This window comes from Suricata suricatta, chromosome X (assembly GCF_006229205.1).
Source record: "Suricata suricatta isolate VVHF042 chromosome X, meerkat_22Aug2017_6uvM2_HiC, whole genome shotgun sequence".
Lineage (NCBI taxonomy): Eukaryota > Metazoa > Chordata > Mammalia > Carnivora > Herpestidae > Suricata > Suricata suricatta.
The window spans coordinates 34,973,265-35,045,353 of NC_043717.1; positions in this window are offsets into that span (position 1 = coordinate 34,973,265).

Consider the following 72,089-nt stretch of genomic DNA (forward strand, 5'->3'; position numbering starts at 1 on the left):
TTGCTTTCCAATGCACACAAATTTTACCTCTACGAAGAACTGTATATAAATGATCATTGAGTGCAGAATAGAAAGACGTATATGACGAAACAAGAATGGCTACATGAGATTTATTATATTAGTCTGTTTACTGGACTTTTTCCATAATAAAAAATTAAAAAAAAAACAGCCTAGAGGTCTTGGAATCTGATCCGATTTCTTTTGCCTGTGTGATTTTTTTTTGTTGGTTTACTTAAAATTTTGATTTTTTTCAATATGAATTAAAGAAAAAAAAAGAATGTCATTAATTCATAAATCCTGAAGTCATTAGTGCTCTCCAGGATATAAGCCCCATTGCTAGGTTTGTAGATGCCCTAACCTTCAGTTTTTATTAGTTACTTGCTTTTATAAAATTGATTTTAAAAGCCAAATAAGTGAGCACTTGGAAGACTCAGAAGACGTTGTCAAATGTTAGGACTTGGAGGAACAATTCACACTTTTTTTTTTAAGTAGGCTCCACACCCAGCATGGAGCCCAACATGGGGCTTGAACTCATGACCCCGAGATCAAGACCTGAGCTGAGATCAAGAGTCTGATGCTTCACCGACTGAACCACCCAGGCACCCCCAGTTCTTGCTCCTAATATTAGCCAGACTCTTTAATAGCTATGCTTTGCAACCAGTCATGACTGTTATGGCGATCACTCAGAGAGTTAGACAGTTAGGGTCATTAGCTTGTATCAGGGGACAGTGTCTTAAGGTGCACTTCATGGTGTCTGCCTGTAGTAGACAACTGAATACTTGTTGACTGACTAGCTACTTGATAAGAGGAAGCCTCATACATTGTGGCTGAATTTCATATAGTCAGTAAACTCAATTTTCCTTTTATGGGGTGCTGGGGTGGCTCAGTTGGTTAAGCGTCTGACTCTTGATTTCAGCTCAGGTCATGAACTTGCAGTTCATGGGATCAAGACCCCGCATCTGGTTTCACTGGCAGTGCTTGGGATTGTCTCTCCCTTTCTCTATGTGCCTCCCCTGCGTGCCTGCACTTGCTCTTTCTGTCTCTGTCTCTGTCTCTCAAAATAAATAAACTTTTTAAATAAAAGGCTTTTTTGGTCTAATATGGTGATCTAGGTAGTGCATGTAATGTTATTTGTCAATAAATGCACTAAGGTTCAGATAATTGGCTTATGTGTAACACATAGATACATAATGCATTCATTTCCTGAGGCTGCTGTAACAAATGACCACAAACTTGGTGGTTTAAAGCAACAGCAGTGTACTCGGACACATTTCTGGAGGCCAGAGTTCAAAATCAGCTTTCCTGGTCTGAAATCAAGGTGCTGGCGGGGCCGTGGTTTCTGGAGGCTTCAGAGAAACATTCATTCCTTGCCTCTTCCAGCTTCGGCTGGCTGCCAGCCTTCTTTGCTTGTGACCTCCTCACTCCATTCCTGCCTTTGCAGTTACATTGTTTCTCCTTTTCCATGTGTGTTAAATTTCCCTCCAGCTCCCTTTCATAAGGATGCTTGAGGATAACCAGAATAATCACCCCATCTCAAGGTCTGTAACTTAATCACTGCAAAATATTTGCCATATAGAGTAACATTCACAGGTTCCAAGGATTTAGATGTGAACCTATCTTTGGGACCATTACTTAGCTTACCACACAGAGCTAATTTAAATTGAAGATTGACTGTAATATATACATCCCACCAGCTTTTTCCTCATTCATAGAAACTCATGACCCTAAGGATATTTACCATGTAAATATCAACGGACTGGACATTGCCAGTGAAGAATGAAATGTCATTCTTCAATAAACCGTTAATTCCACAATATCCTTCTGAAACAGATAAACTCGATCAGTTATAACCGTTTGTAAACATCGAAAAGAGTTGCATGAGCATCTGGGTACCTCTGGGAATAATTTGGCCGTTAAAAAAAGACAGCAACACAATAAACCAATAGAAAAACTTACAAAGTGTGTAGAAAAAGAAACACTGTTTATACCGGCTACCCACTTTCTCTCCGGTTTAAATTGAAGCACTGCAAAAATATGTTAAAGAAGCACATTTAGCATCCTCGGTTTATAAAAATGTCTTTTGTCAGTTTGATGCAAACTTCATTGGGAGAAATAAACAATAAAGTCCAGAATTAATGTTTCAAATTGCGATTGCTGGAAGAAGGGAAGGGCAGTGAAAAACCTCAAACAGAAATGACACGAGAAAATAAATCCTTGAGTGACTTCTAGGCTGTCGAATATCTCTTTCCCAAAGCACAGAGCATTCGTTGTCTCTCATCTGAAATGGATGGCTTTGTCTTGCTGGAGCTTACACATATGTACATTTGTTTATTCTCTGAAGGTGATTCTTCATCATAAGGTATTGGAAACAGACTCTCTAGGGAAAACATCTGTTCGGCTATAATGCTAGCATCTGCCAAGTTAGGTGTGCTAAGAAAAAAGAACTTTATCTTGGTGGTTCAGGGACCTCAAATCCACAAGCTAACACAATATCAGAAATCCACAAGCTAACACAATATCAGAAATCCACAAGCTAACACAATATCAGAAATCCACAAGCTAACACAATATCAGAAATCCACAAGCTAACACAATATCAGAAATCCACAAGCTAACATAATATCAGAAATCCACAAGCGAACACAATATCAGACAGACAAGCTGCATTTCTCCTCCGTTGCTCCTGCGCATAGTCTGGCTGTGGCCGCACCAGGCACAGAACACATCATCAGACGGCATTCATTGGTCCCGGCGTCAATTCTGGAGGCAGAGGCCATTTGGTACACTTAGCAAAAGGGCCTCAGACCAAACTAGACACCGGCTCTGTTTTAACATATCCTTAGAACTTTTCCCTGTTGCTTCAGGTGGGCGTGGTATTTATGGATCCAAGGTCTTGGGCTTGGCACAACGTGAGAGATACGGTGTAGTGAATAGGAACGTGAGCCCTGGAGCCCGACTGCCATGGTTCCGGTGCTCAGCTCAGCCACTAATTGTGTTACCTAGGCAAGTTACATAACCTCTCTGAGCCTCTATTTCCTCATTTGTGAAATAGAGCTAATTATTTCAGATCTGGATGTAAATAGACTAGAGGTATAAGAGCACCGTATGCAATCTGGAAATATGAGTTCTTAGAACTGTTTAGAATGAATAGCAAAATCATTGCTGCTGACCTAGTTAAACCTAGGTAATAACTAACCCTTTGATAAAAGCCCCCTGGGGAGCAGCTCTGAGCCTACAAAAGATTTTAATCTACATATATCCCTACTTGACTTCAACTCTCTTAGTCCAATAGAATCTATGGGCTTCCCTCACCTTTCTTTCTCCTGTGCTCCCTGCCATGGGGATGGTGAGCAACGTGAGAACTTTCTGGAATTCACAGAAGATTTGTAACTCCTGAGCTGATGAATCTTTAGCTCCCACTCCATTACCATGCCACAAATGTTTTCCGAGTGTTTCTGGAAGGCAAGGCATTTTGGTGCCAAGGAGGATTTTGGTGCTGGTACAAACAACTTTTGGTTCTCTCTTAGGTCTACTGCCCCCATATCTCTTGATCAGCTCTTATCTGATTCTGCGATCTGCATTTAACTCTGTGCTAACAGCTTCTTCTTCTGCATTGTTCCTTTATCCACGATAATGCAGACCCACAGTGCTGTCATTCCCGGACGTCATAATGAGGTGCCAATGAGACACTTAGAAACCTGAATGAGATTTCTTCTTTTTTTTTTTTAATTTTTTTAATGTTTTATTTATTTTTGATACAGAGAGAGACAGAGCATGAGAGGGGGAGGGGCAGAGAGAGAAGGAGACACAGAACCAGAAGTAGGCTCCAGGCTCTGAGCTAGCGGTCAGCACAGAGCCTGACGTGGGGCTCGAACCCACGAACGTGAGATCTGACCTGAGCCGACGTCGGAGGCTTAACCGACTGAGCCACCCAGGCGCCCCTGAGATTTCTTCTTAAGAGTTAAAGTTGAAAGGCCATATGCAATCGATCAGAAGAGAGAATTCGTTGGTTTAAGAGGCAGCATGGCTCTTGGACCAGCAAGGCTAGACAGCATGCAGAAGAAAACAGTCTTGATAGTGGGGAAAAGGCAGTGCCACACCATCAGGCAAGACTCTCCCTGTGCTGGGTGAGAGGGCCCAGGCTGCTTCAGCTGAAGCCTATTTCTCAGCCTCACCTAAATTCTCTTGCTCTGAATCCATAATCATCAAGACCTCTGGCCTCTCATACAAAGACGGAATGTGCTGATCTGCCACTGGGGGTCTTCCGTTACTCTTGACATTTGTATTTCCCACAGGACATGGATGAACCGCCATTTTGTTGGGTCTATCATTTTGGTTCCATGCGCTTGCTGAGTGTAAGGATGCGTCTCAGACAGGGGGCCACGAGCAATGTCCAGACCAATCAGGTTCTTGGGTCTGCCACCTGAGGCCTAGGCTTTGTTCAATGCTAGTGTTGCCCAGTGCTTATTACTTTTGACAAACAGCTTCTTGGGGCACATGAGTGGCTCAGTCTGTTAAACGTCTGACTCTTGGTTTTGGCTCAGGTCATGATCTCACGGTTTATGAGGTTCATGAGGTCAAGCCCTGCGTCCGGCTCTGCACTGGCACCATAGAGCCTGCTTGGGATTCTCCCCCTTTCTCTCTGCCCCTACCCTGCTTGTGCACTCTCTCTCTCTCACACACACAAAAATAAATAAATAACATTAAAATAACTTCTGGCCTGGATCGACACATCATTTTCCTAACTAATTTCTCATTTTTCTGCCTCTTGATTCTTTCTCTTCTAGTCCTAACTGCAAAGGCTTCTCCCCACCAGTTTGCATTTTATCACATCACCTACTCAGGACACTACAATATCTACCTACTGCTTTCCAAAAGGATTAAGAGTCATGAGTCACCTAACAGATTCCTACCAAAGAGTGTTATGTCCCGTCCCAACTGCCAGGCTATGAGAAATGTGACCATCAGAGCTCCATTCTGTTGAGTTCAAGGCCCGGTATTTTGGAGCATTCCATTTCCATTGTTTTTTCAATTCCATTATTTTTGTTCATTTTGTTTCTTTTTTTTTTTTTTAATGAGACGACACACATCGTTCTTATTTTTGGTTCTTTGTATATAAATGTGTTTTTCTCTTCTGGCTCTTTAAAAATTTTTCTCTTTATTTTTGTTTTTCAGCATTCAGACTATGATATGCCTATAGTCTTGCTTCTTTTATATTTACACCACATAGGAGGTTGGGGGTATCACAGCTTCCTGAGTATGCGGGCTGTTGATTTTTAGTAAGTGTGGAGAAATTTGGCCAATGTTTCTTCAGATACTTTTTAGATACCATTTGTTTCTCATTCCTCCATCTGAGAATTCAATCTCACTAATGTTAGATCGCTTGATCCCATCCCACAGGTCACTGTGATTCATTTCACTCTTTTTTTCAAATTTGGTTCAGTCCATGCTTTAATTTGGGTAATTTTTTCTGCCTTGTTCTCAGTTTTTGGATTCTTTCTTCTGTCAGAGCCAATCTAGTATCAAAGCCATTATGTATAATTTTTATTTTTGACATCATATTTTTTTTAGTTCTAGAATTGTTATTTGGATTCTTTTTACAGTTTCTGAATCTCTCCTGAAATCTCCTATTCCTCTACGATTTACCCATTTTTTCCTATAAATTATTTACCAAATCTATCATAGTAATTTAAAAATCCTTGTCTGCTATATACGACATCTGAATAATCTATGTGTCTGTTTATATAGACTGATTATTTCCACATATTCCTGTTTCATTTTTAATTTTTTTAAGTTTATTTATTTATTTTGAGAGAGCGAGAGAGAGAGAGAGAGAAAGAACATGCAGAAGATGGGCAGAGAGACAGAGAGGGAAAGAGAATCCCAAGCAGGCTCTGCACTGTCAGCTTAACACTCGGGGCTTGATCTCACAAACCAGGAGATCATGACCTGAGCTGAAATCAAGAGTCAGATGCTTAACCTCTAAAGGGTATTGAGTTATGTTTTGGTAAGCCATGAAATTACTTGACTTTTTGGAGACTTGGTTGGATGCTTCTGTAAGCAACTCTATCTTAGTTTTGTCTTTTGTTTTTAGATAAATCCTTTAGTCTTGCCACGTGGTATATATTACAAAGATGCGACATGGATGGAATTACAGTGGAAAGCCTGACGTGCTTGCCAAGGCCCTCTAACCCGAAAATACCCCCACTCCAAACTCTTTCTCCGCTTCAGTGGGCAGTTGTTAAAACTTCTATTCAGTTTTCAACTTTCCAGCTACTGCTTCTCTCCTAGGGTCCTTGGAGTCTTATCCCATGTGTTATAGTTTAGACATCAGTCACAGATTTGGGGAAGGTTTGCACATACACTTTGTGATTTCCCTCTCTGCGCTCCCTCTTTTTTTTTTAAATTTTATTTATTTTTTTAAATTATTTTTTTAAGTGTTTTCTTTATTTTTGATACAGAGAGAGACAGAGCATGAGGGGGGGCCGAGAGAGAAGGAGACACAGAATCCGAAGCAGGCACCAGACTCTGAGCTAGCTGTCAGCACAAGCCCGACATGGGGCTCGAACCCACGAATGTGAGATCTGACCTGAGCCGAAGTCGGAGGCTTAACCGACTGAGCCACCCAGGCGCCCCTCTGCGCTCTCTCTTCTCTGGGATTCCCCCCTCCTCAATTCCCAGTTGCTCTGTCAGGTCTAAAATCTGTCTTCCAAATCTTCAGGCCGATAAAACTCAAGATTTCTGCTTTGGCCACAGCCAGCAGATTGGAGGACTGAGGGATACCCTTTAAAAAGATGGCTAGAACGACATATATAAATGTGAATCTCAGCCAGTGTGATTCTGGTTTCATAGGTCAAATTTCTTCCCATTTCTTCCTGCTTTGGGTTACGGTGCAGTGCCTCCAAACGGCCATTTTATATGTTGTTTAGAGTTTAGAGTTGTTATCAGCAGAAGGGTTAGTCTAATATCAGCTCCTCCACCATGATTAGAAGTCCTAGCTTCCTCCTCTGACATTGTAAACTCTCCCTACAGTGGGTAGTGCATGAAACTCTTATTGCCTATGAGTACATTTTCTAGGACAGCAGCTGGGGGTTCTCTTTGATTCCTTGACCATGGCCACGGGTCCCCAGTGACCGGCTATCCCCTGCCCGTCTCATCCGCCCACCTATGGCAGCTGTTTCACACAACAGGAGTTTGTGGGAGTGATGTTTTTAAAGTGATGTGAATTGTTATCGTAACTGACCAACCACTATGAGGTTAACTGGGTGAGTATCAAAAATACACAATACACTCATGGAACTCTTTGGGAAGCCAGTGTAACAATTCGGAACAAATACTTTGGTGTCAGGGAGCCTGTGGTTGATTTTGAGTGATTCACTTAACTTTGGTGAGTGTCCATTTTCTCATGGCAAAAGAGGAATATTATCTCACAGGGTCATTGTGAGAATTAGATAAATATAGGTGTAGACCGAAATATAGATGTAGATATAGATACAAACTTATATATATATATATGTATATATATATACACACACACACACACGCATACACACAGCCCCTGGCATAAAGTCAGTGTTCATGAAAGCATTGCTAAAAATTTGACAAGTCAAGAAATCATCGGGAGGCCAGGGTGGCTCAGTTGGCTGAGTGTCCGGCTTTGGCTCAGGTCATGATGTCACGGTTCATGAGTTCGAGCCCCGCGTCGGGCTCTGTGCTGACAGCTAGCTCAGAGCCTGGAACCTGTCTTTGGCTTCTGTGTCTCCCCCTCTCTCTAACCCTCCCCTGCTCATGCTGTCTCTCTCTCTCTCTCTCAAAAGTAAATAAAACATTGGGAAAAAAAAAAAAAGAAATCCTCTTCGCCATGACCACACTGCTAAAGAGGTAAGAGTAACAAATTCAGGATGAATTTTCCCTGGATCACCCTTTCTCAGAATGTGATTGGCAGACTCCCTGCAAGGGAATTATCTGAGATCGGTTGTTAATAAATAGGTTTCCTGGCTTCCTTCTTAAAACTACTAAAACCAAACTGGCAGGTGTGGGCCTCAGAGTACAAATTTCTAATCAACTCCCCAAGTAATTTCTATTCTCACTAAGTTATAACAGCTACTGGATAATTCAGAGACCAAGAGATGTTTCTTGCGTGGGAATGGAGAGTCTGGAAGATGTTGAACTCCTGCCTCACCTTCCAGAAGTCTAGATTTTATTGCTCTTTGGCATTGAGGTCTATAAGCTTATTATTTTAGATGGAGATGGAAAAGTTTTAGTCATCCTTAAGTGTCTGGCTGGAGGGTGACTTCAGAATGATTAAGCCAAAAGAGGTTATAATTCATCCTTCAAATTCATGGTTAAAGGCATTCTGCTATAGGGCTCCTCACCTGTAAAGTATTCCAGAGCTCCTAAATCATCTTTTACTAAGTGGAAATCCCAGCTTCTTAAAAGAATAGATATTGATTTGTCTTTCATTTCTCTTGCTTTCAACAAACATGCTAAAAACAATTAAATTTTGAATTCTAGTTTCCATTTCCTTTTTTAATGTTTATCTATTTTTGAGAGAGAGAGAGACAGAGTGTGAGTGGAGGAGAAACAGAGAGAGAAGGAGACACAGAATCTGAAGCAGGCTTCAGGCTCTGAGCTGTCAGCACAGAGCCCAACCCGATGCGGGGGCTCGAACTCAGGAACCGCGAGATCATGACCTGAGCTGAAGTCAGACGCTTAACTGACTGAACCCCCCAGGAGCCCTGACATTTCCTTTTGTAGTGTGAAATCGTGGCAGGGTTTTGTGACCTACCTCATATTGCGTCTGGGCTTTACACAGCGTAGGGTAATTATAAGGATCTTGGACACAGTGCAATCATGGTTTTTAAAATCTGAGGGCCTGGCAGGGAAGTAGACTGAAGTTCCTATTTTCAGTGAACAAATAAGACTGAGTGTTACCAAAGTCCGAGGGAATACAGGCAAGGATAAGGGCTCACAAGGATGAGTCATAGGTATGTAGTATGATACTACACAGGGATTTAGAGTAGAGTACATAGAGAGTACAATAGGCACTCCCTAGAGATTTATTGCATGGGCAAATGAATGAATACACATTAAGTGCTTGTATTTGGAATTGATATTATCCCAGTAGTGAGTGAGTAAATGGCTACATCCTGTCTTCGGAACCTCCTCCTAAGAGAAGCCTCACATTTTCTCCACTTTTAACCAAAGGTGCTGGAATAGAAAGATTTTAGAAAGTGTCAATTGCTGGGGGCTTCTGGGTGGCTAAGTTGGTTAAGTGCCCAACTTCAGCTCAGGTCACGATCTCACGGTTCGTGGGTTCAAGCCCCCTGTTGGGCTCTGTGCTGATGGGTGAGAGACTGGAGCCAGCTTCACATTTTCTGCTTCAGATTCTGTGTCTCCCTCTCTCTGCCCTACCCTTGCCCCACCTTTGCTTGTGCTCTCTGTCTCTCTGTCTCTCTCCAAATTAAATAAATAAACATTAACAAAAGTGTCAATTGCTCAAGCTTCTGAATGGGACAAAGCTGGGGATGATCTATCAATGGCCCCCTGCCGTGGCTTCCTCTATGGGCACACTTCTCCCTTACCCTGCAACCCACTTCTCAGAATTTTCCACTATTTTTTCCAGCTCACTCATCTATATTGCCTCCCAGAGCACAACTCGACTCGGGGGTCCTTCCCTCACTGCCCTCCTAAGGAACCTTCCTGAAAATCTAACCAGACAAGTGATGAGCCGAATCTATAACCATGAAACAAACCCCTTTGATCTGGAAAAAATAAATCCAACACCGGGCGAAAACTGACAGACACCTGCTCACGATCAGCGGTGGTGGTGCTATTGATTTGCTTACTAGCTGCTTCACTTGCTGAGGGAATTGTTTTAATTTTGCAGGCTGTGGCGGACCTCGAGAAACACACTCTAATATGCAAGGCACAGGCCCCAATTAATGTTTCACCCATTGCATGCAGCTTGACAGTTCTCCTGACTCATTGCAATCCTAAGTGTGAAACTCTGGGGGTTTCCGTTAGATTATTTTGTGACACGCAGCCTAATTTTTTTTCATTCCCAAATCTTACGTTCTCTTGCAAGAATTTTAGGGCACTGCCTTGACGCAGTGACTGTCTAGCTAGACATACATAAGTAGTAAGCCGTGTTGTTCACAAAAAGATTTGTTGGACGTGTAAGGCACGTCCCATCCCTGTATATTGTGGTTATTGTTTGTAAAGATCAATTTATGTCTGAGAAATAACCAATAAATGGTAGTAGTCAAGTATTTCACACTATGCAAAGGTACCCAACAGGTTGAAGGCAATTGTTAAACATTCCGAGGTTATAGCAGATGCTGTCGAGGTCCTGCTCATATCCCCTCATTTGCAGCACCTGTCGTGGGTGGAATCGCAGCCTCCCAAAAGATATGTCTGTGTCCTAACCTCCAGAATGTGCAAACCGTGACCTTGTGTGGAAAAAAGAGTCTCTGCAGATGTAAGGAAGTTAAGGATCTTAAAATGAGATCATCTTAGATGTAGGGTGGGCCCGAAAGCCAAGGACAAGTATCCTTAGAAGAGAAGAGGAAAACACACAGAGACATGAAGGAAATGGTGATGTGAGGACAGAAGAAGAAACTGAGGTGATGTAGCCACAAGCCAAGGAAAGCCCAGAGCCACCAGCAGCTGGAAGAGGCGAGGAAGGATCCTCCCCGAGGCCTTCAGCAGGAGTGTGGCCCCATTGACACCTTGATTTCAGACTTCTGGGCTCTGGAACTGTTACTGTGAAAGAATCCATTTCTGTTGTGTTCAGGCCCTTGGTTTGTGGTCGTTTGTTACGGCGGCTCCAGGAGACCCATAACACCGCCTTAGTGTGTACTGTGCTGTAGGACTTCAATGCCAGCATTTGCATTTTGTTACCCAAACCCGAGACCTTCTCCGCCCACTCATTGAGCAAGGGGGGGGGGGGAAACGAATGTCCCTGATTCAACAGCTCTCATGTAAGGATGGATGGGAGTCGGCGCATGAAGTCACCTCGGCGAGGGTGACTCTGAGGCACATGACCTCTCCTGACTCCTAGAACTCAGCTTCAGCTCTGAACAGTGGTTTCTAATGTGATGAACTCTGTACTGACTTCCCTCCCTTCCCCAGATTCAATTGTCCACTCCCATACCAGTTTTTGCTAGTATCATCTCCCACATAATCTACTCCTACGTAAAGGCTTGTCTCAACTCAAGATCTGCTTCATTGTGGGGGGGGGGGAAGCTGAGACCCAAAATAAAACATGTATAGAAAAGAAATAATACATTGTCCTGGTAGCTTAGAGAAGGTTCAATCTTAGTGATGTGGTGTCTTGGACAGTCTCCTGGACTGTTCTATGAAAGTTGTCTGATTGTAACCTTATTTGTACCAATGAAAACCTGTTGTCATTAAAAATGATCTCTCAAGATATATATCTATCCACAACCTCCTTTTGAGAAGGATTTTAGGTAGCATTGTGATAGTTAGGGGCCCTTGGGAGGCTCAGTCCGTTAAGCGGCTGACTCTTGATTTCGGCTCAGGTCATGTTCCCAGGGTTGTGAGACAGAGTCCCGCACTGGGCTCCCCGCTGAGCATGCAGCCTGCTTAAGATTCTCTCTCTCCCTCTCTCCCTGCCCCTCCCCCACTTGCACTCACTCTTTCTCAAAATAAAATCTTTGAATTGTGATATTTAACATATCATGTTGAATTCTTTTATCCCCTCCACTACAAAAAAATAGTATGGCTCCCTGGCACATAATTAGTGCTCAATAAATATTTGTTAAATAAATGATTTCCGTAAGATGTACATATTTGGGTATAGTATCTCAGAAAGCCTACCATATGTATTATCAAAAATATTTTAGAGAATATTATGGAAATGAGTAAAACATTTGTCTTTCCTTTTAAGTGAAAATGTCTGATTGACACTGTTTTCTAGACCACTGTTCAATGTAAAATTCACCTTAATCTAGTTAATAGCCATAAGTAGTTTATCATATTTCAACTTTCAACTGTTCATCATTCTCTGTTTTATGTGGATAAAGGATTAACAAACCCCTGCCCTCAAGGTGATATTATTAGTGAATTCCAAGTTGCCATTTTTACTTTACACCACATGCTCTGTTAACCATCAGCTGCTCTTTTTCAGAGTTTCAAAATTCCTTAGCTTCAATTATTCAAGTCTAAATTAGTTACGCCTTCCATACACTGAAAATTGAAAAAAGTTATGATTTAATAGTAAGTAAAATACATAATTAATTTTCTAGACATCATATTGCAGCTTTCACATTATTTGTTTTTATTCAGTATGTTCTCACCTTTTCAGTTCTGAAAACCTCTTCCGGTGCTTCCATTTATGCATTTACATAGTTATATTTATTTCTTCAAAGTTTATTTATTTATTTTGAGAGAAAGAGAGCATGGGACAGAGGCAGAGAGAGAGAGAGGGAGAGAGACAATCTGCTTGGGATTCTTATGAACCATGAGAACCTTAGTCGAAGTCGGACACTTAACCGACTGAACTACCCAGGGGCCCCTTTCTTTGCTTTCATTTATTTTATTTTATTAAAAAATTTTTTTGAATGTTTACTTATTTTTGAGAGAGAGAGAGAGAGAGAGAGAGAGAGAGAGAGAGACAGAGCAGGAGAGGGGCAGAGAGAGAGGGAGACACAGAATCCCAAGCGGGCTCCAGGCACAGAGCCCGATGAGGGGTTTGAACCCACAAACTGTGAGATCATGACCTGAGCTGAAGTTAAAGGTTTAACCGACTGAGCCACCTAGGTGCCCCTCTTTGCTTCCGTTTAAACAAGTGAATCGGGGCACCTGGGTGTCACAGTCAGTTGAGCGACCCACTCTTGATTTCAGCCTCTGAGTTGATCTTGCGGGTTCGTGGGTTGGAGCCTCACATAGGGCTCCGCTCTGACAGTGTGGAGCCTGCTTGGGATTCTCTCTCTTTCTCTCTCTCTCTCTCTCTCTCTCTCTGCCCCTTCCCTGCCCCCCCAAAATAAATAAGTAAACTTTAAAACCTTTTTCTAAATAAAAAATAAGTAAACAAGAGAACCAAAAATTCCCAAGTGAAGGAAAAGGTGATTATTTTCTCATAAAACTTTTCACTGAATGCAACGTCTGTCTCCATACTTAAAAATGCTTGCTTGTTTAATGTTTGTCTAAAATGGTTAAGTGAATCTTCCCCAAATATTGGTAAAATGTTTGTGAAACCACTGGCTTCATTGCTCTTTTTTCTCTTCTCAAAATACTGAGTAGACAGACTGAAGTTCAAGAAAACAAGTATATAAACAAAAGGTCATAAGCTCTACAGGATTTTAAAAATAGAACCTTCTTAGGGTAGTTAGATGCTGCTGTAGCCAAAGTGTTTTAATTTCAAAATGATCTGGAAATAACTGTACATTCTCAGTTTAAAAAATTATTATATTTAACCTTTTAAAAAGGTACTGCCCACACCAGTGGCATTTTTTATTCCCTAAGAAAATACAATGATGAGGTTCAAGTTTGTTGAAAAAAAAAAAGGACATACAACACTGAAATGACTATTTCCCTCATTCAGAAAGCAGAGGCCTCTCTGGAAATTCTTATTATTCATTTCTTAACAAAACACTTTTTGGCTTCATGCATTCAATCAAGAAATCTTTATTGGAGGTTTTTGTAGATCTTTAGAATGAAGTAGATAATCTTTCCTGCTTCTATTTATTAATTTATTATCAAAATGCCATTTGCTGGAAAAATATGAGCACATTTTATACTAATATAAGCAGACAGCGTATTAACTTTAATCTTTAATAAAAATGTACAGAGTGGGACAGAAATGTGATAATGTTTCAATAACCCATTCTTATTGTCTGCGTTCATAGTGAACCAAATGCTTATCCCCATTTTCCCAAAGCAGGAAACAAAAGTAGTTTTTATCAAAAGAGGCCATTTGCTGACATGTGGATTTGCATGAGATTTTAAACATGGTTTTGGAAAGTGCAAAGTCTGGGGACAAATATATAAGAAAGAAATTAAGCTGAGCTATTTGTATCTAAGTACAAAAATCCAGGCATTAAGAAATTGATTGATCCGAGGATGAAACCAAAGAGGAGGAATAAAAAAGTCTCATCATCTAGATTTTATCATAAATGCTGGTGCAAATAAGTTTTCAGTTGGGTGTTATGAATTGAATTCAAAGCAGCACAAAATATTTTATTAACAACATTTAAGTATCTTATTACCGTACACAGCATTCTGTCCAGACATCACACAAATGAAAAGGGAAGCCTCAGAGTTTCTGCAGAAGCAAGAATTTCACATGATTTCCGTTGTTTATTTCTGAGCTAATGTGCTATCAGTGCACTTCTCCCAATGACTAGGCTGTGATTTTTACTGGGTTTTGGATGGCTTTTTTTTTTTTTTTACAATTATGATGCCATTTCAGGTGTAGGGATAGACCATTTCTTCCCAATTATCCTTTGTGAAGGTGAGGACTTACTGTCAGTGATAATCTAATAACTATCTAATCTGATAATGGAGGCCTAATTACCTGGCCATCTAACGTGGCAGTCGAGATATCAGGAATATTTCCTATTCTTCGTCCTGGGTCAACTCACCACGAACTGTGTGCTAATGTGGCCTTTCCCCTGGCCAAAATGTAAAGTCAGGGCTTCTGGGCACCGTTCCATGGTCACCCAGCACAAGAGGGATCTGAGACAAATGTCTGCTGACAGTGTATCCTTTCACGTGGTAGTTTGGTTTCAAAGATTTTGCAAAGAAATTTACAAGAGAGAGAAACCCCAAGCTTCTGGTGCACAAGGAGACTGGACCACCATCCTGTGTGAGGTGGATGCACAGGGGACCCAGCTGACAGGTCAAGTTTTCCCCAGGACTGGGTGGTCGCTGAGGGACTGTGTGAACCAAGCTTCCTATCAGCACTCAACACAAAATACTGCGATTTGCATTAAGTAGGATATCAAGAGCCTCTGAGCTGGGGTTCACTGTCACCCAGGTCTGAATGGGATGCTTTCAGGGATTCTGTCACTGTTTGTCACTCCTCAGGATATTCGTGAAGAAGGGATACACTGAACAGGAGAGTTAGACACTCTTGTGCACAGAGTAGGCTTCAGCAGATTACAGCAAAAGCCATCTGTCCTTGTCAACAGCCTGTAGAAAGAACAGCAAAATGGAGACTGCGCCGTCCGATTGTCACCATTGCATCGCAGCGGTCTGCCATTTCTGAGTCTCACAAACATTACAGGACAGCTACAGACACAGTCCATCTACTTAGCACGGCTGCCTGCTCGGCAAGTGTTGGTTAAAATAGAAAAAAAAAAGCACAATAAAGGTGTTCTCAGGGCCTGTGCAGTCAAGCAAATCCATTTATAAAGAGTGACTGGTTTTAGAAGTTAGGGGAGACACTGCCATTCAAGATATTTCCAGACAAGAAGTAAATGATGGCTTAACAATTCAAATATACATGACTCTTTTCCCGCCCCCCTCCAGATTTCAACTTTGGTGAGAGATACCCTGTCTACAGCACTAATGATTTATGGCAACTCTATAATCCCACCAAGCCTGGCCACCGTCTTATGTATTCCTTGGGGAGTTGTGCCCCCAAAGTAGGGTTATAAAGAGCAGAAATTGTTTCAATTTGCCAGACTATGCCATTGCAGCTCGCCATGACAAGGCTCCAAATTACACTTATCCCTCGGATCAACTGAGATGAACTCCTTTTACCTTATTGAAGCCTACTTATGGTCTCCAAGTATAATTTTCAAAAAGTTAAAACCACAACTCGTACATGTAAAGTATGAACACATGTCGAAGATTTATTAACCTATTAATGAGAGAATTGGTAATGATAAAAACTGGTCAAATGCATTTTTTGAGCATTTATAGGCACTTAAAAAGGATATTAAAATAAATTGCTGTCAGATGCAGAACTGATTTCTATCTTCCAGGACAATGAAAAGCCATAACCTTTGGGATCTGCTTTTCAGCCAGATAGAAATTATTTGCATTGCTACTGGAAAAGAGCAATAAGTTAGCATGTAACTTCATAGGATGCAAGTTAGCAATTAATAGTAAATAATGAAATCCCACAAAGGTTCATTCCTATAGATAGAAAAGTTTGCTCCCATATAACATTGAAAGAACGTTATGAGCAAGCTTCAGATATTTTTTTCCTTAATGCCTCGTGTTCCTTTGATAGGATGAATCTAGATTTCATTTTCTTTTGCTCCCCTTCCCGCCCCTGCCCCAGTTTGATTTAAGGCCTTCTGGTCCTGCAAAAATATCCACGTCCCTCTGCCAATAGGAATCTCCGAGAATAATGAGGAGGAGAAGAGATCATCTTTTTGACCAACTATGGCTCTACTCTGCTGAGTGCTTTGGCTGCTACCTTGGCCTCTCTGGCCATCAGAGTATCGTTTGGTGCTGCTCAGCTGTTGGTGGGGCACCGGAAGCCTCTACAGGCACACTAGAATCTTCTGCCCTGTTGTTGAGTGCATAGGGGTCTCTTCTCGGGAGAATCTGCACTGTGCTGATACATGTTTAACAACTGGCTCTCAGATAAATGAACAAACAAACTGGAAGCCCTGAGTTGTCATGTTGGGCAATTTGTATGTTATAAACACTTCTGCCATGGCTGGTTTCAAGCTGACAATATGATGTCAACCAGCACAGCCTGTGGATACCAGCTCTCTAGGCAGGAGAGATACCACTCACCATGGAGATAAACACTGCTCAAGAATCCCACAGCAGGGTCCCTGTGGCCGTTCCCAGGGCTTTAGTAGAGCAACTTTCATCATTCTTTCATATTCCTTCCATATTCCTCTTGATGACCCAGCAGCAAAGCCTCAGTCATTGTGGGGAAGAGGCAGTTCCAGTGAGGCCCAGAGCGATCTGATGGCTGGCTTTGCTAAGCCTGGCTAGCACTGGGTTCATCTTGAGAATGGAAAGCTACAAGGAAAAAAAAATGCTTAGAGCTGTTTTACTAAAATCCTGGGAAGCATTCAGCCTCAGGAGCACCACCGTGAGATCCCTCACTAGTCGGAACTTGTTTGAAACTGCTATCAACTGTAGGTGTTTAAACGTGTACAAGCCAAATAAATATAAATGTACTCAATGTTCTGTCTTAAATCTGAGTAAACTGCTCCAACATTTATGCCCTGCTATTAAACCTAATCTCTGAGCTCTTGCCAGTTCAGAATAACCAATAGAGTTTTGTTCTGTTGTTATGGCTAAAATTGACCAGCCTAAGGATTGCCTGTCAACCTCAACTCCCTTGAAGAATTGTGCCTGTTTTACCACATCACCTGGAGCATTTTGTTTCCTTGGACCTCCTCCTGGACCTGCATGTGCTTCTTGAGCGCCATGATCAGCGCCACACACGATGTCCCAGCTGTGGACACATTGTATTTGGTCAGGAGATAGGAATAATTTCTCATTTATTTTCTATACCCCTTCAGAGGTGTTCTAGCACTTTGCTACCTTCTCTTGTTTGCAGAACCCTGCCCAATCACTTGTCTTCAGGAATTCAATCAGGTATCTGCATGTTTTAAGATATTTTTGCTTATTACACTCCTCCCATGGACAGGAACCTGAGTTACCCATGACTCCTGCTAGCCTATTCAGGGCCTCTGCAGAATAAAGATGCTCCTTCCTCTAAGTGCCAAGGCGCAAGACCTGTTGAGCAGAACGTGAGCTGAATTTCAGCATTCATTCCTAGGGTGACTGCATTCACCTGCCTGCCTGGAGCGATGCTGAACATCCCTCCTTGTCTCCTGTCTCTACGCCATGCCTTCAGCCTCTACAAGAGCCCCTTCAAAACCAGAATCTTTCTTAGATTCCCCTCCTGAAGGAGAAACACTACAAAGGCAGTTCATTTTTTAGAAGCTGAGACACGAAGCACGCTGAGCATTAGCCCTGTGAGGCGGAGATGCCCACTCCCTGCCCCCAGCCCAGACCTCTGGACCAGGCAAGACATCTTCAAACTTTTTAAATTTTTGCATACCCTCTGAAATAAAAATACTTGCAGTAAAAGCTATGGAGCCCCTAGGACATTTTTACGTTGACATGTACAATTTTGTATCTTAAGCCTAAACAGCTGCAAAGGATGTCGTTTGTGGTACATTATAAATAATTGACATTTAAAAAGCAAACTCTTACATCCCTCTTTTGAATGTGTCTTAGCCTGTTCGGGCTGCACTAACAAAACACCAGAGACCGAGTGGTTTATAGAGAACAGACGTTTAGTTCTCATGGTTTTGGAGGCTGAGAAGTCCAGGATCAAGGCACCGGCAGATTTGGCGTCTGGTAAGAGCCCACTTCCGGGTTCACAGATGACCACAATTTTGCTGTGTTCTCATGTGGCAGAAGAGAGCAGGGAACTCTCTGGGGTCTCTTTTATTAGGCCTCTATTCCCATTCATGAGAATTCTGCCCTCGTGAGCTAATCACCTTCTAAAGGCTCCACCTCCAAACACCATCACATTGGGGATTGGGTTTCAACATATGGAGGGGTGTGGGGCGGGGGGTAACATTCAGTCTCTAGCAGAATTATCCAAAAGAATATAAATAGCATAGTGATTTAGTACCAGCCATAACCCCCCCTTTTTTTTTTAAATAAGCTTTTCTTTAACAGAAATCTTACATTTTCTTTTCTCTTGTTTGAGCTCCTGGTTCCATTGTGCTACCCTTGCAGGATTTTATTCTAATGCAATACATTTTTGTGTTTGAAAAAAAATTTATTAGCCACCCTATTATACTCTCTGTAATATAATGTATATAAATTAACATTATTATTATTACTTCCTATGACCACAAGGTTGTAAGTATTTAAAAATGTCCTCAGGATTGAGTCTTTGTTACAAAAATTAGTCATTCCCAACTGATTAAAATAATATAAACATACTACATATTTTGAAAATCATTAAACAGAAAATGTAAACTTTTATTGAAAATGCATTTACTAATACAGCAAATGGGGAATCTTCAAGACAATATTTCATGTATTTATGGATGAATATTTTTTATTGCCAGAAGGAAATAGAGTTTACCCTGAGTTTATTCTTTTTTTTAAATAATATCAGCCATAAATAAGATGAAAGGAAGGAGTTTGTTACAGTAATTTTACTCAGTTGTTTGAACTCCTTCCAAGTTATATACCAAAAGATCAAATGGAAATCTATTTTCAAAAATAATCTTAAATGATATATCAGCTGACAATTCAATAACCTAATAAAGGTGGAACCACTTAACTTGCAAAAGGTTTGTGTCTTAGTCTTAAGAGTCCTTCATTTTTTAAATTTTTAAAAATATTTTTTGTTTATTGATTCTTGAGAGAGGGATAGCATCGTGTGATCAGGGGAGGGGCAGAGAGAGAGGGAGACAGAGAATCCAAACCAGGCTCTATGCTGTCAGCGCAAAGCCCGATGTGGGGCTCAAACTCACAAACTGTGATGTCATGACATGAGCCAAAGTCAGATACTCAACCAACAGAGCCACTCAGGGGCCCCAAGAACCCCTCATTATTTTTAAGTGCCAACCCCAGTTATATTGAATTGCAACTTTGGCATTTTGAAGATTTTCATACCCAAGCACAATGCACCAGAGTAATATTCAGGAAGGGAGAGGTGTCCCTTTCTTCTTCAAAGCAGGAGAGAGGCCGCTGTGGAAAAGGAGGTCGAAAGGGACAGAACTTCAATCACAAGCCTGTTCTCAGGCAGATCATACTTGAAAAAATTGAGATCTGACACTGCTCCCATTAAAATCCCACCATGTCCACATCATGGAAAGTTTCCATGCACTCCCCAGGTAGGTACCACTTTGAAGACCATTGTACCTGCTACCTACAGTTGCCAGATTTAGCAAATGAAGGTGCAGGACACCCAGTTCTATTTGATTCCATGTAAAGAACAAATAAGTAGTAAAATTATGTTCATTGCACTAACTCTGCCATGCAATATTTGGGGCATCCATATGCTAAAAAGTATTCATTGTTTATCTAAATTCAAATTTAACTAAAAGTCCCATATTTTCCTTGGTAACCCTACTTACCATTCTAGTGCAAATTACTATTACGGATCTTGGGAAAGTGATCTCTTGCTTGCTGACAATGAAACTTTTCAAAGGGCAAGTTCATGTGCTACTCATCTTTGTAGTTTTTGTTTCTCAGCATCCCGCAAACTACTAAACATCAAGAAGTTCTTGTTGAATGTTTGAACACAAGAATAGTTGCTCCATACTTTATTGAATGGTAAAGAACAAAGCTGGTGTCTTCCGTGTGAATAACCAACTGCTCCTGTTCTTGCAATTACCCGGCCTCCTGCTACTACGTCTTTCCTTTGTAAATTCTCATGCCTGGATATTTACTTCTTTAATCCTATCTCCCCAGGCACAGCAGTCATTTTACTCAATTTCCATGCCCCTACATATGGAAGAACCTTCCAATGCCTTCCCACCCCACTCTGAATCAAATCCAAATGCCTTATGATGGCTGGCAAGGCTGCATAGGATTTAGCCCCCTTCTGTCTCTCTGATCCTACTATTCTTCCCATTCTTAGTTCCACCCTGGCCACACTGATTCTTACGCTAGGGCTTTGCATTTGCTGTTCTTTCTGCCGGAAATGTTTTCCTGATGATCTTTGCATGTCTTACTCACTCATCTCATTCAGGTCTTTGCTCAAATGCTGCTTCCTCAGGGAAACCTTTGTTGACCACCCCGATTGGAATAGCTCACCTCCTCCGTGCACCTTGAAGGCAGCCCTGACTCTTCCAGTTTGGACCAGACACTGGGCTTTCTGCTAAAGATGCTGGAAAAAACAAAAAAACAAAAACCAAAAACCCTCAAGCGCCTCCTGGCCTGAACTTCCCAGCCCCAACAGCAGGGGGCTCAGAGGCAATGTTTTTCCCTCACTTCCACCTTTCAAACCTCACTGGGTGCATCGGATTAGTGAAGCCTTAATCAGTCCAAAATCCTTGGCTTGCAAAGCAGGCTGGGAAATGTACTGTTTAGCTTTCCAGTTGCTGATTTTGGCAAGATACAAAAGAAGGAGAGTGGAATGAGTGTCATATCCACCATACCCACCACAACTCGGAAGGTTGGAAAGCATATTTATACGTGAAAAAGTTGGGGAAACAGGAAGAAAATAGACAATTTTGTTTTAAAAAATTAATATGCCTATGTATATACAAATCGAAAGAATATATACCAAAGCTAAGGGGATTTCTGAGTGGTGGCTATACCATGTTGAAGGAATAGGGTCTTGAATCAGATGGAGGTGGAAAGGGATTCGAGCATGACATCAAGCTTGGGACAGAAGGGCCATCTCCTAAGAGGCTGGAGAGAAGATAAAGCCAAATGTAAAAAGACAAGTTGCAGGTACAGAAGGAAATATTAAGGTGGTTCTTAATCGTTGGCTCCATTTTGCCATGAAGTGGAGGCCAGGCCATCACTAAGAGTGAAGGGAGAAGCTGTAAGATTGGAGATGCCAAATGAATGGTGAAAGTTCCAGACTTACAGATACAGGGACTGGCAGAGGCAGCTGCTTGGGCTCCAACACAGTTGTTCTGATGGGCAGGGAGGGCACACAATTTTCTTAAATTATTAAATAATTATTATTTCTTAAATTATTTTTTAAGTCCATTTATTATTTTGAGAGAGACAGAGAGAGCACGCACACAAGCAGGGGAGGGGCAGAGAGAAGGAGAGACAGAATCCCAAGCAGTCTCCATTTCATCTATGCAGAGCCTGATACGGGGCTTGAACTCATGAACTGTGAGATCATGACCTGAGCTGAGATCAAGAATCAGATGCTTCACTGACTGAGCCCCCCAGTTGCTCCTGAGTTGCTGTGAAATTTAAATGAAATAACACAAAGTATTAGGAACAATGTTTGCAACATTGTAAGCCTTTGATACATCCTGTTTGCCATTGCTATTACTGTTATCTGTTAATGTAGGGGGGAAAGTGTGACAAAAAGTGTGATTTAATTTATTACCTATTTCCATTTGCCTACTAGCCCTGACTTCAGGCCTGCTTGTTATACTGACACAGTTGAGAATTAAGGCCCTTTAATTAATCAAATATTCTGATTAAGAGATCATGGCCATATATATTGATTAGCAATTTCCAAAGCAGTGCTGCAAAATAAAATACACAAAACATGAATTTTTCATTGTAGATAATCTACGCGTTGATGGATGAGGAGGGTCTAAGTACCTGCTACAGACCGGCTTCTCCAGGAAGCAGATTACGAGATGGAAATTAACAGAGGACGTTTACAACGGAGAGCTCCTGGGGTTAACACCCGTGGCAAGAAGGGGAAGGAGGCAGGAATGAGAAAGGGAGGGAGTCAAGCTGTAATGCGGCCTCTAGTGAAACAGCCCGTCTCATGGGGGACCTCTGAGCCTCTGATGGTCCTTCAGCATTGTCTTGAATTGACGCGAGGGCATCCAGCCTTCATGTCTGCCCATTTACCCAATATTTGAGGCAGACGACCCCTGAAGGAAAGCGTGCCCTTGGGCACGGTAGTTTGTTGTAGCAGAAGCAATCCTCAGAGAGAGCTGAAAGCAGAGGGCCACCTTCTGATAGCGCTACCAATGGCTGGGAGAATAGTCTTTCCTTCTTTCTGAAGAGGGGGAACTGGATGCCACATTAAAGAGGCCACTGCCTGAGCTTTGGAGCAGTATCATTTGAATGTCAGGCACCTGAATATGGTAGATGTATAGTTTTATTAAAAAAATTTTTTAACGTTTATTTTCGAGACAGAGAGAGAGACAGAGTGTGAGCAGGGGAGGGGCAGAGAGAAAGAGAGACACAGAATCTGAAGCAGGCTATTAGCACGAGCCCGATGCAGGGCTCAAACTCACGAACTGTGAGATCATGACCTGAGCTGAAGTTGGATGCTTAACCAGCTGAGCGACCCAGGCGCTCTGATGTACAGTGCTACTAAATGAGAACTTTGAGGGATGCCTGGGTGGCTCAGTCAGTTGAGTGCCCAACTGCTGATTTTGACTCAGGTCATGATCTCACCGTTTACGGGAGCAAGCTGGTAGCTCAGAGCCTCCTTGGGATTCTCTCTCCCTCCATCTCTCTCTGCCCCTCCCCTGCTCATGCTCTCTTTCTGTCTCTCAAAAATAAATAAACATTAAAAAACATAAAAACACAGAACTTTGATCTGTCAAGTATCAGGGGAAAGAGATTCCACGGTGCTCTGATTTTACAGGGAAACAGAAAGCAAGAAGCCTATTTATTGCCTGTGAAGCAATGTCATTCTTCTACCGCGAAGTCCTAAGAACATAAGCATCTATATATATGTGTGTGCAGCTTCCCAAAAAACCCAGAGGCCCTGTTCCCTTTCTCTCTCTTCCTGTAAACCATCTCTCCCAGTCTTGTGTTATCTGTCTCTTCTGTTCAATGTTCTTTAATCCTACACTTCCTTGTAGCAGAAGGGAATGTAAACCAGAGCCACCGGGAAATTGACCTGCTTGGGTTGTTTCCCACAGATGCTGAGGATTAGCTGAAACAGGCAGTCTTGAGGAGAAGGATTACTTGAAGGACCCGGTATGTCCCAGGGGAGGGAGGTCAGTGTTCCGCCAGAGATGATAGTCACAGCAGCTGGTATTGCATGGCGATGGTGGCCTGGGGACAGTGATGTGAACACTGGCCATTGGGCATCTGTTTGGGAATAAAAAAGGAGTGGCTGTCTTGGCAGTGAAACTAGTATTTCACCATGCCCGCTGTGTCTGCTGGGGCTCTGGATTAAATACGGGGCTGGCACTAATTTATGCCTTCCTTCACCTTCATATCACCTTGTTCTATCTGGGACTTAACTTTTTTCAAGCGATTGAAAAGCATTTCTCTTGTGCAGGCTGCCTGTTAGTAAGCGCCTGAGGAGGAAGGCAAGACACAGTTACTGCTTCTCCCACTATTTCCGTCCTGATGGTAGTGCAGGTAATTATTCTTGGAAAACATTTACAGTAAAGTGGAACAGAGAAAATCTCTGCAACCATGTCTGTAATGAATAGGAAATGGTGGCCGTTAAATAGCAGTGTCTAAATGAAGGGTTCTAAGCACTGTTCCCCCCTGCTCCCTGTTCCCACCTGCACTCCAACCCCACTAGGGATTTCTTCATTTCTTCTTCCATACGTGGGTATTGAGAATTGAGGACTGGCGGGTAAAATGCGTTCCCATTTCACAGAAGGAGAGACTACGAGTTATGGTGGAGGGCAGGATGCCAAGTCAGCTAGGCGACACATGTTTGTCGAGTGGCTACGGCAGTAGGAGGCGCCCTGAGGATGCACACGACGAGCTTGGGGGCCTGCTGTTTACGTGCTGCCCCTGTACCTCGCCTTTACTTCTTCAGTGCACCCACGTGCCACTTAGAATTGTCGGCGTGTGTATTTCGTTGTCGGAGATCTTTCTCTGGTTGCTGGAGCCTACCAGCCTGTGTATAGGGCCTCCCGGAAGTACTGGAAATTAATGCTCCTTGTGATTGACAAGAACAGGTGAATAAACAGCCCACCTCCGTCCCCCTCTCCGCAAGGGCTTGTAGGTCCCCACTGGGTGAAGCTTAGGGGAGCTTGTTTGCTAATGGACCTTTTATTGGTTGTGCCTTGTTTTACTCAGTCTCACTTCCCCACTCCTCTCTGGGCGTTTCCAGAGATCGTCTCCCAAAACAACCACTTGTACTTGGATCCTTATCTCAGGGTCTTCTGTGGGATCCTAAACCAAGGCCTAGCCTGTTGGAGAAGGTAGACATACTGACAAGCATGCAGACGTACCATTCGCTTCAGGTTATAATCCTTCTGCTTTGTTTTCTGTGTGACATGCAGAGTCCATTGTCGTGAAGAAGAGAATTAGGTAAAGAAGCGCTTATTTTACTCTTGATGATACAAGGAAGAAGTTTCACTGTTTTATTGAAAAAAAGAGGAATACGATTATGAATCCAGCCATGGGCATGATGCCTCTGTCGTCCGTGTGGAGGAGAGGCAGAATACGGGTCACATGTTCAAGACGCTGGTGGTATATTAAGTAACCTTCAGCACACGTTTGATAATCTGATATGTAATGCTCTTTATTAGCCTTTTATTAACTTTATTTATTTTTGAGAGAGAAAGAGCAAGTGAGCAAGAGAGAAAGAGAGCACGAGTGGGGGAGGAGCAGAGAGAGGCGGGGACAGAGGACCCCAGGTGGGTTCTGCCTTGACAGCAGAGAGCCCCATGCCCCGCTCAAACCCACGAGCCGTGAGATCATAACCTGGGCCAAAGTCAGACGCTTAACCGACTAAACCACGCAGGCGCCCCCTCTTTGTTAGCCTTTAAAACTAAAAGCAAAAGGCTCAAAAGTAATAGGATTGGGATTAAGAAAAAAACCTCATTTTCCAGGCAGTTACTGACCCTTACCACGTGGCTTCCTTGGGTTAATAGTGACAAGCCACCAGCCTCCAAGTTATTTATTACAGTGGAGCAGCTGTGAGTCTATGGGTAGGAACGTGTTCTGTAATACCCTTTAAGCTTTCTTTCCAATACCAGTTTTATTAGCATCAGTGATTGTCTGTGTTGAGTAGTTCAGCACGTAGTGAGCCACACTGTTTATCTTTAACCGGCGCTCAGGAAATGTTGCTTAAACAATGCACAGGAAAGCCATTTTGTTTGGGGCCCGCTGGCTCAAATTCTTGCCTGCTCTGTTAACCTGCTATTTACCTAGTGTGCAAACAGGGCACTGCAGAGCAGAGAGGAGAAGCAGGACGCGAACCCCCCTTTTCATCCCTATTCCCACCTCTCCACCCCATTTGGCACAGAGGAACTCCTTGCCTCAGAAACAAGAAAGAGGTGCTAATAGCATCCAGGGTAAACTGCGTTCAAAACCTTGTTCTCAGGGGCATGGCTTCCAGTCAAATCAGCCACCGTGGACTGGTGTTTCATTTCCTTCTCTCACAGCTGGGGGAAAGCAGAATCTCAGGGTTCTACCAGGAGAGGAGGGGAGGGGCCTGGAGGAGAAAGACTGGGTCTGAGCGTCTAACCAAATGCATGCCGGGGTCAGGCGGGTGGGCAAGGAATCAATTCTGTTTTCCCAGTGGAAGGATCTCCTCTGCAGTCACATCTCCTTTTGATCCAAATATGACACGTGCGAAGGCGCACATTCACTAAGCCGACACCCGTAGCACTTCCATGTCACTTAGTTCATGTGACCCCCCCCCACCCTCGCCTCTTCCAGAAGAACCTTTCTTCTGAGGAGCAGTAGAAAGTTATTATTGTTTCCCTGCAGGGAGAATAATAGATATCGTGATGTGACAGATTCTGTGCAAAGGGGACCCTGGCAAACAGAGTCTGCTGATTTCACAGAAAATAATTTGATTTCTGAAATCATTATTTCAAGAGCACGTCCTTTTTTTTTTAAATTTTAAATGAGGATTCCACCTGCTGTACGGGGGAGGGGGTGAGCGAAGGAAAGGTGCCAGGAAGTGAGAGCCTGGTGAGGGAAATCAGAGAGGGCTAAGTATTCTTAAGGAGCCGCAGCTAACCCTGGGCACAGAGGCTGGCATTGGAAGGGGGCCAGCCTGAGCAAAAGGGTCTGACTGTCCTCCTCACCAGCTCCAGTGGGCAGAGCTAGTGGAGGGGAAGCTGAAAGAAAAGGCAATTGAGGAGGATAAAAGTGAATAGAAAGGAGACTGTTAATTCAGAATCTTTAGGAATAATTTGTGCTTTTATGAGGCAGCTGTTACGTGAAGGGGACCAAGGGGGAAAGAATGAATAGAACCACAAGCCTTCTTCCAGAAGAGTCACCCAGTCGAGAACACAGGCCTCTCTCTGTGACTTCATTATTATGCTTCGTTTGTTTGCTGCCTAATTCTCCCTGCGTCTTGCCCCTCTATGGAAATCTCTGATGAATTAAGCTACGCTGATGTGTTATTCAGGACTGGACACTCGCTGTGTCCCTCTGTATGGATCATATATTCATATTTGAAAGGGTGTCTAAACTTGAAGAGATAGTGTATCATGGGGAAATGGTAAACTCAATGAGGCCAAAGTGAAGTGTCATTCACCATCCTCCCTTTCTTGTCACAGATCCATTTGTTGTGAGCTCAAAAAACATGATCTCGGGGTGTCTGGGTGGCTCAGTGGGGTAAGCATCTGATTCTTGATTTCGGCACAGGTCATGATCTCACGGTTCTTGAGCTTGAGCTCTGCATCGGGCTCTGTGCTGACAGTCAGTGTGGAGCCTGCCTGAGATTCTCTCTCTCCCTCTCTCTCTCTCTCCTCCTCCCTCTGCTTGTGCTCTCTGTCCCAAAAATAAATAAACATTAAAAAAAAATAACATGAACTCTCCAAATTTCTGTTGAACTGTTCATCATGTTTCTTCCATGTGTGCAATGCAAAATGTGAAATATCATTAGAGAAAAAGCACGAAGGAATCACAGGCAGGTTACAGGACTGAATGGCAGAGAGATGCGAGCTGAATCAATGACCTCACCCCAACCAGCCCCATGCTTGGCCGAAGGCACTCTCAAAAACTGCAAGTTTTACTATCGGGTGAGGTCTGACTTGAGCCTCGAGCAGAAGGCTTACTTAACCTCGAAAGTATTCAGTCACAGTTGGCCTCTTGCCAGAATTATCCAGGATACAAAGGCTTGTCCTCAAGCGTCTCTATACGTGTGGCACCTTGAGACGTAACCACCTAATTCATAATTTACACGCTGGAGTTCTAGGGGAGCTTACAAACCCCACCAGACTCCAGTCTTCCATGAACAGAATTATTTATTTATTTATATTGATTGATTTTTGAGAAAGAGAGAGAAAGACAGAGCTCGAGCCAGGGAGGGGCAGAGAGAGAGGGAGACACAGAATCTGAAGCAGGCCCCAGGCTCTGAGTTGCCAGCACAGAGCCTGATGCGGGGCTTGAACTCATGAACCCCAAGATCATGACCTGAGCAGAAGTTAGACGCTTAACTGACTAAATCACCCAGGCATCCCAAACAGATTTATTTTTAATGTGTTTTAAGGTAGACCAGCACTGTTCAATAGAACTTTCTGGGATGGTGGAAATGTTCTATGTCTGTGTTGTCCATACATAGCCAGTGTGGTACACGTTAGTTAGCACTTGAAACGTGGCTTGTTTGATTGGGGAACTGGATTTTAAATTTTATGTAAACTTAATTTGCATTTCAATAGAAACATGTGGCTAGTGGCTCCTGTGTAAGACACAGGGCAGAGGTAAGCCCTAAAATACGATAAAATGGAATAATTAGCAGTATTTATCTTTAACGTCAAAGGGAAGCCTGGTACTGTGGAGTCCCCCATTAAATGGTCGTTTTTCCAGGTGGCCATGTCCGTCTGTGACTCAGTGCTACGATGCTACTCAATGTGTCTTTGGGGAAAGATGTAAATTTGGTGTTAAGTGTAGAGTTCCCATTTTCTCTTTTTCAGCCTCCAGATCAGACTAACACGTAGGGCTGTTTTCTCTTCCAGACAATAGGCATTGCCTCCCAAAGCTGGATCCTTTCGTTCAGTATAAGCGAGAAGCTGGACTCTTTCCAAAGAATAAAAGCTTTCCTTGAAGACAGGACACTCTGCCTAGGAATGACAGCAGTAGCGGTTTGAATACATTAAAGGCCAGATCACTCTATGCCCACTCCAGGCGGATCATATATATACATATTTTTAATTCCTTGCCCTTGGTCAATCAACATAAGGGAATTGGGACTGAAATCCCATGTGAGCCTCCTTGGAATTTAAAGCCCACTTTACTAAGACAGGATTAGGCCAGATAAAGGAGAAAGCAAGAAAATGAACACAAACACAATTAGACTAGACCAGCCCTCGAGTCAAGTCATGTGTAATTTCCAATACAAGAAGATTTAATTATGCCATCATGACCAAAATCACTTATTAAGTGCCCATTTATATGTGATGCTGGACTGGGAAGATATACAGCAAAAGTCAGCCTCGGTCTCAGCCCACTAGACAGACAATAATGAAACAGAAAGATATTCAGGATGGGAATTAAATACTTTAATGAATATTTACATTCAGTGCAAATGTAGCTCCCACAGAGCAGGCTCGAAACTCAAAAGACTAAAGAACAAAGCTCTGGACTGTTCTCACTTGGAAGCAGAAGGTGGGGGAGGAGGATGGAGGAACCTGCTTGGATCTTTTGTTCTCTTTGCCACGTGCATGAACGTGCTGTTTGTCCTTTGGGAAAGGTGTGTGTGTGTGTGTGTGTGTGTGTGTGTGTGTGTGTGTGTGGTGCAGGTGGGTAGGTTCAGGATTTATCTTCCTGCTCCCAACCAGAGAAACTGAGCAACCCCCCACCTCTCCCTGCGGCATGCACTAATATAGGTCACGAAAGGTGAGTGGCTGAGAGACAGAGGAGAGAGAGAGAGAGAGAGAGAGAGAGAGAGAATGAGAACTCAAGTAAGCCAGACAGCATTGGAACTCCATTCACCACACAACACCTGGAATCCCTCTAGATGAGGGGTGAAACGGGGATTTTCTTCCCCAAAGCTATGGAGGTGAGAGAGGCAAACTAGGCTTAGGGCAAACCCAGGAAAGATGCACAGAGCTGGGAATCCAGAAACCGGGAAGCTGGGGAAAAAGAAAATAAGGAAGAAGAAGAGGAGACATTTGGGGCAATTCCTTAAAAGAGTCACAGTTGTTCCCAGCTTGTTTGTAGGCTGGCACATGCTGAGGTGGCTTGGCTAACTTTGAAAAGTTCGATGGTTTCGGTGAACTAATGACAACCAGGAGCTTGGTCGGTTATAAATGGGCATTTCCAGCGTCGGCTAGAGAGCCGTGCAACAGCCTATTAGGAACCTAAGAGCTTTGAGATCATCCGTATCCAAACTGACGTGGCATCCCTGAAAGATTAGGAAACGTGTGAGGATTCTCTAAGTCTGATGGCTCTGTTACAGAGAAGCGGCAGAAAAAGGATGTGATGAATTGACCTTTTCAAAGACAGCTCCTGGGTGGCTCAGTCAGTTAAGCATTCGAATCTTGGTTTCGGCTCAGTCATGATCTCACAGTTAGTGAGTTCAAGCCTTGCATCGAGCTCCGCACTGGGAATCCCAGTGCTTGGGATTCTCTCTCCTCCCTCTCTCTCGGCCCCTCCCCGGCGTATGTGCTCAGTTTTTCTCTCTCTCAAAAACAAATTTAAAATAAAATAAAGTAAAATGAAATGAAATGAAATAAATCAAATATCAGATCGGCCCCTCGTGTAGAAGAGCTATCATGTTAACTGTAAGAATTCGGCTGGTCTGTTTGCGGTTCGGCCTCCACAACATGGTATACAACAGGCCAATGCCTTGCTTGCTTCGCTCAGTTCTTCCTGTTTCTAAGTAGTTTATCACATCCCTCACCTCACATAATGCAGAAACTCTTAGAACACGCTGAAGTAAGGTAAATCTCAGATCATGCTCTAGCTACCTGTCATCAGATAGAGATCTGTCTGCCCTGGGCCTTCTGCTCTGCTCTGAATGGCCATGGAGCCCATTCTGCCTTATGGTAGGAGAGAGCTCGTGCTGCTTATTATAGATGTGGCTGTTATTTATTGCTAACATTTATTGACTTCTTAATGCGTACTGGGACTATACATATATTCTTTCCTTTAATTTTTACAATACCTTCATAGGGGAAGTACTATTATCCACATATTATAGGTGTGGAAACTGAGGTTGGGAGATGGATGGAGTAGTGCCCTCCCACCCACAAATCCATGTCCACCCAGCACTTACTTGAGAACGTTACTTTGTTCGGAAATAGAATCTTCGCTGGTGTAATGAGTTAAGATGCAGTCATGTAAGAGTTAGATGGGCCCCTAACCCAATGATGGGTGTCATTGTAAGAAGCAGAAAGGGAAAGCGGTGAGATGGAGAGAAGAACCGAGTGACAGAGACTGGAGTAATCCAACAACCATCACTGGAAGCCAGGAAAGAGCCACGGGACCCATTTCTTTCTCAGAGCTTCCAGAAGGAAGCAACCCTGTGGATCCTCTTGCTCTTCTAGGACTTCTGGCCTCCTGAGCTATGAAAGAAGACATTTCTGTCATTTGTAGTCACCCAGTGTGTGCTAATTTCTTACGGCAGCCCTAGGAAATGAATACAGAGGTATTAAGTCTCTTGTCCAAGATCACGCTGTCAGTAAAGATCACACGTGTACATGTAAATACAAATATAGATAGATACAAATAAAATTCAGCCTAAGACAGGGTTTCGCTCCGATTTACCTTGGATTCCCTGGTATGGTGTTCTCTACATCTAACAAAAGTTCAACAATGTCTGTTAATTAACTAGGAAAGAAAGAACAGATATCTGCTCTTGAGGGCCTCATAATGTCATTTCAAAATTAAATAAATCTCTAATACCAAGTCTGTGCATTTAGTTAAATAAAGTGAGGAAAGCTTGGAAATTAATTTTTTTTAATTTTTTAAATGTTTTTTATTTTTGAGCTACAGAGACAACACGAGCAGGGGAGGGTCATAGAGAAAGGGAGACACAGAATCTGAAGCAGGCTCCAGGCTCTGAGCTGTCAGACAGAGCCCGATGGGCTCAAACCCATGAGCCATGAGATCATGAACTGAGCCAAAGCCGGACGCTTAACTGACTGAGCCACCCAGGCGCTTCTAATATTTTTTAATATATAGTAATTAAGAGCATGGGCTTCTGAATCACTGGCCGTCAGGCTCACTCACCTCCCCACCGCTTCCTAGCTGTGTGTCATCGGACCAGTGGATTTATCTCTCTAAGCCTCCTTGTCCTTGTTTTCAAAATGATGGTAATACTAGAATACTAGCCACTGCATAGGGGTTCATTGGTCTTAAATGAGCTAATGAGTAGAAAATAGTTTGCATGGTACCTGGCTCATACAAAATTATCAGGCCTGGTGGTTCTTAAAGTTTTAGATGTACATAAACATATAGCATGTGCATTGCTAGGATTTTAATGCTACTATCACATGAATATATAGAGAGGAACATATATTTTAATTGCTACTAAAGTTGGATTCAGTCATTTTGTTTTCTTTTCTTTATGTTTATTTATTATTAAGACAGAGAGAAACAGAGCATGAGCAGGGAAGGGGCAGAGAGAGAGAGGGAGACACAGAATCCGAAGCAGGCTCCAGGCTCTGAGCTGTCAGCACAGAGCCTGACGTGGGGCTTGAACTCACGAACTGTGAGATCATGACCTGAGCCGAAGTCAGACACTTAACCGACTGAGCCACCCAGGCACCCCGGATTCAGTCGTTTTCAACAAACCTTTTGGTTTTCTGCCTCTAAGTTCCTCTATTAGTAAATCCCTGTAGGTCACACTAAATAGAGCCAATTCAGACAGGTACTGACGGAGCAGAGGAGGTAAGCAGCCCCTTCCCCTCAGAAAGCTGGTACCTTTATTCACTACCTGGACACCTGAGGATGTCCCATGCTTTGTGCTGTCATGGTCTCTGTGTATAGTAGATGCTATTTCAATGTGTCTGTGCTTTTAACTGAATTTTTATTAATACCAGCCTCTCAGAAAGCTGTTGGTTGGAAATTGCTGGCAATTACATATCTAAAAATTTCTCGGTAGGGAAGAGCTGGGTAATATCACTTAATTGGAAGATACCAGAGATCTGGCTGTGACTGTGTTTGCAGAACGTCTGGCATCCCCTCCATTTCTGGGCCTTCTAGATTAAGCAAATGGCTGAAATTGTGATCCTCCGCATGCAAACTCCCTGGTCAGCCGGTTACTCTAATGCAGGCCCAGATAAATCTCAAGAGCTCTGTTTCCCTTCCTGCAAAATAACATTCTTCTTCCTCACCTCTCATTTTTCTTGCTGAGTGGAGAAAGTGATATCTTTATGACCCTTAGAGGCAATGCATGATTTAGAATGGCTAAGTAAAGAGAGCCGTAAACAATGGTTGGATGCAGGGCGCTCACCACCTTCTAATTTATTTCCTCTCCATCTGACTTCAGACGGAAAAGGAAAAGTTGCTGTTTATTTGCAAGAACAATATTTTTATGGCTCAGCTTTATCAAGCTAGGTTTTGAGTCTGTTTAACATAAATTTCTCAGAGTTAAATGTCAATTGCATCGAAATGCTCTAAGGCCGAAGTGTAAGACAGCTAAAAGTTGGGCAGGGCAAATGTTTCAGCAAAATCATCCGCCTAGTACCCTGTGTGGAGGTTTTGGTCCCGCTGGGCCGAACATATGCCAAGGAAGGTGAGGAGGCCCTCTCCCTCTGTTCCTCAGACTCTGTCAAGTGGGGCTGTGTTGACCCTGCAGCGTCTATATTATGAAATGTTTCCTACATCTCTTCCTTTCTGCCACTATCATGCATGTCTAACCTGCCGTGCTGATCTGGACCACCCTCTACCACGCCCCAAAGTGGATCCTGAGATGTTGATGATGTGACGGCAGCTTAATTGGGACAGGACCTCAAGAAACGCCTTGAGGGAGAAAGAGGAAGTGACACACAGATTAGAGGATGCCAATAAATGGGGCACAAATGAGCAGGTTAGTTCTGTGGGCAACAGGGGCAAATTGCCACTGAGGAGCTTCTAAGAGACTGTGTGGAAGGCGCCTCAGAATCGAGAGGGAAGAAATGGGGACATTTATCCGCTAACTCCCATCTCTTGTTGGTTGATGGCTGCTCCCAGGAGGTGTTAATTCCTGCCCGCTTCCGGCCTGTCCTGCTGTTGGGGCTGAGCATTCTCTCATAGCCACAGAAAGCCCGCAGGCAGAGTCACAGATGCTGGCTGTAGAATATCCCTGGAGGTGTGCGGTGACAATAAGGAAACTGTCCACTGAAGCTGCAGGTGACTTCCCGGGTGGGTCAAGGGAATATGGACGGGGAACTGTCAGTGTATGGAACCCCTAATATTCTGCCTCTTAATCTCTGCTCAATCTTGTCTCCAACTCCAACCCCAAGCCTGCTCACCTTGCCTCTCAAACCTCATCCCAACTCACATATTTAGGCTCACGGTTTCTTTTTTAATTTTTAAGTTTGTTTATCTTGAGAGAGAGAAAGAGAGGGCAAATGAGCAGGGGAAGGGCAGAGAGAGAGAGAGAGAGAGAGAGAGAGAGAATCCTAAGCAGGCTCTGCACTGTCTGTGCAGAGCCCAACGCAGGACTCAAACCCACGAACCTGTGAGATGATGACCTGAGCTGAAATCAAGAACTGGATGGCTTAACCCACTGAGACACGCAGGCGCCCCTAAGTGCACATGTTTAAATTCCCTTCCTGGTCTTCAGAGGCATTTTTTTGGTAATCCCTGGAATAATTAAAGGCTGATAGTGGGTAAGGTTTGGGGGAGGCAAGAATTGCTGTGATTGTGGGTAAGAAGCTGACACTAGGAGTGGAGATTGCGGCCAAATCATGAGGCTTCAGAGACCTTGGTGCTTCCATAACCCTATCGTAGTCAACTGGGTATCAGGGGCAGGCTGATTAAACATTTTGGCCAGAGACAGAGAGACTGCAGTGAGCTCTCCATGAGGAACCTTTCAGCTGAGAAGTTTCTCGCTCACAGGACTCATCGGCTGTCTAGCCAATAACACCAACAGCATTTAGACATGCAACGGAACATTTTATTTTCTGCCTTTTTGTATTTGTTTTCATTGTTGAAATATCAAGCTTTGAAAATATCATCGATGTCGGAGACATATGCCTTGACCTTCACCACTGGTTCCTGGCAACCTACAGGGAAAGTACAGTGAGCAAGGGCTCTGTCGAAAGCAGGATTTTAATTTATCCTTTCTGAAACTGGATGCTATGAAAGGTAGGAGGAGGTGTGATTACTGCTTAGTGAGTTTTACCACATACGTCTTCTTGGCAGTCAAGCAAAGAAAGTCACCACCGAGGACATCTAAGATAATAAAGCCATGACAAACAATAATGTAATGAAATACCCTTTTCGCCACTAGTTCTCCAGCACTAGTTTCTTCTTCACTGTGGTTGAGCAGGAGAGTGGCTTTTTAGGAAGTTGCTTTGTTCACTCTTTAAATAAATGTTGGGGCGCCTGGGTGGCTCAGTCCATTGAGCCTCCGACTCTTGATTTCAGCTCAGGATATGGTCTCATGGTTTGTGGGTCTGAGCCCTGCATCGAGCTCTGCACTGTGAGTGCACAGCCTGCTTGGGATTCTCTCTCTCTCCTTCTCTCTGCCCTTCCCTTGCTCATGTGTGCATTCTCTCTCTCTCTCTCTCTCTCTCTCAAAATAAATAAATAAATCAAGAAAATGTTTATTGAGCACCTACTGTGCACAAAAGATTATCCTAGGCCTTGGGTGAATGACAGCAGCACAAGGCCAAGCATAAAAAGGGACAAATGGCATTATAAGAAAAAGGGTGAGAACAGACTCATGTTTCTCCCTTCGTCTTGTGCTGATTCTGTTTCTTCATTGATCTCAAAGCATATACGGGTAACTTGACAGCTGGTGATGTTCCTCCAAATCCCCTTGTTATTTCTGTGGCAAAGAAGTTCTTAGAACTTGTACTGAGCGGAGAGCCAGGACAACCTCCTCCCTGGTAACATTCCCCGAAGGCCTGGGGGTTGGGGGTAGCTGAATTAGAAAAGACCACTTTTGTCCAGGAAGCATTTGAATTGATTTTGATGTGCCCACACCTACTTCAGTAATACACCACTCTTTAGAGCGCAGGCTTTCGGTAAAGTCAACTGCAGTGAGTACCCGGATGTGCCCATCCCCCTTCAGGAACAAGCACTTAAGTCCCCCACCTGCTAGAGGGCTGTCTGCAGGCGGCCTTCAGCTGTTAGGCCCTTGGAGACCGCCTCGGCCTAAGAGAACTGTGCGGCCCAAGATCTCGCCTGGGTGAGTCTGCATCTGACTGACCAGCGCACGGATGTGAGGGCTCAACCCCCTTGTCCTAACTTGACATAACGCTGAGGGCCATCTTGGCACCACAGATCCCGGTGGGTTGACTGAGCCTTTGGTGGCTTTGCAGCCCAGCCCAGCTCCTGCCTGCTCTGGCTTCTCTCTCTTCCCTTTCACGGGGACGAACCCCCGAGACGCTCCTTGTAAATGTCTCAGCATGATCATCTCCATCTCAAATTCTGCTTGCCGGAAACCCAAACTGTGACATGAACCCTCCAGAAGGGAGGCTGAACTCAGAAGCAGCTAGGAGTGGGCCATGAGAAACGACCATAGTTATGAGCCTCTTACATAAAAGGCCAGGGGACCACATAAGGCAAAAATAGGCCTAGAGATTGGTGAGCAAAAGTATTCTTTGTTCCCATGTGCATCTGGGGAACACCTGTGTGACACACAGGAGAGGGTATGAGGTTGTGTGTGTGCTGTTAATGTTTTCCTCTCCGCACTGGAACGACAGTCAGCTGATAGAGATGGAGGTGGGGATGAGCACAACTCTAGCACTTGGCTGGAGTATTGTCTGTAGCTGTTCGCAAACAGAGAGGCTCCAAAAACCCGATGGGTCTGTGGATGCTGCATGTGCCTTTCTGGCTGGTGTATTTGTCAGTTTTGAGCGTTGCAGATGCATTCTGATGCCTTTGGCAAATGGCACTGGGAAATGCCTATCAAACCTCTGGCTTATTTGAGAAGACGAAGGGTTCCCAAATGGAACGGAGGAAAGAACAGAAGGGAAAGAATTCCTTCTGAAAATATTAAAGGGCAAGGGGACGTCGGAGAAGTCTAACTCAATAATGTGGGCAGGCATCTATTATGTTAGCAACGGCTTCAAAGCCGGTATCAGAGAGTAGGTGATGGAGCCTGGGCAGAAAGGTGGAGCACATGTGACAGGGAATGAGAACATGGTGTTGAAAACATAGAGGCCACCTCTGATTTATTCATCTCTCCATCACCTATACTTAGCTCTGTGTCTGATACGTAGTTGGCGCTAATTACATGTTTACAACAGGAATGAACACACACACTGAGGTGATACATGAGTGTGAGCACGGCAGGGCGGCAGGGTAGGAGATGAACATACATACAGTCGGGGTTGATTTAAGAAGGCTTCATGGAGGGCGCCTGGGTGGCTCAGTCGGTTGAGTACTGACGTCGGCTCAGGTCATGATCTTGCGGTCCATGAGTTCAAGCCCCACGTCGGGCTCTGTGTCGACAGCTCAGAGCCTGGAGCCTGCTACGGATTCTGTGTCTCCCTCTCTCTGCTCCTCCCCCAGTCACACTCTGTCTCTCTGTCTCTCAAAAATAAACAAACATTTAAAAAAAGTTAAAAAAAAAAAAAGAAGGCTTCATGGGTTTGGAGATGGGCATAGGTGGGAGTGAAATATTTGGCACAGTACAGAGCAGTATCCTACGTGGAGGAAACTGGAGAGGGAAATGTAGAGACACTGGACCTTGAGGGTAGAAAAGGGAGCAAGTTCCGAGCTGGCGACCAAGGAAAGAGAAGGGTCTAAAGGTTGGGCGGGATCAGTTGGGGCACCAGGATGCTCAGTTGGCTGAGTGTTCAACTCTCAATTTCAGCTCAGGTCATGATCTCACTGTTTGTGGGTTCGAGCCTTGTGTTCGGCTCTGTCAGTGCAGAACCTGCTTGGCGTTCTCTCTCTCTCTCTCTCTGCTCCTCCCCTGCTCATGGTCTCTCTCTCTCTCTCAAAATAAATAAATAAACCTTAAAAAATATAAAAGTTAAGTGGACCAGTTAATGGAGGTCTTTGAGTGCCCCATCTGGCTTTGATCTAATGATCAGTAAAGACCCATCCTGGGCTCTTAAAGAGAGGACACAAAGTGCTGTTTACAAATGTATGTATCTTTATTTTGCTTTGCAGGACTGGCGTTTCCTAGTTATCATTCTTGTCACCATCACTATCACCACCTTCGGCTAGTATTCAATATTCAAATGATAAAATACAAGAGTCAAATTCCCCATTACATTTGGTGAATTGAACACATGCACGTACTTCTTTCTCCCAACACCAAAATTATAGAACTGGAATAAAAACACATAACCTCACTACAATAAAGAGAATGACAGAGAGGGCTGGGAGCGGGCGAGATAGTTAAAAAATTTCTGGAAGGTAGAAAATAGAGGCAAGAATTCACACCAATGAAGCAGGTGAAAGATGCCGTATAGCCCAGAGCATGCATGGAGGGGGTACAATTAAGGTGGGGGACAGAGTTTGCTCTGCAGAATTACAGATGTAATGAAGGGGGGTAAGGGGGAGACTTTGAGGATTCATTGGCAGTCTGAATATGAAACCGAAAACTCACCCTCCCATCTTGATTCTAGCACGTGTATCATGTCTACCACCCCAAGCAAAATAAATAAGAGATGTTTTCTCAAAATAAATCAAATGTCCTCAGGTAAAAATTTCTACATCCTGGCATTTAATAGCTACACACTGTAATAGAGGTGACAGATCACCAGTACCCAAATATGCAGGACTCCCGTCCTTTATCCCCTCCCCCCACCTCCAGCGGATTTTAAGGAAAACCTCCACTATGAACAAGAGACTTAGATAAATGAATAGGAAAAAGGGCAATCGCAGAGGCAAGAGAAAACTGGGGGAGGAAAGAAGAGAGTTTGAAATCCAGGAGGAGTAAAGTAAACATTGTATTAATGAAACAAGGGCAGGACACTATGAGAAGGGGAAAACCTGAGGGCAAGGAGGGATACTTAGAAATTTAAAATATTGCTGCTAAAATAAAATATGTGGAAAGGAATTAGAAAATGAGGCAAATAAAATCTTTCAAAAAGTAGAATTAAAAGAAAAGACAAATATATACAACACACACACACACACACACACACACACACACACACACACACAGGCGGGCACTCTTAGATAGGAGCTGCACGTCCACAGGTAGAATATTTTCTTCCTCAGGAAAACTCCAGTTCTGCTCTCAAGGCCTTTCAACTGATTAGGCCAGGCCCACCCACGTTGTGGAGGATGCATTCCTTAACTTGAAGTCAGCTGATGGTAAATGTTAACCATGTCAATAAAATACCTTCACAGCAACACCCAGGTCAGCATTCGATCGAATAACTGAGCACTGTAGCTTTGCCAAGTTGACTCAAAAAAATTAATCACCAATGAAAACCACCACCACCGCAACAAAAGAAGATCCATTTAGGAAGTCCAACATCTGACTAATTAGGAGTTTCAGAAAGAGAAGATAGAGAAAACGAGAGGGGGAAGTTATCAAACCCATAAGATGGAAAGTAAAACCGAGTCCCAAACTACAAATCGGGAGCATGAGTATCCACATTCAATATGCTTGTTGTGTGTCTGATCAAAGAGAATGCTGATCTAAAGAAAGCACCAAAGATAAAGTTAGATTCTTAAACGTCTTCAGAGAGTAAAAAAATCACTCCCTACAAGAAATGAGAATCATATTGGTATCAAACTTTTCGTTGTCAATACTAGACACCGAAGGATACGGGAGCTTTGTCTTTCAAGGAATGAGAGATCGTAATTTTAAGCCTGTAGCTTTCCACCCAGTCAGACGCAATCTCCACTCAAATATGACGGTAAAGTACACTTTCAGAAATGTCTGAAAACATGGTCTTGCCCACATCTTATCTTAGGATATTACTTGAGGATGTGTTGTGGCAAAGCATGGGCGTAACCAAGGAAAGACAAGGGATCCGGGAAATGGTGACACCCTTAAAACCTATACACACACACACACACACACACACACGTGTACATACAACACTACACAACACAGCAAGACACCATGATAGGTTGGAGAGTTTAATTACCTATCTCAAAGGGGATGGGGAGAGACTGTTGTTGGTATAATTTGGTTTGGTCTTAAAAGCTTGTACGTGTTAGGACACAGACGAGCCGTGCAAATATGCTAAGTGAAAGAAGCAGGTCACCCAGGGCCACGTACTGTGTGATTTCATTTATATGAAGTGTCCTGAATAGGCAAATCCATAGAGACAGAAAGTAGATTAGTAGTTGCCAGGGGTGGAGTGGGGTGGAGTAGGGTGTGGGGGGATGGGGGTGATGGCTAAAGGGTACATGGTTTGTTCTGAGGGTGAAAAAATGTTCTGAAACTGGTGGTGGAGTTACACTTATGTGAATTCACTCAAAGTCATCAGATTGTATGCTTTGATGAGTGATTAGTGTGTATTTTAAATCCCAATAAAGCCATTGAGTAAAAAAAGAGGAGCTCCTGGGCGGCTCCATCTGTTAAGTGACCAGCTCTTGATTTTGGCTCAGGTCTTGATCTCACAGTTCGTGGCCCTGTGTCGGGCTCTGTGCTGGCAGCGGAAAGCCTGCTTGGGATTCTCTCTCTCCCTCTCTCTTTCTCTCTCAGCCCCTCTCACCGTCTATCAAAAAATAAATAAACAATTAAAAAACTCATGAAGGGGCGCCTGAGTAGCTAAGTTGGTTGACAGTCCGACTTCGGCTCAGGTCATGATCACCCAGCTCATGAGTTCGGGCCCCATATCGGGCTCTGTGCTGACAGCATGGAGCCTGGAGTCTGCTTCCGATTCTGTGTCTCCCTCTCTCTTTGCCCCTCCCCCCTCACACTCTGTCTCTCTCTTTCAATACTGAATATACACTTAAAAAATTTTTTTTTAAACTCATGAAGATTAACAGAAAGCTCCTTGAAAGAAAAACATGCTGTGATCCTGGCAGCCAGGTACAATATTTACATACACTGGCCATCTTTCATTCTTCTCTGAGCTTTTCACTTTCCTAGGCTGTTCCCAGCGGCTCTGCCCCTAGGCTGAACTCTCCCATCTCAGACCCAGCCTTTTCCCCATAGTTGGACTATGGTGCCTTGTCCCATCCCCACTACTGATCAGACGGGCTCCACAGTCCTTACTTGTTTATTTTTTAAATTTTTTTAATGTTCTATTTATTTTTTAGAGAGAGAGAGAATGAGTGTGTGAGCAGGGGAGGGTCAGAGAGAGAGGGAGTCACAGAATCTGAAGACAGGCTCCAGGCTCTGAGCTAGCTGTCAGCACAGAAGCTGACATGGGGCTCGAACCCACGAAGTGCAAGATCATGACCTGAGCCAAAGCCAGATGCTCAACTGACAGAGCCACCCACACGCCCTTATTTCTACCAGTCTCAATACCGCTTACCCACCACCTGCCTCAGTCTACCAGGCAATTTCTAGCACATCATGAAATTAGCCTCCCTCAAATCCAGGCTGATAAATCCCTTCTACAAAATAACATCCTCCATGCTCAACTTGGGAGAGGCTAAGATGCTCCCTGCCAGAGATGCTTGGAGAGAAGGGTTCCTCCCCTGGGAGAGAGATTGGATTCAGAATGAGCAGTGATTCTCAAAATTTAAGGCACACACAAATCAACAGAATCAGCCGGGGATCTCGATAAAAGGTAGATGCCAATTCAGCGACTCCGGGGTCTGAGGTCATATGAGCCCACCAAGCTTCCCGGTGGTGTTCCGGCTGCTGGTCCTGGGACCCCACGTTGAGGATCAAGGAAATAGACCATCTCTGAGTCCATTTCATCTCTGACTTCTCGTCTTCTACCTGACGAAACTGCTAGGTACCCCAGCTACTTCTCATCCGACTCTGCTGATGCGGCTCATGAACACGAGCTCTCTCTGGAGGTCTTGGAAGCATACGTTACAACTTAACAGGAAGGAAGATGACTTTTCTTTAAAGCCGGATAACCTCGCTAGCATTAAGAAGCCATGGACCAAATACAGAGCATAAGCTATGATTATAATACTATCGAATCTTCTCTATCCTGTGTAAGTTGATTAATTTGGGGGGAATGTTTTTATTTGACTTATACATAAGCATCATTTGTGAAAGAATGGCATATAAATCACTTTTAGGATCGGAGAGAATACACTGTGATCATTTTTATCTCGACCACGGATTCACAACTTTAGAAATTCAATAGGGTAAAATGTATAGATGTTCAGGTTACGCTTCACACTAATTATTATCATCGCTGTTATTATTACTTTAATTCTTAAGTCAGAGGAATTCGTGAAAATAATCGAAAAATGCAATTTGTACAGAAAAGTGCGTGTAATAAAAAGCTGTCATTACTGATATCACCCCTTCCCAACTGCATCTACTCTTAAATGATTTTGCCCTCCTTTTTTAATAGTTCCCTTCACATCACTAAAGACAATAGATATTCTACAATTTCTTGATTTCTTGATTGTGCACATTATATATTGACTCCTTGCTAACCAATAAATTCATCTCTCTCATTTGGTTCCACTATTAGTTACCTCTGTGGCTTTCAGTAATGTATTTTAATCTGTCTTTTATCAACGAGCGAAGAAGTAAAGTATCCTTAACTCTTTGCTTTCTAAGGTGACGATCTTAGTGATTCTACACTTCCTCAACTCCTTCTCCAGTGCCCACCTCCGGAGTTTTGCCACAATGTTACTTATTTACATTTAGTCATGCATTTGAAGGTTGGTAACAACAATAAATACACAATTCGAACGAACAAATCCTTGCCTTTTCTGTGGGGTGGTCCTCTACGTGGAAAATCAAGAACATTTACATTATCGTGGCTACATACACATTGTTCATTGTCAGCAAAAGAGTATACTTTCTCCAAAGTGGCTTCTTGAAGCTTCGAATTGTTTTTATATTGCACTAACAAATTAGGCCCTCAACTTACGGAGATATTCTTAGTTGAAGAGTGCTTATTTTATTAGCTAAAAGTGTCAGAAAATTCCCAGCTCTTTTTCTCTTACCTTAGCGTGTCTTGGGGGCCTGTTTTAATTTTGTTCGGGCCCTGACTCATCTTTGTCTCTGGTTCTTAGTGAAGGCTGAGCTCACGTTTCAAGACACAGGATAAGAAGGAACATCTGGGTCTTCAAAACTTGCTCTGCCGTAAAAGGCCAACAAACCTTAGATTATTATTCAGATGCCGAAAGGCCAAGATTCCCTTCCCTTACATCAGTATTTTTGTAATTGAAGTATAATTGACACATAATATCCTATTAGTTTCAGATGTGCATCATAGTGATTTGATATTTTTGTACATTATAAAGTGATCCTCATCATAAGCCTCCTTACCATCTGTCACCCGACGTCATTACAATATTATTGACTATATTCCCGATGCTGTACCTTTCTTAAACTGCATGTTATTACCCAATAATGGGTCATAAAATCAATTTACTGGGTCATACAACTAACAGTTTTAAAAAGTGAAATAGATGGGGCGTCTGAGTGGCTCAGTTGGTTAAGCGGCCGACTTCGGCTCAGGTTATGACCTCACAGTTCATGGGTTTGAATCCTGCATCGAGCTCTGTGCTGACAGCTAGCTCGGAGCCTGGAGCCTGCTTCAGATTCTGTGTTTCCCTCTCTCTCTGCCCCTCCCCTGCTCATGCTCTGTCTCTCTCAAAAATTAATGTTAAAAAATTTTTTAAAAAAATAAATAAAAAATGAAATAGAATAGAATAGGCAGACCACCACCTATAGTAAAGTTTAAGGCTTGTTTAAATAATATGTGTATGTTCTGGTTGTGTGTGAAATACGGATTTTACTTATTTTAGTGTTGGTCGCTATTGGAAAAGCTTGAGAGCTCTCTGTCTTGCATGCGGAGCTGATCTCCTTCTGGGCTGATTTCCAGTCTGGGAGTTGCCCTCCTTAACGCTTCGTGGTTAAGGAGCTGGGGCCACACCTTCAGTGTGTCTAATGGAGCTCCGGGCTCCGCTCCCTTTTCTCTGAGATGTGTTTTCCCAGGAGGGTTACTGAGACCTGTTATGGCTCAAGTTCCTCTTGGGTTTTTGGACCCCCAACTCCAATGGGATTCGTGGTGGAAACTGCAGGTCTCCATCAAGCACGGTGTCTTGGCATATTGACAACCAGAACAGACAATTTCCATTTTTTCCTTCTATTTAAAAGTTTATTTATTCATTTTTGAGAGAGAGAGAGAAAGAGAGCAAGCAGGGGAGGGGCAGGGCAAGGGAGAAAGAATCCCAAGCAGGCCTCATGCTGTCAACACAGAGCCCAACATGCAGCTCGAACCCACAAACCCTTAGATCATGACTTGGGTAGAAATCAAGAGTTGGATGCTTAACCTACTGAGCCGCCCAGGTGCCCCAGAGCAGATCATTTCTTGAGAAAATTATCTTTGGGAATAACCATGAAATAAAATGAATAATAATAGTAGGTAGAAAAGAAATGTAGACAGGGAACATTGTCTTTTATTAAACATTTGATATCTCATGCCAATAAAAAAATAATAAAATGAATTTACAGTACAAAACAAAGCCAAAGGTATCAGATTAATGCTTTTAGATGACACTGCTGTCATTTTTGGAAAACAGCCAAGAAAAAGCAACAAAAAAAAGAAAACACCCTGAAGAAATACTTCCAAAGCGTGACCAGGTTCAGAGATTTCATCCATGGAATGACGTCATTAAGTAACTCGATTTTTGTTCTTTGTCTTTACAATGATTTGGTTCTCACTGTTTATTTTGGATTTTTTAAAAAGCTTATTTATTTATTTGAGAGAGAGAGAGAGCAAGTGTGTGCTACATTTGTGCCTGCAAGCAGGGAAGGAGCAGAGAGAGGGAAAGACCGAATCCCAACAGGTTCTGTGCAGACACTCTGCACACAGAGCCTGATGTGGGGTTCAAACCCACGAAACTGTTAGATCATGATCTGAGCTGAAAACAAGAGTTGGTCACTTAACCGATGGAGCCACCCTGGAAACCCTATGAATCTGTTGTTTAATTGTGAGGGTGTGCAATTCCACGGGTGTTGGAGACAGGAACTACTCTCAGTGTGAGTCCAGGCAATTCAGAACTGCATTTTCTCCAGAAATGAACCCATGGAGCTTGGTCTGCATGTGTCAGGGCTAATTCCGGAACTGAGAATTCTCTCAATTCACTTCCTTGTGGGATATTGTATTGATCGAAGAATAACCACTAAAAAGTGCCACAGTGAAGCTTACATGTATATTATAGTTTTAAAACTTAAAAGTAACAGCACTAAAAGATTTTTTGGAGGAGGAGTGTTTTATTACTGACGTGTGTAAAAGTGCCACTGCATGGTGTAAACAAAGCAGACCCCAGTAGCTGGTCTTATTGTTGTTTTAAATTATCCATACACAGTGCGCCCCTTATTGCCTGCACCTGGAACAGCCCATTCCTGCTTCCCGACCTGTGGTGCATTCAACTCAGGAAGAAAAGTTATGCCCACTCTTTCACAAGGTTCTTTTTATTTTGCTAATTTGTTTAGGGCCCTTCAGTAACGTTAGGGAAATCAATGTGTAAGACACAACCCAGGGATTCTTGCTCACGACTAGCTCCTCATTTTTCTTTGCTGGGCTCTAAGCCAGGGAACAGGTTTATGGACTTTTCCTGACTCTGAGGGAGCACTCCCTGTGCGTGTGTGTGTGTGTGTTGAACAAGTTGCTATGGAAAGAGGGTAAGTGTTGGGTGGAATGAAGAAAACACAAGACAACAGATGTGGCTACACACCGTATCCAGGGTATACATATATGCTAAGTGGAAGGAAAACCTTGGACATTCTCTCATACTCTTAAGATGAATTAAAGTACAATCAAAATCTTGTGGGTTATTTTATTTTGTTTTTGTTTTTTGTTTTTTTTGGCTAATACACAGTAGACCCTTTTATCTGCATGGAGATATGTTCCAAGACCCCTGGTGGATGCCCAAAACTGTAGATAGAACCAAACTCTGTATATATTGTGTTTTTTTTTCTATACATACACACATCTTTGAGAAAGTAATTGGTAAATTAGGCATAGGAAGGAATTAACAACAATAATAAAAATAGAACAATTATAAAAGAGTATACAGTAAAACATTGGACTGCGAGGTGCTTGTTCTATGAGTGTTCTGCTAGATGAGCAAACACTTCTAATAATTTTTTAAATATTTATTTTTGAAAGAGAGAGACAGACAGACAGACAGACAGACAGAATGCAAGCAGGGGAGGAGCAGAGAGAGAGCGAGACACAGAACCCAAAGCAGGCTCCAGGCTCCAAGCTGTCAGCACAGAGACTGATGCGGGGCTCAAACCCACAAACTATGAGATCATGACCTGAGCCGAAGTTGGATGCCTAACCTATTGAGCCACCCAGGTGCCCCAAACATTTCTAATAAATTTTAACTTGATGAACAAGCGATGTCTTGCAATATGAGTAGAACTTGATGCCGAACGTCACATGATCACAACCGAGCCAATGGTTCTCGAAGTTTGCTTTGCTACACCAAGTGCTTTGGATTACAAACATATTTCTGGAATGAACTGTGCTTGCGGACCAAGGTTTCGCTGTACTGTAATAAACTTCTTGTGAACGTGGTCTCTTTCATGCATGCTCTCAAAATATTGTACTGAAGAACACACCCTTCTTGTGATGATGTGAGATGATAAAATGTGAGATGCCTACTTGATGACATGAAGCAAGGTGCATGTCACAGCATTGTGACATAACATTAGGCTACTACGGACTTTTTGATGATTCCACAGAACGAGGATCATCCGATTCTCAACCTCAGTTGACCCCGGAGGGCTGACATTGCGGGCAAGGGAGACCTACCATACATGGGAGTCCACATAGCCATCTTCAGGGACTGTCTCTCTGCTTCCCAAGTGCATCCCCAGCTGTTTTTCTCTCAGTTACATACAACAACTCAAAACGAACTTTACTTCGGATTCTCTCATCCGAGCCACACTTCATCTGGTTTGCCCTTGCCTTCTTTTTCTTCCCCTTTCAAGTACGAGAACATCTGAGACCGACTCAATCTGCCTTCAGCATTATAAATGTGCCTTCCCAGGTTACTTGCTTACCTCTCTCAACAACAAAGGTTTCTTAGCTTTGTATGCTTGCCAGCTTACCGCGGCTTACCACGCTAATACCGCCCCCCACCCAGCCTAGCCTGGCATTCAGAGCCCAACGGATGGGTTTCTTCCAGCGGGAACACAATGCTGAAAATGGAAAAACAGCTTGGTGCCAGTAAAATCTTCTGAAACAGGAACTCTCTGACTTCAAGCAGCTTTCCCGTCTTCTTTGAGCTCAGCATTCTCCAGATAAGAATGGGCCTAGGCTTCTTGATTTTTCCTCTTGCTGTGTATGCACCTGTGGCCTGAAATGGGCCCCTGGGCCTCCTTGTGTCCTTAAGGCCAGCTAAGCTTGTGTTTCTCCTTCAGCTTCATCTAGTGGAGAAATCCTAAACCCCTCACTTTCTTACCGCCGGTGTGATTGGCATAGCTTGCTGCTCAGCAATGGAGATACCCACGTGGGGGACCTCAGCAGCCAAAGGGACTATAAGCCTCTTGAGGGCAGGCAGAGTCTGTACATTTTGAACAGTTTCATGTCCACTATCGTGTGCAACACATATCCTTGGGCATAATGTATACAGAATAGATTTGCCTAGTGAATAGAAAGTTTAAAGATAGAAGGCATGAGAGAGTCATAAAGTGTACTCCCCTGTGTTCATTTGAGTGTGTGTATGTGTGCCAAATTATTTAAAATTCGTCGGGGGTGGGCACCTGGGTGGCTTAGTCAGTTAAGTGGCCAACTTCCAGCCGATCTCGCAGTTTGTGAATTTGAGCCCTGCATCGGTCTCTGTGCTGACAGTTCAGAACCTGGAGCCTGTTTTGGATTCTGTGCGTGTGTGTGTGTGTCTCTCTCTTTCTGCCCCTCCCCTGCTTACTTATTGTCTCTCTCTCTCTCTTTCTCTCAAAAATAAACATTAAAATTTTTTTTTTAATCTGTGTGTTTGTCACTATAAAGCAAAGGCTTTCAAAACAACAAGAAAAAGGTAAACACAACAACAGGTAATCTGGGAATGATGTGAACACTTTTTTTCATATGTTTACTGGTTATTTATGTTTCTTCTGTAAAATGTCTGCTGACTATCAATAGCAATCAAGGAAGTACAAGTTTAAGCAATGACAAGAAACCACTTTTTGACCTACCTACGTGGCAAAGGTTTTTTTTTAAAGGTGTAATACCACCTACTGTTGGGAAAGGTTCCACATGTGGAGTCTAATATGCAACTAAGACACTGTCAGGGCAGAGAATCTTTATGAATGGCAGTTTTCACCGAGAGACTTAAAGTGTACATATTCTACAACTTCTTTGGAAAGACTGTTTGACAGTATCTACAGAAGCTGAACATATCCAAAAGAAACGTGTACATATGTTCACCAAGAGACGTGTACTAGAATGCTCACAGCAGCACTATTCGTAACAACACTAAATCGAAAAGTACTCAAATGTCCACCAACAGTCGAGACGGTAATGAGTGGTGACATGGTCACACAGTAGAATACCATCCAGCAATAAGACTGAAGAAATGATACTAGACCCAATGACGTGGTTGCAGTGCACCAATGACGTCCCATTTAGTGACAGGGGCCAGATAAAAAAGAATACAGACCATATGAATGATTTTATTTATATGAAGTTAAAAAAAAGCCACATTCATTTATTGTGTCAAAAGTACTTATAGTGGTCACCCCTGAGGTGTGTAGAATCTGGCACTGTGGCTTCTGGGATGCTGGTGACACTTTATCCATCTGATTATTGGTTTTATCAGGGTGTTCACCTAATACAAATTCATGGAGCAACAGACATGATTTGTGTGCTTTCCTAGTTGGAGGTGATACTTTAATAAAACTAAAACCTGCACACCCTTTTATCTAGTGATTTCACAACTAGTGTTTTATCCTGCTAAAATAATTATAGATGTTCACTAGGGATTTATATGCAAGGCTTTTCCTTCAACGTGAGAAGTTGAAAATTACAGAAATGTCAGATGATAGTGAAATGGTCAAATGTGTTATGGAAGAATACATACAGCCCTGAAAAGTCATGTTTAGGATGAATACTTGATGACATGGGGAAATATGGTTTCATGAAAAGTGATAAAAAGTAGGATGCTAAACGATGTACAGAGAATGATCACAATTTCTTTAAGAAATGCATCCACATTTGGGGTGCCTGGGTGGCCTAACGTTGGTTAAGCATCAGCTCTTAATTTTGGCTCAGTTCATGATCACGTGGTTCGTGGGATTGAGCCTCTGCATTAGCACAAAGCCTGCTTGGGATTCTCTCTCTCTCTTTCTCTCTCTCTCTCTCTCTCTCTCTCTCTCTCTCTCTCGATCTCTCTCTCTCTTCCCCTACCTCTGCTCCTCCCCCACTTGCACATACATGTAGTCACGGGCACTTTCTCTCTCTCTCTCAAAATAAGTAAGTAAACATTTTTTTAAAATGTAGAGGCACCTGGGTGGCTCAGTTGATTGAACATCCAACTTCAGCTCAGGTCATGATCTTCCAGTTTGTGGGTTCGAGCCCTGCATCGGGCTCTGTGCTGACAGCTAGGAACCTGAAGCCTGCTTCAGATTCTGTGTCTCCCTCTGTCTCTGCCCTTTCCCCACCCCTGCTCACACTCAGTCTCTCTCATTCCCTCAATCTCTCTCTCAAAACTCAACATTAAAAAAGTAATGACCTGGTGTCATATGAGAAAAAAAATTTAATTAAATAAATAAATAAAAGAAACGTATACACGTTCATTGCCAACACCAATCATTTTAGGGTAATAGCTTTTTCAGGTAGTCTTATTTTCTTCATTATATTTTTTTAACTTATATTCTAAGTTGTATGCAATAATGGTTGTATTGCTTTGTAATCAGAAAACGTATTTAAAATTTTTATGAACTCACGATCCAAAGAGGATTCCGTCACCCTCAGGCCATGCTTTCTCAGAGCTTATGAAAACAGAAAAGTCAAACAGCCAAATCCATTCTTGCGACCTTGGTACTCAAGCCAATTTGCTCTCTCCAGGCCTCCTGACTCCCAACAGGATTTGAAGCCCATGGAAAACCTCACAAAGCCTAGAGACAGTTAATGAGGTAAGTGAATTCACCTCGTTTCTGAGTAGCAAGTGTGGACTGGAGGTCGGAGATAGGAACTGCTGGAGGAAAGAAGACAGTTGAAGTGAGCTCTCTACAGGCTTGGGGGGCCCACCGTTGCAATAGCTGCTTATTTCCTTCCGTCCTTGAAGCTCCAAAGCTGGGGAGTGACAGTGGAGGGCAAACGTTGGGTGACATTTTCTGTTTGTGAAGCTGAATGACAAATTACCTTGCGCACGCGTTGGGGGAGATGGTCTGCTCTGAGCTGCATTCTTGAATCCAAGGCAAAGGAGGGTGGCATTTCTTAAACCTGGGTGTTGAGAATTTATCAACGGGTCTACAGCACAAGCAAAACATTCTACTTGTTAACTGTAATACAGTCAGTTCATCTTAGATGTGATAACTTACGAGGCACCTTGAAAATCAGAGTACAGAGGTTTACGGTAATTCACAAGGCAGCACGCCATACCTAAGAGTTCGTTGGATGGTCAAAGGGACCCTATGGGCAGTTATTTGCACGATGTCCAGAGTATTTGTCCGGGTCACAATCTCTTTGCCAAATGGAAGGTCTCAGCCCGAAGTGTTAGAAACTGTCAAAACTATTCCTGTTCGAATGCTCAACATCTGTGATTTTGTTCCTTGCAAACATTATCATATTAAGGACTATGTGAAATATGTAGCTACATGTGGCAGTACTCAAGAAGTTGGTAAGAAGGTACAAGACAGGGTGCTCAGTGAGAGCTAAACAAAATATGTACATGCATCATAAATATACTTATAATATTTGCTAAATGTTAAAAATTTTACAAATATAATGTATATTTCATTTTATTAAAATATAATACATATAAAGCGGTTGGTGAGGATGAAAGAGGAAAGAAAAAAATGCCCTTCCCGCTACAGGAACATCAGTCTGCCTACAGGTTATATATTTCCACTGTGGCAGGAGTACCGATTTTTTTTTAAAGTTTATTCAGTTTGAGAGCGAGAAAGTGAGAGTGGGGGAGGGCCAGAGAGAAAGGAAGAGAGGGAATCTCAAGAAGATTCCACACTGTCAGTGCAGAGCCCCACGCAGGGCTGGAACCCACAAACCATGAGATCATGACCTGAGCCGAAATCAAGAGTCAGATACATAACCGACTGAGCCACCCACGCGCCCCAGGAATACAAGGTTTTTGGAGGCCTGATGCCACCAAATCATACACCTTGCCACCAGCTGCTTTGATGCTTCATGAAGATGAAAACCACATCCTTTCGGTGGCCACTATACTCCTCACATGTGCACTTTGTTGCCGGTATTAGTTTCCTAATAAGTGCTGTAACAAATTGTTATAAACTTGATGTCTTAAAACAGAAGAAATTGATTTACTCACAGTTCTGGAAGCCAAAGGTCTGCAATTGGCATCACTGGGCTGAAGTCAAGGTGTGCATGAAATCAGGACGGCATTCCTTCCAGGGACAGTCCACCATCTTCAAATCCCGCGGTGGATGTAGTCAGATCTCCCTCTGGCTCTCTCTTTCTCTCTTTATTTAATGTTTATTTATTTTTGAAGAGAAAGACAGAGCACGAGTGGGGGAAGAGGTAGAGAGAGGGAGACACAGAATCTGAAGCAGGCTCCAGGCTCTGAGCTGTCAGCACAGAGCCCGATGCAGGGTTTGAACCCACAAACCGTGAGCCGAATACGGACGCTTAACCGACTGAGTCACCCAGGTGCCCCGCCGACTGTCTCTTATATGGTGGCTTGCAATTGCATTTACAGCCCACCTGGATGGTCTCCCCATCTCAAGTTCCCTAAATTTATATGCAAACACCCTTGTCCAAATAAAGTAGCAGTTACAAGATCCGGGAATTACAGCCTGTTATCTTTGGGTCATTATGTAGCCTCCTACAGTGCTTAATAAATATTTGTTGAACGAATGTTGGTTCTACCAATATAACTCTTCAATCCATCTAGAAATTTCATTTATCATGGCAAATTAAATTTGCACTCTGAATTTACACATCAATCCCTAATGAGTTTTGGCAGTTGAAGGCAGCATTCCACGTAGAATCATCTCAAAGACTTTGAGAGGTCTGGCTTTGCTGAAGAACACCCTCACTGAGAGATCACTGACGTGCCTTGTGAGCACCAACCAGGTTCTAAATTTTGCTGAAGATAGCGTTCCTCAAGGAAAGATCTCCAAAAACTGAAAAGTCTACTTTTACAGCTTTGTATTGAAAATAAACAATATGATAAAATGCTTTAGAAAAACTTTGCTGCTGGCTTAGCATTGCTCAGAAATTAATTTTAAGTGAATTTAAAAAGTCATAGCAACATAAAAATGAAAACACATGTATGGGGGGCCTGGGTGGCTCAGTTGGTTGAACATCCAGTTCTTGACTTTGACTCAAGTCATGATCCCAGGGCCATGGGATGAAACCCCATATCGGGCTCTGTGCTGAGTGTGGAGCCTAAAGATCTCTCTCTCTCTCTCTTCCCTTTTCGCTGGCTCACGCACTCTCTCTCTCTCTAAAATAAATTTTATTATTTTATTTTATTTTTTTAATGTTTATTTATTTTTGAGATAGAGAAAGACAGAGCATGAGCAGGGGAGGGGCAGAGAGAGAGGGAGACACAGAATCCGAAGCAGGCTCCAGGCTCTGAGCTGTTAGCACAGAGCTGAATGCGAAGCTGAAACCCACCAACTGTGAGATCATGACCTAAGCCAATGTCGGACACTTAACCGACTAGCCACCCAGGCGCCTCTAAAATAAATTAAAAAAAAGAAAATACGTGTTTGTACTTTTTGTTTCCTTTAGGGGTTAGCATGAAGTACATCTTTATGTCTACCAGTAGGATCAAACTCCCCAGGTCAAACCCTGCCCTGTGTATATGAAAGTGAACTTCAGGGTGCGATATTGCTGGGCTCTATGTCCCGCTTTCAAACTGGGTAACTGGGCTGTTTGGCCCCATAAGTCTCCCCTTCCTTCTCTGGTCTGCCTCTGTACCATTCAGTGCACTTGATGTTGGGTGGAAACCATGCCATTCCCCAATCTGGGGTCTTCTTCTTCAGTGGGTGGCATTCTTTATTACCATACCTTGGTTTCATTGAAGGCCTTCCCTGAGGACTGTGCAGCACTTACACGTAAATGCTTGTTATGCTCTGTATAATCTTCCGAAGTGGAAGAGACTGTGAGCATTTATAAGAGACGGAGACAGAGGTGATACCGGCCCTACTCTTAAACTGACTTAAGCATACTATCTGTTATCTGGCATTCTGTGAATCAGCACTCTCCATTTATCAGCCGGTCTGAACATCAAAGTAGGCGGAGATAAAAATCCATGTTATTCATGCAACCCTAAGTCACTTAAGAACCCGAAAGGGGTTTTAGAATTAGCTAGGAAAAAATTTTTTGTGTTCCTTGTGGCTTTAATAGTCAGGTGGATTTTATCACAGTCAAATCTTTGAGAATTGTTAAACTCCAAATGCCATATCCTATTGCTTCATTAACAAAAGTGCCAAAGAACTTTGGACCTTTAATAAAATTTGGATACCCAAGTTCTGCCCCAGATTCACTGAGTCAGGATGTCTTGGGTGGTACTAAGGTCTATCTGTCAATCTATCTGTCTATCTACCTACCTAATCTATCATCTCTCTCTATTTCTATATCTCTCTTTGTATGGCATATTTATGTATATATGTATATAGTATATTCATTTCAAGTTGTTATTAAGGAATTTTTCAAATATACACAAAAGTAGAAAACATAGTATACCCCATCCAACTTCAACAATTATCAACACTCTGCTGTATTAGTTTCAACTTTTTTCTATGCCCCACTCCTTTTGTTTCCTGGAGTATTTTTGATGCAAAAATCAGACTTTGGGTAATTTGTTTTAAAAAATATATGTTAGAATCTATCTCGTGTTTTAAGAAAACATGTCCAAAATATTGTCATTAACACCCATTAAGTTAATAATTCTTAATTATGTGACATTTAATTTTCCCTAATTGTCTCAAAAATGTCTTATCTGGTACAGAAAATCAGAATTTAGACAAGGCTCACACATCATATCTGGATGATGTGTTTCTGAAATCTCTTGTGATACTCCTTCCTCTATTTCTTAGCACACTCTACACACTTTTGTCCACCTAGCAGTATATAGAAATATCCCTGTTCCTTTTTATAGTTGCACAGGACTCCATTGGGTAGATGTACCATATTTTATTCAGTCCTTCTAGTGATGAATATTTGCGTCATTTCTAGTCATTGGCTGTTACAAATAATATCTTTTTACCACTGTATTTTAAGTATAGATTCCTAGAGATGGGATTACTGGGGCAGTTGTTACATATTTTAATTTTGCTTTCTAATCAGGAGATTCTAGTACTTTGATAATATATTTTGCCTTTATCTCAACTGCCATGCAGTTTTATGGGGAATGATGTCAGTTGTTAACCTTCTGCTTTGCTTGTCAGCAGCTTTCTTTCTGCCCCTTGTGACTTTTTTGCACTGGAATCAATGACTAGTTTCAAAGTCTTGAAGCCTTTGTTTTTCATGGTCACCAGGTTCTGAAGACTATACGTAGCCAAAAAGCCAACTCACTTAGGATGCAGTTTATTGGCATTGTTAAATTACACATGTTATCCATTTGGTTAGAAATTTCCTAAATACTTTATGCTTAAAAACTGGTGCTTAATATTTCAAAATCCACAAATGGCAGCCATATGGGATCCCTACCCACCACCACCCTCACTCCAGTGTCATCACAATTAAGATAATTAGTCTCAGGAAATTTGCAAGAAGAAGAGTTATTCTGCCTCAAAGTTCCTGATTCAGCAAATTTAGGGGGAAGAGTTATTCTCTATATTATATTTATCTTATTTTATCATTATTATTTTTTAGTTTATTCATCTATTTTGAGAAAGAATGCTAGTAGGGGGGAGAGAGAGAACAGGAGAGAGAATGTCAAGTAGGCTCCCTGCTGTTAGCGCGTAGTCGGATGTGGGACTCCCATCCCACGAACCGTGAGATCATGAACCTGAGCCAAAACCAAGAGTTGGACGCTTAACTGAGCCCCCCAGGTCCTCTTCTACTGTATATTTTAAAAATCAGATTCATTATTGATAGCAAAACACATTCAAGCTTAAAACAGAGGCTGGAAGAACTTGAGATGTAAGAAAATAAAAATATAAGAACAACAACTATTAAAATATTCAAAGCAGAAAGGAACACGTTGTTATGGATAAGTGACAGTCCAAACATTCAAGAATGCTAATATGCATATTAATATCTTCCTGTTAATTTATCTAAGACGTTCCTGTACTTTTCCCGAGACTGAGCTGAAATGAGACAAATCACAGCTAAATGGGCTAAATAGGCAAACAGGTAGGTGCCTGGGCAGGAGCCAACAGGGGCTGTCTCCACCCGTCAATGCAAAACATCTGTGGTGATTCCTTCCAAGCCAATGCTGGTGACTCAGCCATGTGGGGGAAGAAATACTCTGTTATACATTGATTTAAGCCAGAAAACGGTCTATTCTTTACTTTCCACTCTCATCCTTCCCTGAAGTCCTATTGAAATGTTGATTAGAAACTGCAAATGTTCTCTTAGGCATTGGTAAGTAAAATACGACTTTGAGATCAGAGAGACCAGAGTTTAACCTCAACTTCTCAGTAGCTGTGGGACTTTATCCATACTGCAGGCATCCCGAACTCCATTTCCTTATTTATAAAATGGAGACAGTGATGCATATTTGTTGTGTAAGACCTACAATTAATGTTCAGCATTATGTGCTGCCTCGATCTCTGGTAAAACTGGGGAGATTTGGATGGTCTATCCACAAATTCCCTCCCTTCTCTGCTCTGGTGCATAAGGTCCCCTCGGCAAACAACCTTCCTCGTCGTAGGGACCAGACACACTTCCTGCTTATCCCTGAGGAGCAGATTGCAATTCCCTGCCAGCCCATGGAATTAAACAGAGCCAATCTCCTTCTCCTGGGGGAACCAGAGGGTAATCCCTCCTTTTGATACTACAAAGCCTGCTTCTTACAGTACCTGTTGGCTCACTGTGTTCTCAAGCGTGACCCCTATGGGGCCCGGCATGGTGTGGTGTCTTCTCCCTCTGGGCTGTGAGTATATGTGACAAGTACAATGCTGTCAATATCATCTGTGCACTGTTGGGTGTCAGGCGCTCGGCCATCCCCATTACCTCAGGGTGGCAATCCTTCCCTCACCAATGGGGTGAATAGGAGGCTATTAAAACAATATCTCAGGGCGCCTGGCTGACTCAGTCAGTTAAGCATCCGATTCTTGATTTCAGCGCAGGTCGTGATCTCACAGTTTGGGAGATTGAGCCCCGAGTTGGGCTCCGCACTGACAGCACAGAGCTTGCTTGGGATTCTCAATCTCCCTCTCTCTCTTTCTCTGTCCCTCCCGTGCTCCCGCAAAAACACATTTGGGCAAAACCAAAAATCTCTCTCTGAAAATAAATACATAAACACTTTAAAGAAAAAAACCCCAGTATCTCATTGGGCTATTAAGAGTAATAGGCAAAATTAAGTTAAACGCTTGGGAGAAAGATCTGTGTTACTTCTCAGGGTATGTTGAAGTACTGAAGACAGTAAAAAAGATTTCTGCCCTAAGGTATTCAAAGCATCACGGAAGACAGGCATCACAGTAGTCCTCGATTTACTCCTGGAAGTTAAGGGAGTAGGGGTAAACCTCGGGTTCCTTGTGAGCCTAAAGAAGGCATCCAACTTAGCAACCTCCATCCCCACTCCTATAAAATGGAAATAATCATACCTGCCTCATGATGCTGCTTTGAATATTTAAAAAAATGTTTTTATGTTTTTTATTTATTTTTGAGAGACAGAGAGAGACTGCTCGAGCAGGGAAGGCTCAGAGAGAGAGGAGATACATAATCCGAAGCAGGCTCCAGGCTCTGAGCTAGCTGTCAGCACAGAGCCTGACACGGGGCCCGAACCCATGAACTGTGGATCATGACCTGAGCCGAAGTCGGCCGCTCAACCAACGGAGGCACCCAGGTACCCCTGCTTTGAAGATTTAAACAAACAATGCATAAATCCCTTATCCCAGATTCTGGCATGCAATAAGGGCTTAATAAGCAGCAGGATGAGTTGAATTTGAAGGACTAATAGGCATTAGCAAATGAAAAAAAAGCACAGTAAAACGTTGGTTTGTGAGCATCATTCGTTCCACAAACATGCTTATAATCCAAAGCACTTGTATGTCAAAAGGAATTTCGAGAACCACTGGCTCAGTTGGAATCATGTGATGTTCGGTGTCAAGTAGTAATTGTATTGCAAGTTAAAATTTATTAGAAATGTTTGCTCCTTTTTAACAATTTTTTTAAATTATTTATTTATTTTACATTTTATTTATTTTTGAGAGACAGAGAGAGACAGAGTGTGAACAAGGGAGGGGCAGAGAGAGAGGGAAATACAGAATCTGAAGTAGGCTCCAGGCTCTGAGCTAGAGGTCAGTACAGAGCCTGATGTGGGGCTCAAACCCACAAACCGTGAGATCATGACTAGAGCCTAAGTCAAACGCTCAACTGCCTGAGCCACCCAGGCGCCCCAACATTTACTTATTTTTGAGAGACAGAGACAGAATGTGAGTGGGGGAGGGGCAGAGAGAGAGGGAGACACAGAATCCGAAGGAGGCTCCAGGCTCAGAGCTGTCAGCACAGAGCCCGACATGGGGCTTGAACCCACGAGATCATGACCTGAGCCGAGGTGGCATGCTTAACTGATTGAGCCACCCAGGTGCCCCAGAAATGTTTGCTCATCTTGCGGAATACTCACAAAACAAGTTACAGTTCAAAGTTTTACTGTATTTTACAAATGCGAAAGCCCCCAATTTTTTTCCAAGGATTGCCTCCTTCCCCCATACACACCAAGAATATCTTTTTTTAGAGGAAAACAGGCAATTAAGATGAACAGAACAATGCTGCTTTTTGCAATGCCACACTGTAAGAATTAATACAACTGCCACAGAAGTTCCCAAAGAATCCTACAAAAACACACGGAAGTTGATCATTTTGCCAGCCCTGGTATGTTTCTTAGGCAGCTAGAACTGGTTGATTCCCTGGATTCGTTCAATTGTTTCTTCCTTCCCCCTCCCCCCCCCGTTGGTTTTTAAGAAAAGCTTCTTGTAGCCATTGCATTATTTTGTTAATGATGAAAAAAACAGGCAGCGTTCACAGTGCAGTGTGATAAATATCACCCTTGTCTTGTGATGCCTCCTCAAAGATGACCCATATGCACTGAATCTTGTAATAGAGCTATCTTATTGTGAACTTAAATTTAATTGACAATTACTTGCCACCCTTGGCTGTTTATTCCCACTTATTAAATGAAAGGGCAGCATGACAGGGCAGAGAGTGACCCATTCAGGTGTCACTAAACAGTGTCCTTTGTCTCAATTCTGTCCCTAGCAAAATTGTAGCACCTAGAAAATGTCTCTCAACCTCTGTGTTTTCTTCCTCCATGGAAGGAAGTGAAGATTCCTTGTAACTAACAGGTTGGGAATGGGAGAGTCCACGTTAGGAGTTTGGAGTCTGACAGATTTGGCTGTCAATTTTGATTTGTCACTCATTAGCTCAGGGACCTAGATATGATCTTGAGAGTCAGTTTCCTAATCTCTCCTAAATTGTATTACCCTTATTTTACTAAGGGTTGTTATAAAGATTAAATAATGTAACCAATCCGTCAGTAATTCTATTGGGTCTACCTTCAAAATAATTCCAGAACCCGATGACCTCTCATTACCCGAAGCCACCATTTCTTCTTACTTGGATTATTCCAGTGACATCCTAAGTACTCTTGATAGCTGCCATCCTTTCCCCCCAATGGTCTGTTTTCAATGCAGCAGCCAGAACAATCTTTTAAAAGTATGTGAATGCATGTCATTCTTCTTTGTTGTAAGTTTGTTTTTATTTGTTTTGAGAGAGCACATGCACAGGAGTGGGGGAGGAGCAGAGAGAGAGAGAAAGAGAATGCCAAGCAGACTCTATCCTTGGTGCAGAGCCCAATGTGGGGCTTGATCCCACCACCATGGGAGATCATGAACTGAGCTGATGTCAAGAGTTGAGAGCTTAACTGACTGAGCCACTCGGGCGCCCCGTGTCATTCTCCTATTTGAAAAATTTCCAGTGGTTTGCAATCCTCCTCAGAATGCAAGCTCAGATCCTTACCCTGTGCATGAGGAGCCTTCCCACTGCTTCCTCTCTTGTGACCGCCTCTCATCACTCCACTCCGGCCACACTGGCCTTCATTATGTTCCCTAAAATACTTCTATGGGGGCACTACCTCACTACCTTTGAGTATCTTTTCAAATTTTATCTTATCAGGGAGGTTTTTTATTTTGAGGGGGGGGCATTGTGTTTATAAAGGTGTAATATAGACCAGGGATCAAGCCCAGGGCCTCAGGCATGCAAATCTGTCCATCTTTTTTTAGATAGCATACCCCAGCCTCCATCTCATTGCTCTCTATCACCCTTACCCACTTTTAGTTTTACTTTATAGTGCTTACCATCTTTTTCTGTCTCTCACTGACTGGAATGGAAATTTCATGAAGGCAGGAATGTTGTTTTGGTCATTGAGGTGGTCTCATCCCCTAGAATAATACCTGGCACAGAGTAGGGGCTCAATAATTATTTGTTGATCTAATTAATAAGCTCTATAAATATTTAGGCACTCAACAAATGTCACTTCCCAACTCCTCTCTTAGAAACATAATACTTAGCGTCCTTTCGTCATGTTATTTAATTAAAATGCAGTGCTGGACAGACCCTGGTTTTGGCTCTACATGTAAAGAGCTTGGAAGTCTTCACCCCAGTCTTTATGAAGAGAAAAATCTAGACAGACTGAAAATCACTCAGAAATCTATACAGACAGGAGCATCCGGATCAGCACAGCTGAGGGTCTGTTAATTGGGAGTGGAAGCCTCTGGAAATGTAAACTGTTAGCAACACTTAGTAATGGTCATTTTGATGAGTTGCTGGATGAATTGCTTTGATGAAGCTGAGTGTGGATGAGCAAGAGAGTAAGAAAATCCTGGGGCTACAGTATTAAAGGGCCCCATAGTATATGGGGTTTCCCTCCAGGAGTCCACTAGATTCTCCTGGTGAAGGTTGGAGAAAGATCCCGTCTGGCTTCTGGCAGGAGGAGGGGAAGCGTCCTCACTGTGAAATACTTTCAGGGTCTTCTCCATAACAAAGACCCACCCTCTGGGGGAAGAGACATTTCCTGAGCCTCATCTCCCTTGGGGAAGACCATTCTTCCCCTCTAGTCTTTTGGAGTCACCTAGCAGGGGGAAAAGGATAGTCTACAAGGGTCAGGGCCTCAAGGAAGTAGATTGTGAATGCTGCAGTCAGTAAAGGAGTAGTGGGCTGTGACAAATAGCTATGCCACTGGAGAAATACTTGTGAAAGTTAGAGATCTGAGACACAAAACCACTAAACCACTGAGATTTAAGCAGAAGATTAGACAACTTACCTCTCACATACTTACCACCACACCCACAGGACTCCAGTACAATAATGGTGGATTATAGCTGAAAGAGGGGCAAGACAGACTTCCTCTGAGAGGGAATCCTTTGAGAAGTGTCCTTGTTTCTGTCTTTGGGAAAGACACTAGAGGATTTTGAAGTCTCTGGCACCTAGAGCCCAACTTCTAGCCGGATTAACATTAGTCTTCACACTGAAGACCTCTTTACCTCAATTACTATCACTCAGTACGATGTCTGGTGGTCAGCAACATATTACAAGCCATGTCTAAAGGCCAGATAAAACACAGTAGGAAGAAATAAAGCAATCTTTAGAACCAGACTCAGGTATGACATAGTTGTCAGGATTATTAGACAGGGAATTTAAATAATATGTAAGGACTTTAATGGGAAAAGTAGGTAACATGCCAGAATAGAGCAGTTATGTTATGTAAAAATACGGAAACTGTGCAAAGAATCCAAAGGAAATGGTAACAATAAAAAGCACTGTAACAGAAATAAAGAATACCTTTGATGGGCTCATCAGTAGTTCTGACATGGCAGAGGAAAGATTCAATAAGGTTGAAAATATGTTAACAGAACCTTCTCAAACTGAAATGCAAAGAGACTGAAGAATGGGCGGAAAGACCCAGGAAAGAGTTATGGGACAATTTTTTAAAGTAACATACATGTAATTGGAATACCAGGAGAAGAAACTGGAGTGGAAGAACAATCTGAGATAATAATGGCTGAAACATTCCAAAACTAATGACAGACAGCAAACCACAGATCAAGGACGCTCAGAAAACATCAGGAGGAAAATACCAATTTCTCAAGCAAAACGAAAACACAAATCCATACCGAGGTACATCATATTCAAACTGCAGAAAAACAAAGGGAGCATCTTCAAAAAAAAAAAAAAAAGCCAGAAGAGTTGGATCAGGATGAGTGGAAACTCTTCACCTAACCAGAAACAAGGGTAAGAATTACAGTGGCTTTCGTATCAGGAGCCATGCAAACAGAAGAGAATGGAGTGAAATATTTAAAGTGTTGGAGGTAAAAAATATTACCGATCTCAACTCCATATCCCAAGAAATGATCTTTCAGATGTGAAGAAGAAATAAAAAGTTTCTCAGAGAAACAAAACCTGAGAGATTTCATTGGCAACTAACTTGCCCCATGAGAAATGTCAAAAGAATTTCTTCAGGCAGAAGGAAAATGATATAGGTCAGAGTCTTGGATCTCCATAAAGAAAGGAAGAACAACAAAGAATAAGTAACTGCAAATACAATAAAATCTCTCATTTTTATTTTAATTGATCTAACAGATAACTGAAGTAGTATTGAGTGATCATAACACATGAATAAATGAATGAAATATGAAGTGAAATGAATGAATACAGAAACGTTTCAAAAATGTGAGGGAATGATTGGAAATACTCTGGCTTAAGGTACCTGTACTACCCTTAAAACTAGTTCTTTATAAATATAAATGAAATTGATAAAACTGTAGCCAGGCTCTAACTAAAAAAAAAAAAGCACCACAATACAAAACAAAACAAAAACATAGAGAAGGCACAAATTACCAATATTAGATGTGAAAGAAGGACCATCACCACTAATCTGATCTCATGGACATCAGAAAGATAATAAAGAGATACTACAAACAAATCTATGCCCACATATTTCTTAACTTAGATGAAATGGATCAGTTCCTTGAAAGACACAAACTACCAAAACTCACAGAAGAAGAAGTAAGTAGTCTGAATATCCCTATACCTTTTAAACTTATTGAATCAATAAATAATAAGAATTCTTGTACAAGAAGGCACCAGGCCCAAATTATTTTACTGGTGAATTCTACCATGTATGTAGGAGAAAAAATAAAACCAATCTCTGTGATCTCTCCAAAAGAGAGAAAAGGAGAGAATACTTCCTAATTCATTCTATCAGGCCAGCATTGCCCTAATATTAAAACATAATTCAGTATGTTTCAAAAATTAGAAAAATTTTCATTACAGGAAATAAAAACTACAGACTGATATCTTTCATGAACAGACATGCAAAAATCCTCAACAAAATACCAGCAACTATAATCCATCAATATGTAAAAAGAATCATCTACCATAGCCAAGTGGGATTTATTCCTGTTATTCTAAGCTCATTCAACATTTGAAAATCAGTTAATGTAGCCATCATATTAACAGACTAAAGAAGAAAAATCATATGATTTTACCAACTGATGCAAGGAAAACATTTGACATTAAACGGTACCAATTCTATATAATCTCTTCCAGAAAATAGAAGTGGAGGCAGTACTTCCTAATGCATTCTGAGGCTATCCTTGCCCTAATACCAAAACCAGATAAAGACACTACAAGAAAGAAAAACAACAGATTGGTATCTCTCATGAACAGAAATGCAAAAATGCTCAACAAAATACTAGCAATGTGAATCCATCAATGTATAAAAAGAATCATGCACCATAGCCAAGTGGGATTTATTCCAGTTATGCAAGGCTGATTCAACATTTGAAAATCAGTTAATGTAATCTATCATATCAACAGACTAGAGAAGAAAAATCACATAAGTTTATCAATTGATGCAGCACAAGAATTTAACATGATAAAAACCGTCAACAAGCTAGAAATAGAGGGGACCTTTCTCAACTTGATAATAAACATTTACCAAAAAAAAATCTATGGGTTAAATAATATCTGACAGTAAGGAGACTTCTCCCCTAAGATCAGGAATGAGGCAAGAATGTTCTCTCTCACCACTCCAATAGCATACTGGAAAATCTAGCTAGTGGAATAAAGCAAGATGAAGAAATAAAAAGGTATACAGATTGGGAAAGAATACATAAAACTGTCTTTATTTGCAGATAACATGATTATCTATGTATAACCAAATAATCTACAAATAACCTCTTAGAAATAATGTAGAGGTTGTAGGACACAAGGTTAAGATATAAAAGCTAATTGCTTTTCTGTATACCAGCATTGTACAAGTGAAATACTAGTTACATCAACACCCCCAAAATGAAATACTAAGGTACAAACATAACAACGTATGTATAAGATCTATATAAAAAAAAACTTTACAAAACTCTGATGAAAGAAACCAAAAATCTAAATAATTGAACAATAATCTGTGTTCATGGATTGGAAGACTCAATATTGTTAATCTGTAGATTGAATGAAATCCCAAGCACATCCCAGTAAGTTATTTTGTAGATATCAAAAGCTGATTCTAAAATTTATGTCTGGAAAGGCAAAAGATCTAGAACAATCAATACAGTACTGAAAAAGAATAAAGTTGAAATACTCAAACTACTTGATTTTAAGACCTATTATAAAACTGTAGATATCATGATAGGGTGGTATTGGCCAAAAGATAGATACATACATCAGTGGAACAGAACAGAGAGCACAGAACTAACTGGTTCTACACAAAAAACGGTCAACTGATCTTTGACAAAGGAACAAAGGCAATTCAATACAGAGAGAATAATCTTTCCAACAAATAGTGCTAGAACAATTCGACATCCACAGGCAAAAAATGAACTTCCACTCAAACCTTAAATTTTTCACAAAAATTTACTTAAAATGGATTAGACTATAGACTTCAATTTACAATGAAAATCTATAAAGCATCTAGAAGAAAATATAGGAGAGAACCCAGGTGACTGTGATTTTGGTAATGCCAAAATATGAAATTGATCAATTTGACTTGATTAAAATAAAAAATCTTCTACATTCCAAAAGACACTGTTTTTTTTTAATGTTTATTTATTTTTGAGAGAGAGAGAGACAGAATCTGAAGCAGGCTCCAGGCTCCAAGCTGTCAGCACAGAGCCTGGCGTGGGGCTTGAACTCACGAACTGTGAGATCATGACCTGAGCCTAAGTCAGACGCTTAACCGACTGAGCCACTCAGGCACCCCCGAAAGACATCATTAAGAGAATAAAAAGAGAAGCCACAGATTTGGAGGAAATATTTGCAAAATACATATCTGATAGAGGACTTGTATCCAAAATATACAAAGAACTCTTAAAACGTAATAAGAAAGCAAACAACCTAATTTAAAAACATCGAGTGAAAGGTTTAAACAGATGCCGACAAGTGCCCTGGGTGTTGTATGGAAACCAATTTGACAATAAATTATATATATTTTTTTTTAAAAGAAAGATTTAAACAGAGATGTTACCAAAGAAGATATACAGCTGAAAAAAGGAGATGAAAAGACACTTGCTATCATTTGTCATTAGGGCAATACTAGAAAGGTTAAATCCAAACTCTGACAAAACTGGTGGCTAGAATATAGAACAACAGGAACTCTCATTCATTTTTTTAAAGTGAGCTCTAGGCTCAACATGGGGCTTGAACTCATGACCCTGAGATCACGAGTCACATGCTGTACCAACTGGGCCCGCCAGGTGTCCTGGTACAGTCATTTTTGAGGACAGTTTGACAGTGTCTCACAAAGCTAAACAGTCTTACTATAATCCAGCAATCGTGCTTTTAGGTATTCACCCAAATGAGTTGAAAATTATGCCCACATAGAAGCCTGTATGTGACTGTTTATAGCTGTTTTATTTATGCATAATCATCAAAAACTAGAAGCAAACAAGATGACCTTTAATAGGTAAAGGAATAAATGGTGGCACATGTATATGTGTATGTAATATTTAGCAATACAGGGAATGAGCTATCAAACCACGCAAGACACGGATGGACCTTCAATGTACATCGCTCAGTTAGAGGAGCCATTTTACAAAGTTATGTTCTGTATGATTCCATTTATATGACATTCTGGAAAAGGCAAAACTCTAGAGACAGTAAATAAGTTAGTAGTTGCCAAAGGTTTGGTGGGAGTACAGTGGTGGGGTTGGGGGGAGCTTGAATGGAAGAAGCACAGGGGAGTTTTTAGAGCAGTGAAACTATTCTGTATAAGGAGATAATGGCAGATAAATGATATTATGCATTTATGAAAACCCACAGAACCACTTCACAAAGAGTGAACCTTGATATATGCAAATTTTAAAAAGTCATTTAGGAGCTCAGGGAATCCCAGGATGGAATGCAGAATATAACAAAAGAATCTAATTGTATTACAAAGGTATTAAATAGCATAACCAAAGAGGGTGGGGAGAAATATACTAAGCTAAAGAATAGAGTCTATAAGACTAAAAGACAAAAGGAACTGTATATAAGCACTATCCTTGATAAAACTGTTTCCCATCGGTATATTGGTTAACAATTCTGAAACCATTATACATGTATATTGGGATTAAGCAATTAAGTAAATGGATGGTAGATGGTGGGAGCCAGGTTTCTCGCTGTTGAAGTGAAAAAGTTATAAAGAAGCAAGGAGAAGAAGCTAGAATAATCCACGTGGTAATGGATTGGATTTGGAAACATCAGTATGAACTCATGTTTAGCTTAATATAGATACAGATGGTGACACATAAAAATATTTATAGATACGTGCACACACGAGTTAGTATACATACATATATTTCCTTGCACTGTCTGCTGATGAGGCCTAGAAACAATTCCCCAGTTGTAGTCATCATACCCAGAACCCAGGTCTTGGTCTGTAGTACCATTCTCCAATAAAAGGAACCAGAGCTTCATGAGAAATGGCTGATTCTACGACTGGAGGAGGAAATATGCAGATGATCCTGGAGCGTTTTTTACTGCTAGGAAATTAAGGGAATGTTCTAGAAGATCCACAATGATGGTGATATGTCAAAGGGACACAGGAACCAAGTGAGAGAACTCTGTGATGGCTAAAACTAATGATTTGAGGAACAAAATAAAATAATATTGGATTATAAACCGGAGCATAAAATAAATATCCACGAGTCCGTACTGACATGAGTCAACAACTCAGTAAATAAATGGGGGAAATAGACAAATATCCCATGCAGAATCTCTTTCAAATAATTCATGTAGATACTCAATCGTCTGACAGACATAATCCTCCATTCTCTAAGGGTGGGCTGCACATAGTGACTTCCTTCCAAAGAGTTCACTGATGGAAAGGGGGGAGAGAGGAAGTATGGTAGAGAAACTGGATAAACACTAGCTCAGCAAGGTGGTCAAGGTCAACATCAACAGTGGTAAGTCGTGTTGATGGTTGATATCACCCCCTGAATGTGATATGATGACATTCGTGCTTTAGCTCTGTGGTCTTCTTCCCTCAAACGTATAATCCTTGTCTACTAATGAGGAAAACATCAGAGAAATCCCAGTTGAGGAACTTTCTACAAAATATCTGACCAGTACTCTTCAAAACTGTCAAGGTCCTCAAAACTGAAGTCTGAGAAATCATTGTAGCCATGAGGAGCCTAAGGAGACATGATGATTAAATAGAATGTGGTAGCCCAAAAGGGATTTCAGAACAGAAAAGGGATATTAGGTAGAAACTAAGGAAATCTGCAGAAAGTAAGGACTTTCGTAAATAACAATCTATCACTATTGGTTCATTAAATATGTGACATGTTAACAATAGGGAAAACTGGGTGTGGGGTATATGAGAACCCTCTGTATTATTCCTGCAATTTTTCTGCAAGTTCAACACTACTCTAAAATGTTTAAAAGTTTACCTAAAATTGCAATGTTGATATAGAACATTCAATTTTTTTTAGGTATGAGACCTTTATTTTTGAGCACAAAGGAGTGTGCTCAAGAATCTATTGCTGAGGCAGAGAATTGGAAATTCAATACACTGGTATTATTCACTAAAACCCAGATTTTATCAGCAAAGTCTTCTCATTTTGTTCCTCTGCCTTTATTAGCATTTGCAACACTCTCAATTTAGCATCGTTTGCAATGTCATTACCATACTGGTTATTTCCTCTTCCAGATCATTAAGTTAAAATAGACCAACTCTGATACCACACCCTGTGGCAGTTCTGAGACCTTGTCCTCAAATGGCTGCAAAGCTATGAAGTTAGAAGCCAGCTAAATAATAATTATCTGCAAATGGCAATTTCCTAACTTAATTGGTTGAATTTCATTCTGCAGGTGGTGATATTAAAGCAAACATTTTCCTGCTGTCCAAACAGACACTCTGTGGTTCTGAATTCTGATGGAAAGGTAACCAAGTGAGCTTGCTGTGGTGTTATTATTTGTCACTCTCCAGGGCTAATTGTTTATATTTCAGAAAGCCGGCTGTTGCCAGATCGGTATTTCCAGGACCCTCCTTCCTCGATCTGTACTATTTTCCTGTGTGTGGACTGTGTTTGTTTAAGGTTTCCCCATAGTAGAAACTAAACCATGTGTCTGTCACCCACTACTCTCTTCCTCTGGAGTCACTAGCCGTAAAGGAAAGTACACATATGGGCAGAGGTACATGTCAATTCATTTTGCACAAGGGGAACGCATTCTTGTCACCAGGACCCAGATCGGGAAACGGAACATTAATTAGCAGCACCCCAGAACCCGTCGTGTGCCACCACCCAGGCTTCACCCTCCACCACCACCTCCCAACCTCAAAGAGTAATCGCTACCCTGATTGTAAAACCACAGATTCATTTTGACTGTTTTTTTGCATGTTTTAAACACATAAAGTGAGTCATAAGTTATGCGCTCTTTTGGGCCTGACTTCTTTTGCTCAGCGTTTTGTCTGTAATAGTCATCCATTTGTTACGGGTAATTGTAGATAATTCCTTCTCATTGCTCTATCGCATTCCATTGAGTAAATATACTTCAGTTTGTTCGACTGCTGATGTGCATTTGGGTAGTTTCTAGTTTTTGGCTTTTAAGAACAGTGCTGCTATTTAACTTTCTAGTTAGTATGCGTCTTTGGGTGACTATGTGAATGCATTTTTGCTGGGTGTCGTTTAGCTTTAGTATATACATGAGGCAATGAAGTGTAAAGTACTTGGAGCTTGAATTCAGATCAACCTGGTTTTAAATTTCAGTTTTACGACTTCTAGGAACTTGGACAATTTACTTAACCTCTCTGAGCTCACTTTTTAACACCTTTCAGGTGGGGATTCAAATAGTCTCTGCCTCCTATGGCTGCTGTTCAGATGAAAAGAAATAATGTATGTCCAAAACGTAATGAAGTGTTTGGCATAGAACAAGTACTCAATAAATGTCAGCCATTGTTATTTGTAAATATCATTTATTGGAAAGCCTCTCAACATCATTTAAGCTTCACACAGAGGTGAAATAAACAGATTATTTACAGATTTTTAAAGAAATTGTGCGGTCCTGAAAAAACGTGTTCAGGCTGTATAAACACCATTTAGACCTCTCCACTCAGCTACCCCCCCAACTATTGTTCCTCATTCTCTCAAATTCTGAGCACACAGGGACATGCCTGCAGCTAAGCTTCCTCCATCCCACAGGTGCCCATGAGAGCCGAACATAAAATAAGGGAAATAAGTCTTCATTTCTGTCACAGTTTCCTTGTGGAAAGAATCGAAAGGATATTTGATACCTGGGACTCGCTGCCAAATTTGTATCCATTTGGAACTCTTCATCTCCTCTAGATTATTCAGACCAGATCTTCATTATTAAAAATATATTTCACAGTATTGTACAAATACTACATTGAAATAAAATGTCACACACAAGAGATAGCCCTGTCTTCCTTGCGTAAAAAGGAGCTTTTTCCCTTTCAATAAAAATAATTCATGCCGTCTGTCATAATATGGAAAGCCTACAGAGAAGCACTGAGACAAAAGTGAAGAATATTGGTAATCCTATTACCCAGACATCTCTGGGTATTCTTTGCAGTCTTAAATAAGTAGATAAATAAATAAATAAATTCCCCATTACAAAAATGTGGGAAAAGTTTTAAAACATAGAAAAGCAAGATGAAACAGCAAATAAGAAATCACTTGTGATGTCACTGTTCTGAGATACCTCTGTTGCTATCAAAAGTTGCTATTTTAATTTCGTTGCTTTCTTTCCCTTCTCCTCCCTCAAAATAATAATACCATACTATGATACTCTTTTGTAGGTTTCCTTTTCTTACCTCTTTTGGACATAGCAAGTATTGCTTGATGTGTACAAAATATCAAAAGACTTGGAGCGCCTGGGTGGCTCAATGGGGCACCTGGGTGGCTCAGTCGGTTAAGTGTCGGCTCAGGTCATGATATCATGGGTCGTGGATTTGAGCCCCACGTTGGGCTCTGTGCTGACAGCTCGGAGCCTGGAACCTGCTTTAGATTCTGTGTCTCTTTCTCTCTCTGCCCCTCCCCCACTCGTGCTCTGTCTTTCAAAAATAAACGTTGAAAAATATTTTTTTTCAATATCAAAAGCCTGATTTTTATTTTCATTTTCATCTAAAGCCTGAGTTTTATTTTTATTCTTTTTTAAAGCCTGATTTTTAATGGCTGCATAGCATTCCATCTTAGGACTCATTTGCTTAACAGTCCCCTGGCATTGGGTATTTTGTGCACATTTTTTCATTATTATCAGGAAGCCTCTGAAGAGGTTCATTGTAGGTATATCTTTTTGCATCTCTGATTGTTTCCTTACAATGATTTTCTGGAAACAGAGTTACTGATTCAAAGCCTACGCACTTTAGACAGTGTTTGATAACATTGGTCAAATTGCCTTTCTAGAAGTTTTACCATTTTAATTGCTACTGTCAGTTTACAGGACGACTATTTCATCATGCTTTTGGCAGTTATTGAGCATTATGATTTTAACTTACAAATGTACTAGGAAAAAAAAGGAAATATTTCACTGTTTTTATTTTTCTTTGATTAACAGTGAGGTTGGGTATTTTTTCAACTATTTTCCATTTTAATTTATTCTGTGAATTTGTTTTTTAATATCCTTTGATCATTTTTCTTAGCGTATTTATGTTTTTCTCATTGAGTTGTTAGCTTTTTATATGTTAAGTGATTTTTATAGACTGTATGGTTTTAATACGTTAAGTGATTAATCTTTGTTTTTTTATTTATTGTTAATACATTTCCTAGTTCATCATGACATTCATGGTGTCCTTGGACATATAGAAATTCAAAAATTTTAAGCCAAGAACCAAGTCTTTATTTATAATGTGATTATGTTATTAGCTGTTCACAGTATGATGTCTTACATTTTATTTAGATGTAGAAATTTCTTGTCAGTCAGAAATTAATAAAATTATAATTTATAGGTAGTTTCTGCCATTAAAAAAATAGTTTTGCTCTTAACAGTTCATCTGGAATTTTCTTGACATTATGAGATTATATCATGAAATAGGGTTCTAACTTGATTTTCTCAAACTAGTTCATTTTCCAAACCCCTTCTCTTAAATAACATCTAATTCCTATTTCTTTGTGATTCCTTCTTTATCACCTTTTTTTTTTTGAGAGAGGAGAGAGAGAGACACAGCATGAGCAGGGGAGGGTCAGACAGAGAGGGAGACACAGAATCCGAAGACAGGCTCCAGGCTCTGAGCTACCCATCAGCACAGAGCCCAACATGGGGCTCGAACTCACAAACTGTGAGATCATGACCTGAGCCGAAGTCAGACACTTAACCGACTTGCCACCCAGGCACCCCTATAATCTTTGAAACTAAAATATATAATAAGGTATGTTTCATGGTTATCTGTTTGTTCCCATTGTTCTCTATTGTGCATCTATCTATACCTACTGTGTCCTAGACCCTGCTGCAGGCACTAGGTCACATAAGCTCCCTAAGTTCAAGTCTTATAACTGCCTATTTTTTCCCCCACTTGCTTCTTAACATGCAGTTCATTTGAAAGCCTTCAGACCGTAGGAAACAAAACTTCTTTTTCCACTCATTCTTCCATGACAGTATTGCCAGGGCCAGATGGATTATAGGGTCTTGATTGATTGGGAAAATCAATCAAAAAAAAAGTTTTGCTCCTTCCATTTCACCTTGATTTAGCAAAAGCGGAAAATTTCCTTTTCAAGATGCAGCTATGGTAAGTGTAGAATGTTAAACCTACAGTCAGAAACCCTGAGTTCATGATGTGATTATACACAAACTTCTGGGCTTTAGAGGAATGTCTTTCTTTCTTGGGCCTCCGGCTTTCTCATCTTTAAAATGGAATTAATTGGGGCGTCTGGATGACTCATTTGGTTAAGCATCTGACTTCGGCTCAGGTCATGATCTCACGGTTTGTAGGTTCGAGCCCCAGGTGGTGCTCTGTGTGGACCATTCAGAGCCTGGAGCCTGCTTTGGATTCTGTGTCTCCCTCTCTGTCTGCCCCTTGCCTACTTGTGTGCATTCTCTCTCACTCTCTCTCTCTCTCTCTCTCTCTCTCTCTCTCGCTCACTTGCTCACTCTCTCTCGCTCTTTCTCAAAATAAATAAATAAACATTAAAAAAATAAAATGGAATTAATTGTACTTGTCTTACAGGAATCTTTGAGGACAAAATGAGAATAGGTATTAAAACTCATCAAAAATTGTAAAATGTCATGAAAATATGTATTATTGTTGTTATTTTTGGTCAAACTAACATAAAAAAAACCTGAAAGCAAGGCTCATGTCATGCTGCCTCTCTGATCCTTTGACTATGAACACCATTTGTTCAGTACCTGTATTCACAGGGAGCCCTCAGTAAACCCATCAATACATTTCCCTACTCAGGTAAGTGCTGGTCCGATATGACCTCATGGAAACCTTCCCTGCTTAAAAGATCTAAGCAAATAGCTCATTATTTGCAATGGATTTCCGTTGCCTTTAGTAGCCTAGACAAGCCTCCTGCTATCCCGAAGTTTGGGGACCATCTTAAATATTGTTTGAAAGAATAGAGAGGATCTATAAGATAATACATTAAGCCACTGACATTGGACAGGGATACCTCCCTAAACCCTCACAAATCTCCAAATTTGCAAACACTATGA